The sequence below is a fragment of the Megalobrama amblycephala genome, linkage group LG20, assembly GCF_018812025.1.
Source record: "Megalobrama amblycephala isolate DHTTF-2021 linkage group LG20, ASM1881202v1, whole genome shotgun sequence".
NCBI lineage: Eukaryota > Metazoa > Chordata > Actinopteri > Cypriniformes > Xenocyprididae > Megalobrama > Megalobrama amblycephala.
In genome coordinates, this window is record NC_063063.1 from 4,118,886 (window position 1) to 4,180,665 (window position 61,780).

The 61,780-nt window shown below is 37.1% G+C and overlaps 2 protein-coding genes and 1 long non-coding RNA gene across 3 annotated transcripts; all 3 read right to left on the reverse strand.

The window, feature by feature from the left end:
* Nucleotides 1-8,975: 8,975 nt before the first annotated feature.
* LOC125255968 (protein Ycf2) lies at nt 8,976-18,389 on the reverse strand. The gene is made up of 8 exons (XM_048171579.1): nt 18,357-18,389; nt 17,608-17,803; nt 16,964-17,434; nt 10,219-10,319; nt 9,888-9,956; nt 9,641-9,695; nt 9,422-9,458; nt 8,976-9,278 (listed from the first exon to the last, which is right to left on the reverse strand). Exons 1-8 carry the CDS (start codon nt 18,387-18,389, stop codon nt 9,257-9,259), a joined length of 984 nt encoding a protein of 327 aa, XP_048027536.1. The 3' UTR covers nt 8,976-9,256.
* Nucleotides 18,390-20,632: 2,243 nt separating this feature from the next.
* On the reverse strand, nt 20,633-53,526 carry LOC125255191 (transient receptor potential cation channel subfamily M member 4-like). Its single transcript, XM_048170227.1, has 28 exons — nt 53,319-53,526; nt 52,034-52,095; nt 51,762-51,939; nt 49,478-49,658; nt 48,552-48,721; nt 46,206-46,374; nt 44,560-44,624; nt 44,243-44,476; nt 44,017-44,119; nt 43,770-43,891; nt 39,886-40,122; nt 38,197-38,298; nt 37,952-38,080; nt 35,050-35,179; nt 34,810-34,955; nt 34,595-34,707; nt 34,015-34,122; nt 33,874-33,923; nt 33,489-33,724; nt 30,408-30,523; nt 27,768-27,900; nt 26,853-27,027; nt 26,584-26,749; nt 26,305-26,486; nt 25,346-25,478; nt 22,369-22,441; nt 22,191-22,284; nt 20,633-21,927 (listed from the first exon to the last, which is right to left on the reverse strand). Exons 1-28 carry the CDS (start codon nt 53,373-53,375, stop codon nt 21,899-21,901), a joined length of 3,693 nt encoding a protein of 1,230 aa, XP_048026184.1. The 5' UTR covers nt 53,376-53,526; the 3' UTR covers nt 20,633-21,898.
* A 373-nt stretch (nt 53,527-53,899) lies between these two features.
* On the reverse strand, nt 53,900-60,135 carry LOC125255192. Its single transcript, XR_007181845.1, has 2 exons — nt 60,094-60,135; nt 53,900-54,131 (listed from the first exon to the last, which is right to left on the reverse strand). It is a non-coding gene; the product is annotated as an uncharacterized LOC125255192 (long non-coding RNA).
* Between the last annotated feature and the right edge of the window lie 1,645 nt (nt 60,136-61,780).

Here is a 61,780-nt window from a genome sequence, read left to right on the forward strand (position 1 = left end):
TTCATTAAATAAATAAAAAAATTTATAAAAAAAAAGTTATTTTCTCCAAAACGTAGCAGGTGGTCAGATACAGCAGCTAGTCTCTCATCAAGCTGGTGTTTATCTTGTATAGTTGGTCAACCAGCAGAAAACTCCTCTAAAACAAGCAAAACATACCAGCATAACCTGCTTGGGAGTTAGAACATATTGTAGCCATGTATAACTACAGTAGATGATAGTCCTTTTTTGTCAATAATGTACCATTAAATAACCTTTTTTTTAATGGTGGCATTAAATTGCATTGTTGTTGCCAAATGACAACAATCAAAATAGCAGCTTTTTATGTGCACCAGCAGTAACATAAATCATAAATCAGTGCCTGTATACTGCATAGATTTCAAGTGAACAATTACCTGTAGGCGATGAAACGTCAACCGTGAGATTGTGATGGCTGATAAACGTCAAAAGAAATTTTTGTCAGGAATCTGAGCAGCTTCAGAGAAAGAACAGAGTCACAAGGGAATGATTTGAATGAAAAACGATAAGACAACTCGCATAATTTTACTGATTGTACTGATTTAGCAGAGGCGCGTGTGTATGTGGTCACATGACCAGATCACAAGTCTGCTGCACCTGCTGCCGAAAGGAATTTTGTTTAAATGTGCAGGATGCTGTAAGAGATGAGTGTGATAAGAAAAGGCACAGACTGCTGTAAAGATACAAGAGGAGATAGAGTGAAAATGAAGGAGGGAGATGCGGGAGATGGAGGGATAAATAATGTGAATAGAAAAACAAATGATATACATATCACCTGAGCAGAGATAAACACACAGATATCCTATAGGGGCAGTGCTCAAATTGACTCAAGTACCCACTTGGTTGTGGTTATCTGGCAAAATATATATATATATATATATATATATATATATATATATATATATACACTGTCATACATGTGATGCTAAAGGCTACTTATTAGCCTACTTATGCTAACCATTGCATAATAAATACAGTACAGTCCAAAAGTTTGGAACCACTAAGATTTTTAATGTTTTTAAAAGAAGTTTCGTCTGCTCATCAAGGCTACATTTATTTAATTAAAAATACAGTAAAAACTGTAATATTGTGAAATATTATTACAATTTAAAATAACTGTTTTCTATTTGAATATATTTGACAAAGTAATTTATTCCTGTGATGGCAAAGCTGAATTTTCAGCATCATTACTCCAGTCTTCAGTGTCACATGATCCTTCAGAAATCGTTCTAATATGCTGATCTGCTGCTCAAGAAACATTTAATGTGTACAATTGTACAAAATATTTGTGTACAATATTTTTTTTCAGGATTATTTGATGAATAGAAAGTTCAAAAGAACAGTGTTTATCTGAAATCTAATCTTTTGTAACATTATAAATGTCTTTACTGCCACTTTTGATTGATTTAATGCATCCTTGCTGAATAAAAGTATTCATTTCTTTAATTTCTTTTCAAAAAAATAAAAATAAAAATTCTTACTGACCCCAAACTTTTGAACGGTAGTGTATAATGCTACAGAAGCTTTGTATTTCAGATAAATGCTGTTCTTTTGAACTTTCTATTCATCAAGGAATCCTGATAAAAAAAAAAAAGTACACAACTGTTTTCAACATTGAAAATAATCATAAATGTTTATTGAGCAGCAAATCAGCATATTAGAATGATTTCTGAAGGATCATGTGACACTGAAGACTGTAACAATGCTGAAAATTCAGCTTTGCATCACAGGAATAAATTACTTTGTCAAATATATTTAAATAGTACACAGTTATTTTAAATTGTAATAATATATTTTTTTTTTTTACTGTATTTTTAATTAAATAAATGTAGCCTTGGTGAGCAGACGAAACTTCTTTTAAAAACATTAAAAATCTTAGTGGTTCCAAACTTTTGGACTGTACTGTAGGCCTACACACGTTTATGGATAGTACCAGAGACTGCTTGAGGAACGTAGACAATTCATATCTGATTATAATCGTGTATTTATTTGGTTTTGTCTGTCTCTTCCCTGTGCCTTTGTTGATACCGGACAAATGCATAGGCTACACATTTCACAGATTCACACACTCCGGTTAACTAGTATAACTCCCTGTTTTGCTCTGGCTGAAAGGATAACAATATAGTGAGACGGAGCGATTGCTCAACGTCCTCAGATTGCAATCATCGCATAATTTAAAGGAAAATTAATAGAAATGCTCAGAAAAGTGATGTAAACATAGGGTATTTTATCAATATATTTGTATATGTGTAAGCCTTTGGACTTAAAAGCCTTAATGGATTTGTTTTGTGCATTTTCTCATGATCGTAAATAAATGGAAGGAGGTGCAACTGATTAGGTAGGCCTATGTGTTTTATGTTAGTATAGGTAAATATAGATTCAGCATGATAGATGTGAACTCCTGACATAAATTAATAAATTACTGTTACTGTAACATTTTTATTGTAAAACATTGTTCAAATGTTGATGATGGAATCTTTAAGTCTTTAAGTAAGGGCCAAACGTTCACAAGTTTGGATCGCTAAATCTTAAATGACTGTCAACAGTTGAATAAATGAGTGTCACATCATGTCATGGATACTACCAAGCCGAAAACGCATGTCACATGACCGTTCATGCACATTGGGTATGCGGGTAAACAGTTGCACATGTAGGTAGCTGCAGTATTAAAAAATGCAGAGTTGAACTGCACAATGGCTGCTAAAAATTACAACAAAGCCAGCATAGATTGCAGTTCAGTCTCCATGTTAGTGTTTACACGGTCGCCAAGGATACACAGAGCGAACTTGGGCAGCCATGCCATCGTATTCAAAAGTCTCCGTTTTGGTCCATTTATACTGAAATGCAACCTTGGCGTTTTCAAATTGAAACTAGGTCTGCGTGGTTTTCGAAAGTCTCTGTTTTCTAAGGTTCGAAAAAACACCGGTGTAGTGTAAACGACAGGTCTTGACTTTTTTGTTCACCAGCCACTGTGGCTAGTTGTTTTTCTAAGTTACTAGCCACTCAGCATTTTAACTGGCCAAAATTTTGATGTTGGTAAATTACATTATATATGATTAAAGTTTACTTTGTTATGCTTAAATTACTATATTTTGAGTCATTTTACTTGATTTAGAAGATTTAAAACCCTTTCAAACTTTTAAATGCAGATTGACCACCCAAATCAAGACTACATTGTATATCAGCTGGTATGTACAGGTGGGCAAGAGGTGGACAATATGAGCATGGGCTAATATGAGATAAGTTATTTGTGTTAGGCTATATAAAAGAACAAAGAAGCAAATTACAAAAACAATAGTAAATTAAAAAATAATCTTTTTTCAGATACAGTAGGTTTATTTAACATATAGTCTACATTTAATTAACATCTTTTGTTGTTTAATATTAACAGACAGGTAGGCCTATTTAATTGGGCTGCTGAATGCATGGACGTAACTGACGCATATTCAGTTATTACCCACCTGTTTACGTCCACTTAAGCCATAACCCACTGTATTCACGCGAGGTACTCCACACGATGGACATTTAGACATCTGTGTGCACGTGTATTTGACTATTCAGGCGCGAGGAGAACTGATCTCACGCGCGACAGAGAGAGCGCTTCTGTTGTGTGTCATTCAGGGCAATTCTGCCTATCCCACCTTCACTAACTGCACGTAAATAACGAATTGTGTGATTGGATTGAAATTTTGTGCTACGACGATCTTCAACGATCATTTGGCTGTAAACTGAAATTTTAAGGTGCGTTCACGTGGCCTCGTAATTCCTGTAGTTACGAGATTCTAGCTTGTAAAAAGCGTTCATGTCCTCGTAGAGCTCGTAATTACAGCTTGTAAGCTGGGAGTTTTCTGAAAGCTCCCAGATATACCAAGTGGCCGCGCTGTACCACCTGACAGCTGTAGATTCATTTAGGCGTTGACAGTGCTGCCATGGAAACGCATAATTCCCAGTTCAAGGACCAAAAGGACGTGAACAGCTCCGAATATAACGTCACGTGTTGTCATTTCAAGATTCCGGTAAATACGAGGTGACGTGAACGCAGCTATATTCAACCCGCCAAAGTGGCTAGTGGGAGTGGCTGTCTTACCCACCACAGCTGAAATCTACCCGCATTTGGCGGGTTGGCGGGTGTTAATGTCAAGCCCTGGGTGTAACCATAGCAAAATGTATGCATTTTAAAACAAAAACGCACTAGTGTAAATGGGGTCTGAGCAATGGTGCTAACGGCCCCCTTTTCAGATGAGGGCGGAGCTTTAACAGCTCGTTCTTCAGTTGCTCAACAACAACAAAGCTGGAGAATCTCACACAGCCAAAATTACAATTGTCAGTAAAGGAAGAAGTTACAACTTTTAGAATGAAACTGGACGTTTCTGAATGGTTAGTGGATAAATGTGCTGGCCTTTGCAAATAAACATAGCGTTTTTAAAGGAACTCTTAACTTTTTTTTGAAAAGGCTCATTTTCCAACTCCTCTAGAGTTAAACAGTTGAGTTTTACAGTTTTCAAATCGATTCAGCTGATCTCAGGGTCTGGCAGTACCACTTTTAGCATAGCTTAGCATAGTTCATTGAATCTGATTAGATCGTTAGCATCTCGCTCAAAAATGACCAAAGAGTTTCAATATTTTTCCTATTTAAAACTCGACTCTTCTGTTGTTACATCATGTACTAAGACCGACGGAAAATGAAAAGTTGCGATTTTCTAGGCCAAAATGGCTAGGAACTATACTCTCTTTCCGGTGTAATAATAAAGGAACTTTGCTGCCTTACCAAGGGTGCAGCAGGCACAATGATAGTATGCACCGCCTGTGACTCCCTGCTTGCACAGGGAGTGTGCCTTGCAACCATATAGAGACATTTGTAGGGAGACGCTACGTAATATCATTCCACCTGCTGCATCCAACAATTTCTGGGATGTTTTGGCTTCATTTTCCTACAGTGGAAGGAAGTAGTCTTGCATAGCCAGACCTTCAGACTGACGGATACTAACGCAGCTTTCATTGTCCTTAGAGGACATCTGACTGACATGTAAAACAACCAGTCACTAAACTTTAGTTTAGTTTATTGATTTATAAAGCACATTTCAAAACAACAGAGGTTGCAACCAAAGTGCTGTACAGAAAAATTAAAACAAAATTAAAACACATAAATGCACACACACACACACACACACACACACACAAAAAAGAACACACTGGATCAAAAACCTTGAGGACAATCGAAAAATTCACACCCTCAATTAAAACAAAGAATACAAAACAGAAGGGGAAGATCTAATATTGAGAGGGAGACTGTTCCAAAGTCGAGGAGCAGCCACTGAGAAAGCCCGATCACCATTAGTTTTGTAACGTGAGCGGGGAACAGAAAGAGGAAACTGATTCGATGAGCATAAGGATCTTGGGGCATTGTACGGGACAAGAAGATCACTGACATACTGAGGAGCAAGTCCATGTACCCTGATAAGCGTTCATTGTCACAGTTGTAAACACAATGACTTTCCTCTTCCATGAGGGTGTTTGGCATCACAAGGGCTTTGTTTCCAGGTGGACCGTTAAAGAACGTGACACACGTCTCCCTAAAATCCTGCAGATTCAACCAGTCAAATGACGACTTTGAAACTCCTGAAGTGTTTTCTATTTTGTGCGCCTTATACATCAGACATTCAGCTGTAGGGGAATTTTACAGTTAAAGACCCAAAAGACCAGATATGTTGAATAAAGACACGAAGTAAAAGTTTTTAAAAAAATAATAAATTGAAGATAATTTTACTGTAGAATAGTTTGCAGTTTCATCAGCAGAAGCCATCTTCAAGTCTCACAAGGAGTTCGTAGGCCGCTCTGCGTACATTCACATTTCCACAACAATTATACTCTAACAGAGTCAACTAACTATGTCATTACTTCAGGTTGAATGATTCTGATTGGCTAAGAAAAATAGACAAATTTGGTAATCTTCCACAAATGGACAGATAGTCAGAAGCATATCTCCCTTCGTCACGATGCTGACGAGGGGACTCTGGATTTAGGTACCGGATGTCCTTTTGGGTTCATGACATAGCGTCTGCTGTTCTCAAGCAGAGTGCCAGTTGTCCACCATTAACAAGGGACCTGCACAGAACACTTAGCACAAATACACAGATGCACATGATTCGGAGCTTCTTCAAGGTTGAAGTTGATCTGAGCTCTGCTCTGAGCAGGAAACTTTCCCAAAACATATGATAACATGTTCTTTTCTCTCAGCGAGAGGTACAGACAATATCCAAAATAATTTTCTAGTGTTTGAAAAGGAAAATAAATGCTTTAACATACGTTGAAGAAGTAATTCAAATAATTTAATATTTAGAAAGATAAATGTTAATTAATAACTTAAAAGGTATATATTGAAGCGGCAGTGGATTCCAGATTTAGTGGATTCCCTAGGCATGACATCTGAGGCTAAGACTGGAAGGAAGTGGAGACAGGTTGAGCATCTATTTTTTACATGTTCTGCAGTAGCAGTCTATGAATGCTTGTTTCTGCCATGAAAAAAAGTTCTGAGTTTAAATCTTACAATTATGATGTTTTTTTTTTCTTTCACAATTCTGAGTATATATCTCACAATTCTAAGAAAAAAATTGAATTGCTGAATATTAACAATGCCATTATTTTTTTCTCAGAATTTTGAGTTTATATCCCACAATTGCAAGAAAAAAGTCTTGTGAATTGTGAGATTCCATGGATCTTGCTTTAGAGAAGATGAAGAGTTGTTGTAGTCGAGTGTTTTTGCCATGGCGTCATTTTACGCCGGACTGCTTCACAAACGAGGGTCAATTCAACGCTGGATTTGCACAAAAGATTAACATGACGACACATGCTAGTGGATGAGTTGAATCAACTCCACAGCAACTACATAAATTTATCCACTAACCATTCAGAAACGTCCAGTTTCATTCTAAAAGTTGTAACTTCTTCCTGAGTCTCTCCATCAGTGTCGACTCCGGTTTGAACAATGTAAGGCTGAACACCGTTACTGACAATCCTCATTTTGGCTGCGTGAGATTCTCCAGTTTTGTTGTTGTTGAGCAACCGAAGTGTGAGCTGTTAAAGCTCCACCCTCTTCTGGAAAGGGGGTGGGAGCAACAGCTCATTTGCATTTAAAGGGACACACACAAACAGCACGTTTTTGCTCACATCCAAATAGGCAAATTTGACAAGCTATAATAAATGATCTGTGGGGTATTTTGAGCTGAACTTCATAGACACATTCATTTTGTAAAATGGGCATTATATAGGTCCCTTTTAATACACAGAACGTTATCTTCAATTGGTGTGGATGCAAATTTTGTTTTGTGATGGTTGTTCATGAGTCCTTTGTTCTGAGCAGTAAAACAGAGCTCTGTTCTTCAGAAAAATACTCCAGGTCCTGTAGATTATTTTTTCTTTTTTTTTTTTTTTTCTTTCCAGCATCTTTTGCATATTTGAACCCTTTCCAACAGACTGTATGATTTTGAGTTCCATCTTTTCACACTGAGGACAACTGAGGGACTCAAACACAACTATTACAAAAACTGCAAACATTCACTGATGCTCCAGAAGAGAAAACAGTGCATTAAGAGCCGGAGATGTAAACTTTTTGAATTGAATGAACGGGATAAATAGTACTTTTTTTGTCTTCTGGAAAACATGCAAGTATCTTTTGTAGTTTCTGAAGGCCAGTACTAAATAAAAAATATGATCTTTCAACAAAATAAGAAAAACTTGCACATCATCTTCCTGTTCAAAGGTTTTCACCCCCCGACTTGTGTTTCCTTCTGGAATGAATGTTTGAACCTTTTTTAATAGTTGTGTTTGAGTCCCTCAGTTGTCCTCAGTGTGAAAAGATGAATCTCAAAATCATACAGTCACTGTCAAACAACCAGTCGTGAATCATCCAGGTAACCACATACAGGGTCATTTTTATAAATTCAGCTTTTTTTTTTTTCTTTTTTTTTGGTCTTGTGGACTTTCTGTAAACATCTTATGTTAAATAGCTTATTCAGGACAGTACTAAATAAAAAATAACGTACAATTTTTATTATCCTTCTTATTTTGTTAAAACGATTAGCTTTTTTGCAGATTCTGCAAGGGGTATGTAAACTTTCGAGCTCAACTGTAAGTTAGGTATGGTGGAGGTTTACCATTAGAATATCAAATAAAATAAACAATAAAATAATAAAATAAACTTAAACTTGTATTATTTTAGCCAGTTGCCAAAGCAACATTTTTCATTACTTTCTAACTAAATTGTGAATTGAAATGTTAATACTGCCCTCTAGTGGATGTACACTGCAAATGGAAAAAAAAAATGACAATGAAGCTGGCTTGAACTTTTTGTTGCCATGCTGTCTGTCATTATCACAAGTTTTTCGGCTTGCAATGAACAAACCTAAACTGACAACAAAAGTCTTTTTCAGCATTCACTAGCTCTATAATAACAATAAACAGCTTATTTCAATGCACTATCCATTACATGACTTTCAGAGAAGGCTAGAACTCAGAAGAAGTTTCCACACTTCAACCAAATTTCCATGCCTCTAAGAGAGAGGTTTCTGTTGTATGAGCAAAGCATAGAAAAGTGTGGGTGTCATTAGTTTTAATAAGAACTATAAAAAGTGTAAACAAACAAAAAAAAAAGTATGAATATAATATGCTGATGTTTCTGCACTACACTCTATTGTGTTTATTTATTTAATACTGTATTGTGTTTATTCTGTTAATTCACACACTCATAAATTGTACCCATTTACTGACATTGACACTGATTAATCTGAAACCAGGACGACACTTTCTGATTTTGGGTATAAGACTAGACGGAACTGATACATTACATTTTCCCTATTATTATGTTTTTGTTTGTTTGTTTGTTTGTTTTTTGTTTTTTTTTAAGAAGAATCTTATGTTCACCAAGGCTGTATTTATTTGATCACAAATACAGACAAAAATAGTAATGTTGTGAAATATTATTTAAGAACCTTTGCACTTAATCATATTTAATTGTTATTCATTTAATGCAGCATGTAAAGTCACCTTTAAAGTTTCATTAAATGGTAAACATTAGGGTCCTGGCAGTTCCTCAATTATATCTAATATATAGTAGATTGTCCACTCCCATTATTGGCCTCAGTGTGAAAATCCCCAGATCTGGTCTTCAAGTGAATTATTTGACCATGAGTCTGTAATTCCTCTTGTCACCAAAAGATGGCGCTGTGAAGAACACCAAACGTATTCACAGTAATGTCTTCACCGTCCTGTAGGTGAAGTGGGGGGCAAAAACAAAAAACACACACACAAGTAAGGCTCAATATGAAGTTATGCTGATAGTGATAGCTGGTATGAATATTGAATATATGAATGTGATTATACTGCAAGTCAATTTTGGATTAATCCTTACTGGTAGAGAGAACCGCTTATTACATCAAGAATTCCACCTAAAAACAAACATTTCATAAAATATAATCCAAACGGACAGAAAGTAATTACATAAAATATAAAAAGTGCTGAAAATGTATTTGGATCAGCATTAGCTAAATATATACATTGAAATTTTCCAAAAATTTGAAACTCTAGCAGTAAATCGAGAGTGTGCATCCTATGCATAGCAGTGTCCTACCTGGCTGGCAGACTGTCTCACAGATCACAGGACAAATGTAACAGTAGGAACAATCCTGGAAGGAGAAATGAAATGTAAGAGGGTAGTTGATACATAAAAGCTCTCAGATTTCATCAAAAGATCTTCATTTGTGTTCTGAAGATGAACAAAGGTCTTACGGTTTTGGAACAACACGAGGGTGTGAAAATAATGACAGAATTTTCATTTTTGTGTGAACTAACCCTTTAGGAAGTACTGTAACACTTACTTCACAGTGATGGCAGTGTGCTGATGTGTCTCCTTCCTCACAGGGACATTTGTCACAGGTGCCGCAGTGCTGAGAGGAAAGAGAGAGGCAGACACAGATGGAGTAGTAAGTTACACCTCTGCTCTTTACTGGGGAAATTTAGGAAGGGATCTATACTTCAACACATTCATGGGTCATGCAAGTGGGTTTGGCACATGCTAAAAATAATACCTCATGGACTGATCATGGTGACATGTCATGATCTTTTTTCCAGAATTGTTGAGTTTGTTTGACATATGTTGGGCTGTGGTATGCATAAGTCAGTAATAAGTGTGGTAGAAGCATGATTTACCTCACAGACTGAGCAAAGGCCACAGAAAGAGCCTGATCTATACTGTTCATCCTCCATGGAGACCACTTCTTCTGACTCTACATTTTCCTCCTCAGCAGTTTCTACAGCACAAGGGAAAGATGAGGTTTAACAAAGTCTTCATTAGTAAGGCACCAGATTTACGTTCAACAGTAAAGCTAAGAGTATACTTCAATTTAGTTGCACATGGGGCCTGTACCATGATGGTAGCTGAACAAACTCAGGGTTACAGGATTAGTTTCAAGTCGACAAAACCAAACCACTCCAATCTGGCTTTGTTGGTACCATGATGCTGATCATCAACTTTGTCTGTCAACTCAGGCTTTAATCCTGAGTTTGTTGAGCATGTGCACGATTGTGTGACATCAGTGGCAAACAGCCAATCACATGTCTTGCAACAGAGAGAAACTGTGATTCACTTCTCACGAGAGAGTCAGCACGATTCAAAACTCTTTTGAGTTTTAAAAATGAAGAATTTAAACCCATTTACACTGACAAAAATACTTGTCCATGAAAGAGGACAAATAAAAGAAATGATCTTGCTCTATCAGTGCAAGTGAAACTTGTGAAGTTAGTTTATATAGTTGATAATAAATGGCGATAGAGACTCAAACATGTAAGGTCACATGTAGCCATTTTTAAAGAGTTATCTATTGATTCTACAGCTTATTTATATTACATATGATCTGTATATATTAATATTCATTTAAACTAAATGCTAAATAATAACTGTTAAACTAAAATTGCTTGTGTGTAATAAATTAATAATAATTTAGATCATATAATGATTATATAAATCATAAAATAATTCTACTAATCATTTAAGCAAGACAATTTCATCGTTAAATGTTTGTTTTTACTATATAGTGACCTTTAATTTGTAGGAAAAGAAACCGGGGGAGTGACTTTATTGCGTTGAATGTGTCAGTGTCACTTTTCTCAAATCTAATTGGTCCAATTTCGGTTTGAGATCTCTTACCCACAACAAAACCTGCCCCAGAGCAGGTTAGCCGTGGAGCGTAAGCTAATATGTCGATGAACACCATTAAAAGCCAAGTCACTTTCATGGTACCTAAAACCCAGGATCGGCACAAACTAATCTAAAACTTACCTGGTTAGACAGCTAATCTGGCTTCATGGTACAGGCCCCATGTTAGGACAGTGTTAGGTTTACTTGTAAATAAACAAGTACTAGTAGTTGATTCTTAAGAGAAAGTTGTTGCCCTCATCATGTCAAAACCTGCAAATCAAAATACATTGCTTTACCCAGCAATGGTGCTGCCTACAGCAAGGGGTGTCCAATCCTGTGCCTTTCAGCAGAATTTAGCTCCAGCCCTGATTATGCAAGTGTGTGTATTGGGACTAGCCTGGTAATACCAGACTCTGCTACTTCACTTTGCTTCATAGACAGAGTCTGGAATGGCATAATAGAGAAGTGTTTTCTCTCTCGCTAGGGGACGCTTGTCTGAAGTTTAAAATCATTGGTTACCCGTAAGCCAATCAGATACGTTTAGTTATGACGTATGTTATCCGCCTGTACAGCCGCATCGAAGCACAGACATCATGCATCTAACTCAAATCTATGATTGAACTTCCACTGTAAACCTGTTGTAAACACATGATGATGTGAGCGAAATACCGGAGTGAACATGGCTGTAAACGACTTTTGCAGATTATGCGAAGTTAATGCATCCCGAAGTTTGCATCCCGTGTCTCGTTTCCCATTTCCGCGGTCGTTTCGGTTTTCGATTTCTCTAACCTACAATGTAAAACTCGGCGCTTAGCATCTACGTCACGGCTCTCAGCCCGCCCTCTGTTCGTTGATTGGCCCGGCTGTTTCCAGACCGGTGACAAACACAAAGCTATGACGCTGTATCAGACTGAGTACAGAAGCGAAATGAAATTGAGCGGAAGTAGGAAGTCTGACGTAGTCAGGCTATATTGGGACAGGCCCACCAGAAATGTTCAGGCAGGCAGGTGTATTGCAGCTAAAAGGTGCAGTATGTAATACTGACAGCTTGTGGTTGAAATGGGTACTGCAGAACAAATTAAAAATATTAGAGAGAGTTGTTTCCCCTTCTCCTCTTCCTCAGACTCGATGCTCATGTGAGTTGCCAGATTGAGGACACGCAATAGTGCAATTAACAATGGAAGGTGAGGAGACTTACACACTGGGTGTTTCTCATTTCTTATTTGTGCATCCCTGTTTCCTTTCCTTGCATCTTAGCTCCACCCCCTTAGGATGCGAGGGAAGGATACAGCCTGTGTATCCTCATTCATGACTCCTCAGGAAGCTTCCTTGCAGGAAGCAATATGTGTTTTCCCCCAACTGGCAACCCGGTGTGTCAAAATAGTGTTGGGTAAATTGGCAGTGGGCGGAATCACACAGACCAAAACAAAAACAGACATTCCGACACATTTCAAAGTAAAATAACTGGCTGTAGCATTGTTTTTGAGTAGAAGAGAAATGAGTAGGTGAACTTAGCATGTTTCCTAAATATCTGCAAACATATTGGTACATATGTTTTTTTTTTTGTTTTTTTGTTTTTTTGCTTTAGTACAGTGATACAGTACATACAGCACCTTAAACCAGGGGTCTCCAAACTCAGTCCTGGAGGGCCACTGTCCTGCAGAGTTTAGCTCCAACTTGCCTCACACTTTCCTGGAAATTTCTAGTATGCCTTATTAGACCTTGATTAGCTGATTTAGGTGTGTTTAATTGGGGTTGGAGTAGCTAAACTCTGCAGGACAGTGGGCCTCCAGGACCGAGTTTGGACACCCCTGCTTTAAACTTTCCAGCTAAATGCTGCTCCAAGCAGTGTGGGAAGCTTAGGGATGTTTGCTAATAGGAAAGGTTTTTTGAAGTTTGAATAAGAACCAAGCGAAGAACAAAAAAGAACTTTGCCGTGAGTATACTGGGGCCTTTACCCATAACTATATCCCTAACATAATCTTGTAACTTTCTTGCACTTCTCTGACCACCTCTTTCTGTAGTTGTCTGTCATCTCCCTTCATTATTGCAGACTAATGCAACTAATGTAAATATAAATCTCTCATCTCCTCCTTCTCATCCTCTTGTTTCTGCTGCCAAGGTCAATTACTACTGAAACAAGATCAGCAGCACTTCAGACACATGCTAACTAATCACAGGATCTTTAACGAGGTCTCTCCAACTCCACTCTCTCACATTAATGCATCTCTTACTACTGGCTACTTTCCCACCTCATTTCGGCAGGCTCAGATACAACACTTAACACTACAGCATTTGAAAGCTACAGAATAGTCCTGTCAACTTTTCTATCACAAGCTTTTAAAAAAAATTGTGTTCGGTCAACTCTCAGGTTTCCTGGAGTGAATTTGTGTCCAAGTCATATTGGCTAATCACTGAGGTGCAAGGTTCATTGCTTAGACCTTTCTTATTCTTGATATAAACTGATCAGGCATAACATTACGACCACTGACAGTTGAAGTGAATAAAATCTTGGTGTCAGATACCACAGCACACCTTCAGGGGTCTAGTGGAGTCCATGCCTCGATGGGTCAGGGCTGTTTTGGCAGCAAAAGAGGGACTAACACAGTGAAATAATGAAAATAATGTCATTTATTACTCACCCTCACTTACTCTACACCCATAAGACCTTCGTTCATCTTCGGAACACAAATTAAGATATTTTTGATCAAATCCAATGGCTTAGCAAGGCCTGCATAGACAGCAATGGTACTTCCTCTCTCAAGATCCATAAAGGTACTAAAAACATATTTAAATCCGACAATAAAAAAATATTATAAAGCGACAAGAATATTTTTTGTGCACCAAAAAAAAAAAATAAATAAATAAAAAAAAAATAACGACTTTTTAACAATATCTAGTAATGCTTCTGAGCGTTATGAATCTTTTGAGTCGAATCAGTGATTTGGATCGCGTATCAAACCGCCAAACTGCTGAAATCCCATGACTTTGGTGCTCCGAACCACTGATTTGATTCGTAAAGCTCCGAAGCTTCATGAAGCAGTGTTTTGAAATCGGCCATCACTAGATATTGTTAAAAAGTCGGTATTTTGTTTTTTTTTGCCGCACAAAAAATATTCTTGTCACTTTATAATATTAAGGTAGAACCAGTGTACTTACATGAACTGATTTAAATGTGTTTGTAGTACCTTTATGGATCTTGAAAGAGGAAGTACCATTTCTGTCTATGTAGGCCTCACTGAGCCATCGGATTTAATCAAAAATATCTTAATTTTTGTTCCGAAGATGAACGAAGGTCTTAGGGGTGGAGAACGACATGAGGGTGAGTAATAAATGACATTATTTTCAATTTTTGGGTGAACTAACTCTTTAATCTAAACCATCAGTCAACAATAACGTTATTGTACAGCTGGGTTTGACAACACTAACTCCAGCCGGTAGTTGATTTTATTTCTTAAACTGCCAATTAATGGCTATTAAGATTGGTACAAAACATACTCATCCGACAGTAGTTAGTTTAATAGATATGGTTGCTTTGTTCTAAGTCAAATGGCAGCCAAAACTGAAATGTACTTTGTACTTGTAAATTGACAACAGATCCTAGGTTTCACTGCTGGCCATACAGTCATGTGATACCTTGTAACATATATGCTGTGTGTTAAGTTCATGTCAACAGCATTCAACCAGAAAGGACTTAAAGTGGTTGGAATATTTCAGCTGCTGTAGCTGTTCAGATATAGTGAGCTATTTTAGGGCTGATGTGTGACTTCACAGACTCACTGAAGGGTATGCACAGGACTTTAGACAGCCAACAATGGCTCTGTTCCAAAACCTGCTGAAATGCCTACTTAGACAGCATAACCCTATAAAGCCTACTGTATCATATTTGATATACACATTTTCCAAGTCCTCTAAATTATCAACATGATCAAACACTGCTGAAAAACATTCTGTCGTTTGATAGTTCTTATTTTAACAAGTAAAGGCCTTTTAGTATAATTCATGTTCATCTTCTGGCCGTGGTTCACGTGTCTTTTTGCTGTAAAATCTGAAGTGATTTTTATAAAGTAAGCATAATAACATTTATATTGTTAGTAATATTTTAAGATAAACATTTACTGGACTGAAGCAACTATTATATTATCCATACTTAATTTTTTAGATAAATATCAAATAGGATTCAAGAGGCTTTTGAGGAAGGTTTATTTGTTCATCTCTCAATCATCATTGTGTTGTATTATGTTTTGCCCCCACAATAAAAATTACAGAGCTTTGATCATAAACCTAAGCATTTAAATATAATTTTACTAGGACATATTTTTGGGAGATATACAGTGACAACTGATATTTATATGCATTTTAAATAAGTAGTCTGCTATATTGTTATAAAAGATCTCACTGATTTACATTAAAAGCCATCAAAATTCAATCTTTTTGGTCATAAAAATAACAGCATCTTCACTAAATTGCATATTTTGTGTTTTATTCCACTCGATTGTGTGCTCCACATTTTTACTATATGAGACTCAAAATTAAAACAATATAGTATTTTTCTCAATTTTTCTGACTATTACTTATAAAACGGTTAGGTTCCTGTCCTTGATTCTGATTGGTCAATAGCTGTGTTTTATTCACAATAAAACACGGCTATGACCACTTCACCCACCGGTTCTGTGTATCACTACACAACACCCTTAGCAACCACTCTTAGCAACGGATAAACTGTTTGTTCTCACTTGATTTTGTTCATTGAAGCTCACTGTATGTAGAAGAGTGTTGTGAGAAAGAGATCGAGTGAGTGAGTTTATTACCTGCATTCAGATTTAGCATTTTCCTATGTTCATAATTAAAAATATGTTTAAATGTCTGATGTATTATCTTGTCCTTTTAACAGTTAAGGGGTTTTCCCATGACTGACAGCACTAGTCAAAGCAGTTACGTCTTGTTCCGTGTTCACAACAATTCAGTCTTTTCAATGTAAAAGTCTTTCGCTACTGACTGACACACTCAAAGACGGTGTTGTAATGGCATAATAATTTAACTTCTTTTGCTGTTCATGGTCAGGGACTATTTTTTCAGGCGGAAAAACTTTACTTCATGAAAGTTGTGTTGATACATATTTTTGGCTTTAATATTTGTACTGTGTGGAAACTGTTTTATGAAAAGCAATAAGGTACTTGAGGCTAAAGCTGTATCGTAAATAAGTCACGGCTGAAGAGCGTTGTTAGTCACGACGCAAAACGAAGCAGCACAGCCTCTTGTACCTTATTGCTTACATATATCAGGCTTTACAGGGTCAAGTATACGCCCCAAAATGTAGGCTCAATAATTATTTAATGCTAATAATCTTCAAGTTAACTTCCTTTGGCCAATCCTAGATAGTAGATTGTAAATATAGTCCATTAAATAATAAAAAGCATTGATTTGAATAATTTGATTACAGTAACCATGTTATCCAATATTCATGTTTTTAGAGCCTATTAGAGTATCACATTGTTAGCCTAACAACATGTTAATGGCAAACTCTATTAAAATCAATTCAAGAGTGCTGTTTAGCTGCTGTCTATGCAGAGCATTCCAAATCAGTCACTTATAAGGTTCAGTTTCAGTTAGGATGTGGCCTTGGTAGGCAGCTCACTAAGAGCCAGTGATTATTGTGATATACAGAAAAAAACTCTGCTTTTTCCTTTGACCTAAATTGCATGTATATGTAAGATCACTTGACACTTTACAGAGAAAGGCTAATTCTGTAGTTACCTTCAGCATTATCCTCAACTACAGTCTCTTCATCTCCAGCCTCCTCATTATCTTCATCAGCAGCTACCGTTTCCCCATCTGCCTCTTCCTCATCTTGTGCTTCCTCTTCTGCTGCAGTTTCTTCTTCCTCTGCTGTCTGTTGTGCTGAATTATCATCTTCTTCTACATCTACCTCATCCTCTGCTACTTCATCTGCCTCTTCCTCCTCTTCATCTTCCTCTTGTTCATCTTCTACTCCTCCTGTCTCCTCATCTTCCTCTTCTTCTTGTTCATCTTCTACTCCTCCTGTCTCCTCATCTTCTTCTTGTTCATCTTCTACTTCTCCTGTCTCCTCATCTTCTTCTTGTTCATCTTCTACTCCTCCTGTCTCCTCATCTTCTTCTTGTTCATCTTCTACATCTCCGGTCTCATCATCTTCTCCTCCTGTCTCATCATCTTCTACTCCTTCTATTTCATCTTCCTCTACTGCTGCTTCTTATTCATCTGCTCCAGTCTCATTATCTTCCTCTGCAGCTTCTTGTTCATCTTCTACTTCTTCTGTCTCATCATCTTCCTCTTCGTCTGCTCCTTCCTCTTCAGCTTCCTCCACTTCAGCCTCAATGGCTTTCTTCCTCCTCCTCCGTTATCTCCGCTTCTGGTGACACGTTCTTCCTCAGGAGCTCCCTCTGCTTCCACATCTCCTCCTGCGTCATCAGCTGTGTTTCCACCTTCCTCATCATCAGCCACCTCCTCTTTCTCACCTCCAGTAGGCTCCAGACCTTCCAGCTCCTCGGCTTCCTCACTTTGCAGCCTTTCTTCGGCCTGTACAGAATCCCTGAACGCTCCAGTGCAAAGCAAGAGCTACGATAAGTCCCAAAAGCCAGCTGCGTGAAACTGCCATCTTGCAGTCACTCCCTCACACAAGAAGCAGCAGGAAAAACCAGACAGTCCACTCTATAAAACCGTGTTCGTATCCACCCAAGATTCACAAGTCAAGATCACACAGAGGGACACCCTTCAAACCTACTTGGAGCTGCAGTTGCCGGATCCACCAGAGTTAGTTGAGTGAAAGAGAGGGGGCTGGTCTTTGTTGTGCGGTCACATGTACACTCACACCATTCTCTGCATGGTGTAGCACAGAGGAACATACTGAGATGATTGACAGGGCCACATGCACGAGACACACTTCTAACACCCTTTATTATTACATCTTTGTCTATGTGAATGTGTGAGAGAAAGTGAGGTAAATAAAAGGAAGATTACAGGGAGGCACAAATTAACTTTAGAAACCAACTTTTTACAAACATTCACACAACTGAGTGAAGCCAGACCCATTTCGACTCTCCTTAGGCCTGGAGGGTGGGAAGCTATATAAAGAGGCTCTCAAAAGCAGCAGTACACTGCATGATCTGACCTTCAATAGATCACTCAGCTGCTGAAACTCCATCCGTCCCTCGCTCGCTCTCTCTTTCCCTATACCAGGTCCATTTCTAAAGGTCACCTCCGTACTCTATACTATATCTTACAATCTCCGCTCTCTGCACCTGCTACCTTTCAGGCGATGAAAATTAAATTAATTTGTATATATTTTCCAGAAGATTTTCACATCTAAAACCTAGCCAGTGGAGTTCTCCACAGGTTCCTCTAGTATACTGTACCATAAGATTGAAGTTTAACTTAAAGGTGCTAAAGAGGATGTTTTGTTTTATACATTTTTGCAATATTACTTGACACTGTCTTTACTAACTGATAAAAGACTATTTATTAGGTGCACTGAAAGTAATAATATTAATATACATCATCTGTGCATGAGGTAGGGCCTTAAAAACATCAGCCAATCGTTTACGCGATGATCGCGTAAACGATTGGCCCTCTGGCTTGTCAATCACTGCCGTGACGTTCTTTGTGAGAGACGAGCGCGGCTGCGCGCTCCAGTAACTTTCCACACTCCACAGGCGCCGCATGCAATGTTTTTGTCAGGAGACAGGAATAACAACTGCAGATTATGAGTTACCTGCGGTGAGTCCGACATAATGAATCCACAAAAACGACACAGCGAATGCCGGTGGTAAACACTCGTGTTCCAATACTCGTGCACAAGTTTTGGGAGGCGTTCTCTTACGCATGCGCTTATTTCAAAAACTCCGTAACAGTCTTTGGATTCTCAGTCGACGAAAAAATCCTCTCTATCACCTTTAAAGGGTTAGTTCACACAAAAATTAAATCCTACAATTGTCCTATAATTTGCTCACCCTCAAGTCATCCTAGGTGTACATGACTCTCTTCTTTCAGTCAAACACAATCTGAGTTATTTTAAAAAGTATCCTGCCAAGCTTCATAATGGGAGTAAAAGGTACCATTTTTTTGAAGCCCAAAAAAACACATCCATCCATCATAAAAGTAATCCACATGGCTCAAGGGCATTAATAAAAAGGCCTTCTGAAGTGAAGCGATGCATTTTATAAGAAAAATATCCATATTTATAACTTTATAAAGTATAACCGTCTTTCCGGTAACAGCCATACACGAGTCTAGTTCCTGGCAGTGAACTGGACGAAAATCTCATAAAAGTGGGTGATCTACTAACAAAGCGCAAATTAAAGAACACAGCCACCTCATTTCCATAACAAATAAAATAATGTGGCTGAGCAAACAACATGTTCAGATAATGTCTTCCTCTGGCATTCCAAATATGAACATGTTTGGAGAAAACTCTTCCTTCTACCAGGAGCGCTGTGTTTCTCTGTGGTTCCTCCAACTATTGCTGCATGTCAAGCACAAAATGGTTTAAGACTTACTTTTGGCTGTTAAATAATGGTGCAAATACCATTAAATCAACTTTTACAAAATTTTAGTATATAACGTTATATTTTTAGTATATAACAGTATTTATTTAACTACTCAAATTTTGCATCTGAAAGGTAAACTCCTATAAATGCATATATGTAATAAGGTCAGCCACAAAAATAACTGTCCATGCTTTTCATTACTGATCCTGCACTGAAAAAAAAAAACTTTTCATGGTTTATCATAACATTTTTTCTTTTGTTAAATCAACTTAGATAATTAATGTAGTTCAGCTAACACAATATTTTGAGTTTCTGTTGAAGTTAAACCAACAATTTAACATTTATTTTATTTTATTTTTTTTACAGTATGAGTTTTTTACTGCCAAAACAGGGTTTGTTCTGGGGTGAGCTGTTAGTAAATCTGGCCCTTTGTCTGTTATCTCTGAAGCCACCTATATGCTGGTATACTCTTAAAAGTGGACAAAAAGTACTTTAGCAGTACATACTTAAAAGGGCCATGAAATGGAAAATCAAAATTGATATTTAGACATATAAGAGGTTACTCTACAATAAAAACATAATAGATCAAAGATATCTCGTTTAAAATATTTTGTTTTCCACCCTTCTGAAACACAGAGATTTGAAATGGCTCCATTCATGTCATCTGTCCATCATTCACAAGATTATTTCTATTTGTGAAATTTAACAGCAATTTTTAAATGAAAATTGTTTCAAAGTAAATCCTACACTATTTTTTTTGCATGTTCTCGGATCAATTTTATAATGTAGACATTTTTAATTACACATATGCATAAAAAAAGTAGTAATAGTTGTTTCTTATTGGCCTGATTCGCCAAATCCTACATAAAACACAAGCCCTACAAATTAATAAAAGAAGAACTCATGTTAAATACAGACACTTTAATAGTCTTTGGATGATTTGTAGATCACGTTTAATAGATTACACTTTCAAGAAAACATAGTTGGGTGTACCAGTCCAGAGAGTACATTGGGATTCTTTTAGTTTGTTTTAATTTGTTTTGCAGGGATGAGGATTAGGGTAGAGAGGACATAGTGAAGGATCTTTGTTGCCCCTGAAATCCGAGAGGCAAACTTGGACACACAATCTGTTAATCTCATCTCTGTCTGCTGAGGTTGCCAAAACTCTACAATCCCTTAAATAGTTACGGTTACAGTCCTTTAAATAGTTATTAGATATTATGGTTTCAGAACATATATTAAAATGTAGTCTAATACAAAAACAACAGGCAAAATACAATATCATAAAAAGATAATGAAGAACAATTAATGAAATGTCATCACAAAATGTAACAATGTAAATATCAAAAAAAAAAAAAAAAAAAAAAAAAACCCATGCCAAATCCAAGAACATCGTTACAGCATGCAAATACATTTGATCTTCAGAAAAATGTAAACATATTTTGCTATATTTCAAATGCAATCATTCACTGCGTCATTCAGTTTCATGTTTGAGTGTAAAAACACTCAATTATAGATTTTTTTGGTTTGTTAAATAATATAGTATTTTTTTTTTAACCCTTCTGAACATTAGGCTTATTTGATGTCCTGCAACATTACATAATAAATGTTTTTTGTTCAAAACCAATAAAGAAAAACATGTTGTATGTAGAAGTTATAAAATGTTTTGTTTGTTCCCACTGCAGCTTTTAAGCCATGTCGCTTTCTTCTAAATAATGTTATAGCTCTATAAAATCAGATTCTATGAATATAATCTTCTTGACCTTTAAAAAAAATAACTAGATTTACTGACCATAAAACTATAATTTGATCGAACTATGAATGTAACATGACTGACATGACAACATGACATAACTGACTGACAACATGACATAAGTGACCTTTCAGTGTACAGTAAGTTCAAGTGTTCTCTGTTTCAGTGTTCTCTTACGCCAGTCATTCCCGCAAACACATGGAAACGAGGACAGGTCATTTGGGAGTACTAAAGTCGAAAGAGCAGGATGAACCTTGAAAAGGCCAGGATGACCCATTTAAAATTGGAAACCAGAACAATAAGGGTTTTTTGACAAGTCATCGCCCCTCCTTTCACTGGCTTCTACTGCTGGTTCTTGCTGTATGTGTCCATGAGAGTGAGAGACAGAAGACGAATACAGAAGAGAAGGCTCTTTCATTTCTCAAGGGAAGCCGACACAACAGCTGATGACAAAAAGATGAACCGCACATGTTGAAAAATTGCTAATTGTCATGCAATGGCAAATACATCCACTAAAGCTAAGGTTTTTTAATTTATAGTACAATTGTAATTTAAAATAAATATTAATATTATTAATATATAATATTCTTCCTCCTTTTAAATTACCATTTATTATTTTTTTACATGCTATCCTTGACTCTATTATTTTGGGGTTGTGACCCACCAGTTGAGAAACACAGTTAAGCTATATGTACTGCAGGTGTACCTTTGCGTGTAGGGTGTGCTTTAGCGCCCTTCACTGTACTGCTTTGAGACAGAGCTTCCATAATCCACTGAAGAGAAGATGTACAGAACTCCATCTGCATATAGAGGAGTATTCATCTTTGAACAACAGCTTGACAGTCTATACAGTGCAATAGAGACATCACATCATATGTCTTTACCTCTGCTTCTAGAGCTCGCAGCCTGCGGTCAACATCTTTGATCTCGCCAACCTGCTTGAGGACACCATCCACCCTGAAACATGCACAAAAATCAACATTACGCATTATTCTGAGGTAAAATAAGGTTTATAATCACATTTTGTCTGTTGATTTTCTTCAAGTCGTGATGAAAAAGTAGTAGCGACAGATGTTTTCTTCCATATTTTGACATACACCCGAGTGAAACGGATTATTAAAAAGGAAAAAATATAGGGCAGGGACTTCAATGAATGAGGCATTTATTTTTATTATTACACCAGTGTGCAGCATCCACTTGGATGATGCGACGGCAGCCACAGTATAACGGCGTCAGTGCGCTCACCACACACCAGCTGTAGGTGGAGAGGAGAGAGAGTGAGAGAGCCAATTCAATGGATGGGGATTATTAGAAGGGCCAATGGAGGGAATTTGGCCAGGATACTGGGGTTACACCTCTTTACGAGAAGTGCCATGGGATTTTTTTGATGACCACAGAGAGTCAGGACCTCGGTTTACCATCTCATCCGAAAAACGGTGCTTGTTACAGTACAGTGCCCCGTCACTATACTGGGGCATTAGGACCCACACAGACCACAGGGAGAGCACCTCCTGCTGGCTTCACTAACACCTCTTTCAGCTCTGTCTCCCATCCAGGTACTAACCAGGCTCAGCCCTGCCCATTCCTGGGCTACAGGGTACCATATCACCCTGGTGTGGTTCTATTCATCCGTTGTTGATTGGATATTGAGATGTGGACATGGCACTCAAAAGCAGGGGCAAAGTTTGAAAACTAAATGATTGGAGAAGTCCTGCATACATCACCAGAGAGAAATCTGACAATTTCACTGGAAGGTCCAGTTATGACATTTTGCTTAAAACATTGAGGTCAAAACCTTTTTTTAAAAAAAGAAAAAAAAAGAATTAGGTGTGGTATAATAAAGGTGCAGTCATGTACTGTTGCTTGACTAAATTTTGTGGGAGAAATCCAGTCATTTCAATAGGAATACGTATGAATACATTTTAGCACCTTGTGACAGCACCTTAAAGGGGGGTTGCAATGCTATTTCATGCATTCAGACTTACACTGTTGAAGAGTTGGATTCTCATGCTAAAAATGGCCAAAGTTTCAAAATACGAGTTGGATGTATGACAGAGTATTTCTGTGCCAAATGACTACTTTCGGTTTCGGTACAGGTTTCGGAGAGTTTTTTCTAGTATGGCCCTTTATCACGTAATAAAGGGCAGAATTCCTTGTATAGGCACTTCTCCCTGATAAGCATGCGCACACACATCACCCAGAACAAGAACAAGAGCACACCCATCAACGCATTTCGTTCGGGATATGGAAGCAGAGAGATTTTTCAACAATGTCTGTGTCCCAATTCAGGGGCTGCACCCTTTGAAGGCTGCATACATCATCTAGGCAGTCTCATTTAAGAAAAATAACCGTTAGATTGCAACGCAAGAAAGAAATGACAGTATTTTACACCTCACAATGAATATCAGTCAATTTTTTTATTACAGTTACTTTTCTTAAATATAACATCCTTGATGAAGTATTCAGCCTTCAAATGCAATCTCCAAAATACAAAGCCTCCGAAATGAGGTCACCAAAGTCACCAAAGTCACCAAAGGAGAGTGTTTTTGGTTGTGAGGGAAAGATTACCCTTTTCAGCTTCAGAAAGAACCCAGTGTTAAGGGAACAGAGGATGAAGTTTGTTTTTCCAGGGCAGCAACGGAGTTGTGCACGTATGTTTGTTTGTTCCCGGGATTTCGGTGACGAATGTTTTGTAAACAAGTCCCAGTTTGCCGGTGGATTTCCAGATCGCGGGCGGTGAGTAAAACTGCATCAAATGTCTGTGTTTTGATGCCAATCGGTGTGCAAGTGCATATAATGTCGACAACACAAACGCTTTTGTTCCCTTTTTATTTATAATGATGTCACAGCTAGTAGACGATCTCAACGCAGAAGCTGCGTCCTCATGACTCTTTAGCTCGGCAAGCACGCCTCCAGGAGCTTGGCTTTTTCCGGAAAGACTCGGGTTTAGCGTATATATTTTTTATAAATATGACAAAACTAAAGACTTTTCAGAGATATGAAGGATGCATTGTTTCTCTATATGTACTCAAGATTAACATGAGATTGGCAGAAACTGTGTGTGATACCCCCCCTTTAATATACACTATATTGCCAAAAGTTTTGGGACGCCTGCCTTTCCATGCACATGAATTTAATGACATCCCATTCTTAATCCGTAGGGTTTAATATGGAGTTGGCCCACCCTTTGCAGCTATAACAGCTTCAACTCTTCTGGGAAGGCTTTCCAGAAAGTGTGTTTAAGGGAATTTTTGACCATTCTTCTAGAAGCACATTTGTGAGGTCAGGCAGTGATGTTGGACGAGAAGGCCTGGCTCACAGTCTCTGCTCTAATTCATCCCAAAGGTGTTCTGTCGGGTTGAGGTCAGGACTCTGTGCAGGCCAGTCAAGTTCCTCTACACCAACCTCACTCATCCATGTCTTTATGGACCTTGCTTTGTGCACTGGTGCGCAGTCATGTTGGAACAGGAAGAGGCCATCCCCAAACTGTTCCCACAAAGTTAGGATCATGAAATTGTCCAAAATGTCTTGGTATGCTGTAGCATTAAGAGTTCCTTTCACTGGAACTAAGGGGCCAACATTTCTTTCACAAATGTTTGTAGAATCAGTCTGCATGCCTAGGTGCTTGATTTTATACACCTGTGTCCATGGAAGTGATTAGAACACATTATTGGGGCATTTTAAATTGTAATAATATTTAACAATATAACTTTTTCTGTATTTTTAATGAAATCAATTCAGGCTTAATGAGCATAAGAGACTTACAAATAGTTATGTTTCCAGATTTTTGACCGGTACGAACAGTGAACTTCTTTATTTCAAAAGCAGGAAAATGTTATTTTTCATGCAAGTTTGACTCACTTAGCACTGGTGCGTTTCAGCCTCTCAGAGTCGGTCCCTCTTTGTTTTTTGCCCTCCACAGCCAGGAAGTTCTCCTTCTGCAAGTTCTCCCATTTCACCAGCTTGTTAGCTTCTCTACCCTTTAATTGAATGGCTATTATAAAAGATAAATACACACAAATTTTACATATTTTTCATATTTCATCTTCAGAAAATCTCCTTTTTGAACTATATTTCTAAGGGTGTGTTCACACTTGGCATGTTCAATTTGATTATAACGCACTCTGGTGCGATTGCTCTGTTAGGGTGGTTCAGTTGAGTAAGTGTGAACCCTGAAAAGGTGATGCTATGAACCCTGGTGCGCATCAAACAAGCAGACCGAGACCCCTGAAAAGGTCTCAGTTCAATTCCAAATGAACTCTGTTGCAATTGACTGAAATATATACGCAACACAGATCAAAGGTATCTAAACAAACTAGGGCTGCCCTACCCCCTAATTTTGAACTAATCGTTAGTTAACTAGAAGAGGCTTAGTCGACCAAAAATTTTATTAGTTGGTTAGTCACAGAAAAAAAAAAAAAAAAAAAAACTTGAGGCGAAGTCACACAGTCTGTGGGCTGAGGGACGAATTGTTAATAGTGGGTCCTTGTGGTAATTACAGTACGTTGGGCAGGAAATCCAAACATTCGCCTATCATCCATCGACCTCATAGTCACAATGTTGCCCATCACAGTTCAGTACAGGCCTCAGAACCATACCTTCTTGCAGCAGATCTTTCTTTGTGTGTGATGGAGGAATTCCTGGTGTTCTTTTGATGCAAAATATATGTCGTTTTGACATATAAAGACGTTTTGTTTTGTATCTTTAGGTTCGGTTTTAAAAATGAGAGCGAACCAGGACTAATTGGTCTGGACCAAAAGAACCAAGATAACCGAAGTGTGAACACACCCAAATTTACCAAAATGTTTACTATAATTTACCAAAATGATGGATTTTGGTGGATGGCACTTTGCGGAAGTTTCTTTTGATAAAGAGGTTGATGTGGGATAGGATGATGAAGGGTGGAGCGAGATTTGGACGAGAATGATACTCTACTATTAGATTATACCGCTGAAACTTCCAGTATGCGTCACTGCGCTCCTGAACCTTAGAGAAGGTATAGCTGCACAAACAGACACAAGGAGAAGAGAAATACATGGATGGATGGATGATTTGATGGATACAAACACCAGATGAATGGATGAACAGAAAAAGAATACCTGAATGTGGCGATGAGCAGGTTGACAAGTAGGATGTTGGTGACCAGTAGGAAGATGACCAGCAAAATGACCACAAGCCAGTTGTGGCTGGTGTCTCTACATGGCTCTTTCCCTTCATCAATCAATGTCAGATTATCTGTGCAGTCCCGATCCCAATACTTGCCAGCTTAACACACACACAAATATACAATATAGTCAGTGGATGCTAAATATAAACTTGCAAAATATTATTAATTGTCAAGTGAAGTCTAAATCAGAAGTGAGCTTACTGTCAATTTCTTCCACAGGAATCTGTCCAAATATATGCAAATATGGTCTGTACAATACTCGTCGAAATGCTCTATTAGGGTTTGGATCGTACGTATATAGCAGCGCTTGATTGGCCACTCCATACGCGCTCAGCCACACCGCCAGAAAGAATAAGAAGAAGAACGCATCCTTTATCTGTGGTTCAAATCATTCATAGAAAATAGAAAGAGGAGTGATTTAGTAGATATAATGGTCTCCAGTATTTTTCAAGTACTGAAATGTTTTATTTTATTTATTTACTATGGTCAACACACAATGGTATTTTAGTTTCTAAAGAAGACCTTTATATATTGAACAGAATTAATGATCAATGAACCCATTCTCAGGTTCAAAACAAATCAAACTCTATTGATAGCATCCGTGACATGAGGTCAGTTACCACAGAACATAATTTCAATTTGTCCCTCAATTCCTAATATCAAACTAATATCTTTATATTAAATCTTTGTATTACTTTATATTCACCATTAAAGGGATAGTTCACCCATAAATGAAATTCTGTCATCATTTACTCACCCTCAAGTTGTTCCAAACCTGTATGAATTTCTTTTCTTATTTTCATTGTATTTTTTTTCTCCATACTCTGGAAGTCAATGGCTGCCGTCAACTGTTTGGTTACCAACATTCTTCAAAGTTCAAAATCTTCTTTTGTGTTCAGCAGAAGAAAGAAATTCATACGGGTATGGAACAACTTAAGAGTAAATAATGACATTTTCATTTTTGTGCGAACTGTCCCTATAATCTACAGTCTATAATATAAAAGTCTAAATCATCTTTCTACTTCTCAAGGCAGAACCAATGTTTGAGGGAGGGTTGGAATTAAAATCTTAATTTGCACTGAACCTAGAACTATGATGTTTTTCTGTTTATCTCACCATTTTGCCAAGTATGATGATTTTGGGACCCAGCTGTCTGTGAATGGCGAAAATGTGAATGAGTCGGAGTGTGAACACCATGTAGTCCATACACAGTATACCACGTCCCATGCTGTATGACCAACTGAACATCCTGAGACAGACATGAAGGCACATATATATATACAGATTATTACACAAAAATGTAGTAGAATGCTGACAGGTATGATGAATATTTAGTAAATGATAGCGGCTAAGTTGTGACACCTCAGCTTGTTACGAGCCTTCAATACTCGAAAACTAAGGATGAAATGATACCCTCATGTCACGATTTGATACATGATTTGATACATTTGATCATGATAATGAACTCACGATACAATATTATTGTGATACTACAAGACATATGTTAACAGGTGACCAAAAAAAAAAAAAAAAAAAAAAAAAAGAACTGTTGATTAAAATGCTAAATTTGCATTGGGAGTGGAAATTAACAGGCTTGGACTTGGTGCTGGTAACCCAATGGACAGGACAGTGGTGACACCAGAATAAAAACATTCATGATTCTGAAGCTGAATATATAGAATTATTTTAGACAAATATGCTTGCACTCTATCACTGACTATATATACAGGTGCTGGTCATATAATTAGAATATCATGAAAAAGTTTTTTATTGTAAATTATTTTTAAAAATGAAACTTTCATTTATACTAGATTCCCTACATGTAAAGTAAAACATTTCAAAAAAATTTTTTTTATTTATTTATTTTTTTTTTTAATTTGTTGATTAGAGCGTACAGCTAATGAAAGTCCAAAATCCAGTATCTCAAAATATTAGAATATTTACATTTGAGTTTCATTAAATGACCATCCCTACAGTATAAATTCCGGATATCTCTTGTTCTTTGAAACCACACTAATGGGGAAGACTGCTGACTTGGCAATGGTCCAGGAGACAATCATTGACACCCTCCACAAAGAGAGTAAGTCACAGATGGTCATTACTGAATGTGGTGGCTGTTTACAGAGTGATGTATCAAAGCATATTAAATGCAAATTTGACTAGAAGGAAGAAATTGGGTAGGCAAAGGTGCACAAGCAACAGGGATGACCACAAGCTTGAGAATACTGTCAAGTAAAGCCGATTCAAACACTTGGGAGAGCTTCACAATGAGTAGAATGAAGCCAGAGTCAGCGCATCAAGAGTCACCACACTCAGACATCTTCAGGAAAAGGACTACCAAGCCTCTTCTGAAACAGAAACAACGTCAGAAGCATCTTACGTGGGCTAAGGAGAAAAAGAACTGGACCGTGAACAGTGGTCGAAAGTCCTCTTTTCAGATAAAAGTAAATTTTGCATTTCATGTTGAAATCATGGTCCCAGAGTCTGAAGGAAGACTGGAGAGGCAGTCTAGTGTGAAGTTGCTGAAGTCAGTAATGATTTGGGGGGCTGTGACATCTGCTGGTGTTGGTCCATTGTGTTTTATCAAGTGCAAAGTCAATGCAGCCATCTTCCAGGAGATTTTGGAGCACTTTATGCTTCCATCTGCTGACAAGCTTTATGGAGATGCTGATTTCCTTTTCTAGCAGGACTTTAGCACCTGCCCACAGTGCAAAAACCACTTCCAAGTGGTTTGCTGACCATGATATTACTGTGTTTTATTGGCCAGCCAACATGCCTGACCCCTGAATCTATGGGATATTTTCAAGAGAAAGATGAGAAACAGTCGATCCAACAATATACAGATGATCTGAAGGCTCAGTAGTGCCTCAGCAGTGCCACAGGCTGATCACTTCCATGCCACACTTCACTGATGCTGTAATTTGTGCTAGGAGCAAGTCATTTGCTGTAATATGTGCTGCCGACCAAGTATTGAGTGTACAAATGAACATACTTTAAAGAACTTGAACTTTTCTGTTTTGAAAATCCATTTTTTGATTGATCTTAGGAAATATTCTAATATTTTGAGATACTGGATTTTGGACTTTCATTAGCTGTACGCTCTAATCATCAAAATTTAAAAAAAAAAAAAAAACTTTTGAAATGTTTTACTTTACATGTAGGGAATCTAGAATATATGAAAGTTTCATTTTTAAAAATAATTTACAATAAAAAAAATGAACTTTTTCACGATATTCTAATTATATGACCAGCACTTGTTTTAAAATAATGTAGGTAGGCCACTTTTTACTGGTAACAAGACATTTGGCATTAACAGGACCCACAAATATTCCCCCACTGCATTATTTTACATTATATTCAACATTATTCTATACAGTAGATTAATGTAGTACTGACACTAAAACTCTGTAAACTTGATTTTTTCCCCCTCACACAGTAATTTTCATTTTGGATGAATTACACACAATACATATTGCTGCATTTTTTTACTGCGATATATTGTGACATGATATATTGTTACATGCCTAGAAAACACTTAATAAAAACCATAATATTGTGAAATTATTTACAACTGAAATAACTGTACTATTTTAACATTTTCAGCATCATTACTCCAGTCTTCAGTGTCACATGATTCTATCATTGTAATATGATGATTTGCTGCTCAAGAAACATTTCTTATTATTAGCAATGTTAAAAACAGTTTTTGCTGCTCAATAATTTGTAGAAACTTGCAGGACCATCAAGGGCCATTACCTGCAGCACAAACCAGCAATGAAGAGGGAGATGGCAAGAACATCAAACTTATTCCACATATCCTGAGCATACACCATCAACCTCTGAGCAAATGTCTTACTGCCCACAATAAATGTCTGGGAATGAGAGACAGCAAAAAGTGGAATAAATGGATGGATTAATATAAAATCATATCAAACAGAAAAACTCTTTTTTTATATCTCTGTATCACTTGCAGTGTTGGGGAAAGCTACTTTTAAAAGTAATGCATTACAACATTGCGTTACTCCTTAAAAATGAACTAACCTGGGCTGGGCTCGTCTGTTTGTTTGTTTTTAAATAATAAAATAAAGAATCAAAATAAAAGAATAATAAAAGAATCAAAACACAACAGGCCTCTGCCGTAACACATTGAGCTACTTTAGGATGCACAATCACCATGCTGCTGTGCTCACATGCTTTCAGTGTGAGAATAATTTGTTACATTTATATAGTGCTCTTCACATATGGAAAGGGGAATCTCCTCAACCACCACCAATGTGCAACATTCACCTGGATGATGCAACGGCAGCCATATTGCGCCAGAACGCCCACCACACACCAGCTTATTGGTGGAGAGGAGACAGAGTGATGAAGCCAATCAGTATATGGGGATGGGTAGGAGGCCATGATGGACAGAGGCCATCTGGCAAATTGGGCCAGGATACTGGGGTTACACCCTACTCTTTACGAAGGACATCCTGGGATTTTTAATGACCACAGAGAGTCAGGCCCTCGGTTTACCGTCTCATCTGAAGGACGGTGCTTGTTACAGTACAGCGTCCCCATCACTACGCTGGGGTGTTAGGACCCACACAGACCACAGGGTGAGCACCCCCTGCTGGCCTCACTAACACCTCTTCATGCAGCAACCTAGATTTTCCAGGAGGTCTCCCATCCAGGTACTAACAGCCCTGCTTAGCTTCAGTGGAATGAGCACACAAAAAGGCATTACTAAACATGTTAACCAGATTAGCATGCTAAGCTAACTTAATGCTAATGTAGCTTATGGTTAATTTGATAGCCGAAAGTATCAAATTTCACTAGTATGGTTACTGGTTAGCATGCTAAGCTAACTAAAATAAGACAACAAACACAGGCAGGGTCAAACTTGGAGAGATATTTCTCAGGGACAGAAGCAAATATAAAAATTTTTTAGTCATTTCTGTGTGGCTCGGTCCAAAGATTATCTAAGCCAATTTTGGACAAAATTGGGCAAAGTTTGTATGAGTAGCAACGAAAAATCTGTTTTCCATTTACTTAAATATGATGGACATGATGGACAGTCACACATTTAAGGAAAATTACAAATTACACGTCATCGGAATCAGCATAAACCAGGGAACAAAACGACAAACTTTGGACAATGTTTTCAAAAGTTATAAGCTTTTTTCAAAAATACTTATATCTCTGGAACACTAGCTGGCGCTGTGTTCAAACTTCTCAAGTAAATTCAGGACATACTGACGATTAACCCTACCAAATTTTGTGCCGATAGTTAAAATAGTTTTAAAGATATTGCAATTTATGTCAAAATTCAAAATGGTGGATGGCTCATCCGATCCTGCTAAAAATCGGTATCCTCAGATTCGGCATGACACAAGGAATCCAAAATCATGATTTTCTGACAAACTGTACCAATTTTTGTTTCGATTGCTCAAAGTCTGGCCTCTGAACCAATATTGGGTCGACCTCATTAAGTTCCCGACATCATAACTTTTGAACAAAGATGAATAAAATCTTTTCTGTGCAGCTCGGTCCAAAGATCATCCGGTAAAATTTTGGACAAAATAGGGCAAATTTTGAAGATGAAGTATCGAAAAAAAATGAATACTGTACTTTTCAAAATGGTCACTACAGTAATGGGCAGTCTTAATGTTGAATGGCATCAGCATGAAGAGAGGAATCAGGTGAACTAAATTTAATTTTTCAAGAACAAAGGATTCAAAACTTATAACCTTTAGAAAAGTGAATTTTTGAACTGGTGGTGGCGCTATAGAGTTGGCCCTAGAGACTCCAAAATTGGTCTATCACTATACATGACCATCTCTACAATTGTGCCAAATTTATTCATTTTCTCATGTTTCATTGATAGGGCTGCCATAAACACCCATTTAGTAAAAATAATAATAAGAAAACAATTATAATAGGGACTACAGCCCCTTTGGGGCTTGACCCCTAATAAGCCTCAGGTTAAAGGAAATGCAAATTCACGCCTGCAGAGTAGAGGGCGCAGTTCAAACAAACCTTTCAGTGGTGCTACCATTCTGGATTGCAGAGGAATAGGATTGCAAAAAAACAAACAAATATGCAAAACACAAACATGATGTTTAACTAAAGTATTTTTTGCCGTATGGTTGAATTGGATAATTGAAGGTCAGCAACAAACACATTGAGACTAAATACGGTAACACTTTATTTTACAGTGTCATTGTTACAAATGTTACATGTACTTACTATAGTAATAACAGTAAATTATGCCAAACCCAACCCTAATCTTACCCCTGTAGTAAGTACATGTAGTTACTTAATATTCCTCAGTACTTAAATCTGTAAAATTACACTGTAACAAACGTTAGTGTAACAAACACCTTAAAATAAAATGTAACCTTAAATACATATTAAAGTATATTTTAAAAGTAACATGTAATTATTGCAGGTTTGCGTTATATTCTGAGTTTGCATTTCCGTTTTATTTGTTTTGAGGAATACTGTATGTTTTGTGCAAATGAGATGAATAAATGCATGCTCACATTTAGTCTAGCACTACAATAACATGTACTACAGAACACTAGAACTATAATATCATGTTTACAAAGCGCATATGACACCTCTGCACTTAATCCCGATTTCTCTCAACATGGGGGCAAGGGAGGTGTATATAAATAAATGGGAAAACAGTATTTGAAAAAATCACTTGTAAATTTAAAAGTAACGCATTACTGTACTAGTTACCTAAAAAAAAAGTAATCTGATTACATAACTCACGTTAGCTGTAATGCGTTACCCCCAAAACTGATCACTTTTAAGCTGATGAAGTGAAGAACCAGTGTTGCCACTCACCTCGCGAATCTCCTCACACACGATAGTGAAAACCCAGAAATACAGCACATACTCGGAAGGGGCAGGGCCATCAGGAGGAGGTGGTTTGAAGTCAACCAATAGCACGTAGGCATACAGAAACAGGAAGAGGAAGTACATCAGAACGTTGCCGATAAACGAAGTGACAGGAGCGTACCAGAACTGCCTCCAGCGGGACAACAGAAAGGGCTGCTTAGGTTTGCCGTATACAGGAGTACCTGTTACAGGAAGAAAGAAACAGGGAAAGACAATAAGGGCAACACATTTCAGTCAACCTGATCAACTCAAAAGACCAAAAAAGTTAATTAATGAACAAATTTGTGTAAATTGTTCATAAACCCAAGGGTTTGCAAAAGCACAGTCAAACCTTTTGTTGATCGTCTGATATTATTTGAGTCATCTTGCTCTGCTTCACTGCTGAATATTATAAGAAAATCACAGATAAAGGCATGTTTGTCTACAGAGATCTTATATTTATGCATGAAGTATTAAATGAAACCTAATTTACTGCTGTTTGATGTCATTGAAGGAGAAGACAGTCTCTCCATAGTGGCAGTCTGTTGCTGAGGGTGGAGGTGCCGTCAGTGATTTCTCCCTTTCTGCGTTTTCCTCGTTCCTGCAAGCACATTTATGTTATATAATTTATGTTATATAACATTTATGTTATATAATATATTCTAATATGTTGATTTGATGCTCAGGTAAAATTTATTTATTATTATTATCAATGTTGAAAAAAAAAAAGTTCAAAGAACAGCATTTATTTTCATTTATTAAATGTATTAAAGCATTTATTAAATAGAAAACTTCATTAATATATAATATAATCACTGTCACTTCTGAAATAAATGCAGCCTTATTGAGCATAAGACAGTTCTTTCAAAAATCATAGAAAAATTGTAATGTTTCCAAACTTTTGACAGGTACTGCAATTATAAATTTGCAGTTGTATTTTATTAACTAACATTAACAAAGATTTATAAAGTCTATAACAAATGTAATGATCATTGTTAATGTATTAACTAATGTTCACAAATGGGACCATACTGTAAAGTATTACCGGAAATTTGCAAGGCTGAAGTACTGACCTGAATTTGATGAGGTTGGTGTAGCAGAGAGGAGGAATGATCAAAGTCAGCGTCAGTTTCCAGAGCTCAGTTCCTCTTTCCATGTCACCCCACCAGATCTGAGACAGCAGTGACTTAAAAAAAAACAAAACAAAAAAAAAACACTAACCTTATTTTTTTTAAAAATAAACGAATAAATAAAAATCCTATTAATGACTGTTTGCATGTCAACAGACCTGTACTCCATCGTGGCTGAAGAAAACACGGGCGTCAGCGGCCATGGCCATCTTCAGACAGGTGGCATCACCCCACATATTAGACTTGCGAATCAGTAGCTTATAGGAATCACTTGCTTTGGTTTGGTAGCACATGCTAAACACATCTGTTAAAAAAAATACAGTGAAGAAAACGGAGGGTTAAAACTTTATCACTGGGTTTATAAGATTCCAAAAACCAAATACTTTCAAGCATCATACCGTGAGCCATATTCTCCAACTTCATGGCCATCTCCTTAATGGAAATCTTGGCCTCTGACTCAATACCCTGTTTAGACAGCTCCCTCAACAGTTTACATCCTCCCAGAGCCGTCAGAACAGGCTCACCACACTGAGAGAGAAGATAAATAAGTAACATTGGTCTTAAATTGGTCATTTTAAATGCTAAAAGTGAATTTAGGCATCACAACATTATAAATGTACAAATATATTTGTATTGAGCTTTTCTCAATACATAGTTTCAAAGCATTACAGAAATTCATGATGTTGATATTTAAAATATCTTAATATCTTCATGCCTTATAGTTGCATAAAGCAATGATATAGCAGTAAAATTTTGGGACAATACCAGCAATCAAGCAATTGCTATTTGCTATATAGTATATCGCCGTAGTAGGTAAACGGATAAAGTTGGACATACTTTTATATTCAACGTTATATAAAGAGCTGGCCTGGGCGATAATATATTTACATTTTATGATAATAAAAGTCAAGTAGTTGAGATTTGCTACATAGTATAAATTGCTTTATGTGAGTGTACTCTATATATGCAGGTAAAGTTAGATATCCTACTTTAAATAAACTATATGCAGAACTGTGTGATAATGCAATTTGCGACAATATAAACAATCACAAAGGCTGATAGGTACAATATAAAAGGTATATATACAGTAGTTCAGCTTATAGAAACAAAGCGTGTGGTGGGTTTAGTGGGGGGTAACTGAGAATGAATGGGGAAAGTCACGTGAGAGGAAGCAGTGCCTCCATGGCGCTATGATTAGAGACGTTCGGTTACGATTGGACATGATTGGTTCGTGTGATAAATCCCGCCTCTTGTTTTTGTGAGCATTCTCGTTGCATCACCATGAATGAAGATAGTGATGGCGTTTATGGGAAGACTCTTCTTATGAAATGTTAACTTAACCAAGAAAATTGTGTAACAGGGACATAAATGAGGACATTGGCTACTCATTTTAAAACACCACCTCCCACAACTAATATATATAGATATTTATTCATTTATTTATTAAGGTATACAGTGGTGTGAAAGTGCTTTTTTTGCATGTTTGTCACACTTTAATGTTTCAGATCAAACAAATTTAAATATGAATTAAAAAACAACACAAGTAAACACAACATGCAGTTTTTAAATTAAGGTTTTTATTATGAACGGAAAACAAAATCCAAACCCACATGGCCCTGTGTGAAAAAGTGCTTGCCCCCCGCTGTTAAAACATAACTTAACTGTGGTTTATCACACCCGAGTTGAGTTTCTCTAGCTACAACCAGGCCTGATTACTGCCACACATGTTCGCAATCAAGAAATCACTTAAATAGGACCTGCCTGACAAAGTGAAGTAGACCAAAAGATCCTCAAAAGCTACCCATGTTGAGATCCAAAGAAATTCAAGAACAAATGAGAAAGAAATTAATTGAGATCTATTAGTCTGGGAAAGGTTATAAAGCCATTACTAAAGCTTTGGGACTCCAGCGAACCACAGTGAGAGCCATTATCCACAAATGACGAAAACATGGAACAGTGGTGAACCTTCCCAGGAGCGGCCGGCCGACCAAAATTACCCCAAGAGCGAAGCGATGACTCATTCAAGGTCACAAAAGACCCCACAACAACATCCATCCAAAGAACTGCAGGCCACACTTGCCTCAGTTAAGGTCAGTGTTCAAGACTCCACCTGGCCTGCATGGCAGAGTTCCAAGATGAAAACCGCTGCTGAGCAAAAAGAACATAAAGGCTCATCTCAGTTTTGCCATAAAAACATCTTGATGATCCCCAAGACTTTTGGGAAAATACTCTCTGGACTGACAAGACAAAAGTTGAACTTTTTGGAAGGTGTGTGTCCCATTACGTCTGGTGTAAAAGTAACACAGCATTTCAGGAAAAAGAACATCATACCCACAGTAAAATGTGGTGGTGGTAGTAGTGTGATGGTCTGGGGCTGGTTTGCTGCTTCAGGACCTGGAAGACTTGCTGTGATAAATGGAACCATGAATTCTGCTGTCTACCAAAAAATCCTGAAGGACAATTTCTGGCCATCTGTTCGAGACCTCAAGCTGAAGTGAACTTGGGTTCTGCAGCAGGACAATGCTCCAAAACACACCAGTAAGTCCACCTCTGAATGGCTGAAGAAAAACAAAATGAAGACTTTGGAGTGGCCTAGTCAAAGTCCTGACCTCAATCCTATTGAGATGCTGTGGCATGACCTTAAAAAGGCGGTTCATGCTCGAAAACCCTCCAATGTGGCTGAATTACAACAATTCTGCAAAGATGAGTGGGTCAAAATTCCTCCACAGCGCTGTAACAGACTCACTGCAAGTTATCGCAAACGCTTGATTGCAGTTGTTGCTGCTAATGGTGGCCCAACCAGGTATTGGGTTTAGGGGGCAAGCACTTTTTCACACAGGGCCATGTGGGTTTGGATTTTGTTTTTCCTTCATAATAAAAACCTTAATTTAAAAACTGCATGTTGTGTTTACTTGTGTTATTTGTGTTATTGATTCTTATTTAAATTTGTTTGATGATCTGAAACATTAAAGTGTGACAAACATGCAAAAAAAAAAAAAAAAAATCAGGAATGGGGCAAGCACTTTTTCACACCACTGTATAGTTCATATACAGTATAAAGTATATTCATTTGAGGTTTGATTTTACTTTGACAATTAATAAATTTGGGTGAATATTAACTAAGTGAGTATTGAAAGAGACCACATGTAATCTAAATATAAAAATAGGGGAAATGAGTATGAACAATTAAATACCTAATATGACTAATAAAGACAAAACATAAAATCTCTGAAATCATTCCATAAATGATACATTGTGTATCCCTACAATTATGACAATAACTCATCAGAAGCATGTTACCATTTCCCAGCAGAAGATGGCCATCTCACTGTGGTTCTGCAGCACTGCCCAGATGAAGAGACATAACCACGGGTGCTTACACAAGTTCTTCCGATAGCCACATTCCCCCTGCAGGACCTGGCATGCTTTCTGTAGGGTGGCATTTAAAGACATTTTATATTTGGGAACTGAGCAGACATGGAAGAATGGGAAAAAAATCAATATACAGAACTAAATTCTAAGGCACTAGGTACTAAGTCTGGTACCTTGAAAGCTTTTCTTTTGGTTGAATTTGCGTCCACACCAAGTACAGACTTGTAGAAAGGCCGGCATACCTCCCCTAACAGATTCTCCAGCAGTTGGGACACCTTGGGATGAGAAATCGGTGAAATTTACAACAGTGCATATTTATAGTTTTCAGTCACATGACTGGCGGGCAAAACATCTATAGAACTGTAGCACAGGCCGCTCGATTTTGCATCGGTTTCAATCCACAAATTTTGAGTATATTTACTAAACACAAATATTAATGACACATCTCAATGAAGAAAAACAGATAAATGAAAACAAACTGCAAGTTTCAGGCACTTGTGATCCATATACAACCATCTCATCACAGTATTTACTTAAAAACAGTGGGACAGTCTAAAGTGCTTAATGTACTAAGACAGTGATTTTAAAAGATCAAATTCAGTATACATCTTACTGATGATGCATACTATATACAAGCAAGCAGATAAACCCAGAATATGAACAATAAATCCTATGTCCTGACATAACATCACATGAAATACTAAGGTGAAGTACATTGTATTTAGCATTTTAAGGTTAAAATGATATCAGATGAATTCTGTTAAGCAAAGTTTCCAGCAAAAGTTTTCTGCCAGTTCCTGTTCTCTTTATTGTATGTCTAATGAGTCAGATTACTGAGATTCTCACCTTTGTCTTTGATGGCTCTTGGAGCCCCTGTCCCATTTATTGAATAGTTATGCTAATTGGATTAGGACTTGTGACACTCTAGAGTCTGGGATGGGTTCCTATACCTGAATACTTCATTTGGAATACTTCAAGGTCGTCAACCAGGTGCTTTGTCTCTATTTCTAAGCACTGCCCCCTAAAATGTATATAAACTACAATGTACACTGCCTTAGTTGGACTTGATGACTGCAGCTACCGACAGCACATGTTCTCAAAGAATCTGCTGAAGATACATCCAAGTCTCCTGGTCTTCGCTTCTGAGATTTCCAACATCCTCCAGTATCACGGTTTTAAAAGGGATAGTTGACCCAAAAATGAAAATTCTGTCATCATTTACTCACCCTGAAGTTGTTCCAAACCTGTAGGAGTTTCTTTCTTCTGTTGAACACAAAAGAAGGTATTTTGAAGAATGTCGGTAACCAAACAGTCGTTGGGCCCCATTGACTTCAATAATATATATTTTTTTCCATACTATGTAAGACATTGGGGGCCCATTAACTGTTTGGTTACCCATGTGTTCAGTGGAAGAAAGAAACTCATGCAGGTTTGGAACAACTTGAGGGCGAGTAAATGATGACAGAATTTTTGGGTGAAATATCCCATTAATGCATTAAGCCACATAAGCATTTTCTTTATATTAGTTTTCAATGGGAAAATGCTTAACATGTTAGTTAGCACGGTGCGTTCATATTCTGGGCTCATCTGCTTGCCTGTAGTTTTTGTACTAAAACAGCAATATTAAAAGACCAAAATTCAGTATATACTGTACCTTATTGATAAAACATACTATATATTTTATCAATAAGGTATATACTGAATTTTGGTCTTTTAATATTGCCATTTTAGTACAAAAGTACAATACTGGTAAGAATAACTGGCAAGGGAAATCCTTGTTGTGCCCTCCAGTGGGTGTTCTTATAGGGGAGTGATAGACCAAATAATCTGCCGATATTTGTCAGATAATTTCCAGATCTCACCTCATAAAGGCTAATGCGGCATTTCTGATCATTGCTGAACTCGTTCTTGCGCTCATTCAGGATCTGCTTCAGCAGTTTGCCGGCCTGGCAGTTGTCAGAGATGGAGTTGTAAAGATCCTCCAGTTGGCCGTAAGTCAGGTAGTTCAAAATGTTCAGACCGTGGTCAATGAAGAGACGCACAAACTGTGGTTTATTGTTCATCAGCACATCAGTCATGGAATCTTTCAGATCATTGTTCTGCATGTGCCAAGATAGAAATACCAGGTTATCACCACATACCAGAAAAACTGCATTTATTTGATCAAAAATACAGCAAAACAGTAATACTGTGAAATATTAGTCTAGGGCTGGGCGATATGACTTAAAAAAAAAATCTCCGATTTTTTCACACCAAACCCGATTTTCGATTTTAATCGATTTTTTTTTTCTATTTAAAAACAAACAACAACCGACAAAGAAATTGCTCAAAACAAATGTACTCTTTATTTTGTTCAGATTTTCGCTTATGCAGTTTATGATGACCACAAACATTACTTGTTCATCCTTCTGAGATTGTCCCCATTGTAAAACCGATCGTTTAAAAATATAGTAAATTCATCATTTGATAGAAAACACTTATTTAAAAATAAAAAAGACAATATTACCACTTTAACCAGCAGGTGGCGGCAAAGTAGCATGTATTTGCGCATTTGTGAGCCATTTCCTCTAATCGTTTTTCACTTTGTTTTTGACTAAATGTTAAACATTATAAAGTAACTAGGTTTACAAATATATTTTGTCAATGTGAAGTATGAAATACTTACAAAACTTAAGAAAAACAATAACTTTTATGGTGAATTAATTAAACAGGAAGTGATACCGCACTTTTACCTTGTAATCACAGCAGCTGTCAGTCAATGCAGCGCAAGATCAATGATTTCAGCACTCTTTTATAAAAAACACATTTTATTAAATGAATCTAACTAAAGTGTACAATAAATATTTAATTTTTGAAGCTTTTTTTTCACATAAAAGTGTGAAAACTGATGGTCGAATTGAATTTAGCCGAGGAGGAACACTGAGGTACGTCCTTATTTATTTATTTTGTATGCGTGTTATGTTTGAATAACTAAATTGATGCTATGCCTATTTAAGTGACTATAATCTGATTATAAACTAAGTATTACACTACTGATGCTCAACACACCAGCAAATGACATCTCACCGGAAGTTTTCGAGCTGGCTTATATTAATGCGGAAGTTCTAAAGAACGCTCCGTGCATATAGTCCATTCCAAACAACGGATGAAACGGTGCCTTTCTTTGGAAGGAGCTCTGCGTGTTACCTGCCATGTTGTCTGTGTGCGGCTGACTGTAAGGTAAGCGGGGGGAGGGCGAGCCCACTCTGAACTACGGAAGCCTAAGGGGAGAGCCGGTGGTGGAAGTTAAAGAGAAAACCGATTTCATTAAAAACAAATCGCCCTTAACGTCAAATTCGAGTTAATCGATAAAATCGATTTATCGCCCAGCCCTATATTAGTCTATTACTATTTAAAATAACTGTTTTCTACTTGAATAGATTTTAAAATGTAATTTATTCCTGAATTATCAGCATCATTACTCCAGCCTTGAGTGTGATGACATGATCCTTCAGAAATCATTCTAACATACTGATTTTGTGCTCAAGAAACACTTCATATTATTATGACGGTTGAAAACAGCTGTACTAAATGACTGTACTGTAATTTTATTCAAATTAACACATTTCTTTCTTTAAAAAAATAAACTCACTGACCCCAAACTTTTGAATTTGAACAGTAGTGTGTATAAAAATGTGGTTGTACTTTAGATTAGGGTCTAATAACTAACTATTAAAGGGTTAGTTCACCCAAAAATTAAAATTCTCTCATTAATTACTCACCCTCATGTCGTTCCACACCAGTAAGACTTTTCATCTTCGGAAGACAAATTAAGATACATTATATTGCCAAAAGTATTGGGACACCCCTCCAAATCATTGAACCTTCAGATTAGCTCAAGAACAGTGTGCAGAAAGCTTCATGGAATGGGTTTCCATGGCCGAGCAGCTGCATCCAAGCCTCACATCACCAAGTGCAATGGAAAGCATCAGATGCAGTGGTGTAAAGCACACCGCCACTGCACTCTAGAGCAGTGGAGACGTGTTCTCTGGAGTGACGAATCACGGTTCTCTGTCTGGCAATCCGATGAATGAGTCTGGGTTTGGCGGTTGCCAGGAGAACGGAACTTGCCTGACTGCATTGTGCCAAGTGTAAAGTTTGGTGGAGGGGGATTATGGCATGGGGTTATTTTTCAGGGGTTGGGCTTGAACCCTTAGTTCCAGTGAAAGGAACTCTTAATGCTTCAGCATACCAAGACATTTTGAACAATTTCATGCTCCCAACTTTGTGGCTACTAAAGACACATTTAAAACAGTTCATGTGACTACAGTGATTCAAACTTAATATTATGAAGTGACGAAATAATAATTTTAATAATTTTTGTGTGCCAAAAAAACAAAAACAAAATAACGACTTTATTCAACAAAATCTAGTCATGGGCGATTTCAAAACACTGCTTCATGAAGCTTTGAAGCTTTACGAATCTTTTGTTTTGAATCAGTGGTTCAGAGCGTGTATCAAACTGCCAAAGAAACGAGGCTTCTTTGCATCATAAGCGTTTCGAAATTTCAATGGTTAACATTAAAGGTGATAGAGAGGATTTTTTCGTCGAATGAAAATCCAAAGACTGTTACTGAGGAACGCCTCCCAAAATTCGTGCACGAGTATTAGAACACGAGTGTTTACCACCGGCATTCCCTGTGTCGTGTTTTTTGGATTCATTATGTCAGACTCAGCGCAGGTAACTCATAATCTGCAGTTGTTATTCCTGTCTCCTGACAAAAACATTGCATGCAGCGCCTGTAGAGTGTGGAAAGTTACTGGAGCGCGCAGCCGCGCTCGTCTCTCACAAGGAACGTCACGGCAGTGATTGACAAGCCAGAGGGCCCATCGTTTACGCGATGATCGCGTAAACGATTGGCTGATGTTTTTAAGGCCCTACCTCGTGCACAGATGATGTATATTAATATTATTACTTTCAGTGCACCTAATAAATATCTTACTTATCAGTTAGTAAAGACAGTTTCAAGTAATATTGCAAAAATGTATAAAACAAAACATCCTCTTTAGCACCTTTAAAGTTGAACCATTGTAGTCACATGAACCGTTTTAAATATGTTTATAGCACCTTTCTGGGTGTTTGAAAACCTAAGTTAACTTGCTCTCAATGCAGGCCTCACGAGCCATCGGATTTCATCGAAAATATCTTAATTAGTGTTCAGAAGATGAATGAAGGTCTTACGGGTGTGGAACGACATGAGGGTGAGTAATTAAAGACAGAATTTTCATTTTTGGGTGAACTAACCCTTTAACTATGACTTTTGCCTCAAACTACTAATTCCTGCTTATAAATAGTTAGTAAGGTAGTTATTAAGTTTAGGTATTGGGTAGGTTTAAGGGATGTAGAATATGATTATGCAGAATAAGGCATTAATAAGTGCTTTAGAAGTACTAATAAACAGCCAATATCCTAGTAATATGCATGCTAATAAGCAACTAGTTATTAGTGAGAATTGGACCCTAAACTGAAGTGTTATCAAAAATGGTATCCCTCCTTTAGATATTTCAAATTTTGCCATTTACATTTATGCATTTATCAGACAATTTATCCAAAGCAACATAAGGTATACATTTAATAAGTTAATTCCCTGGGAATCAAACCCATGACCTTGGCTTTTTTAGTACCATGCTGTACTGTTTAATGTACATGAACACTTGACAACTTGCCAAGTTTAAAAGATAATTCATATTTCCCACAATCCTCTACCTTCCAGTCGATGTTTCCATTGAAGAGTTCACTCTTGGCAATGTCCACTCTGTTCCATGTTACAGCAAGCCTCAACTCATCAGCATAGGGATTAGTAGCACCCGTAACATGTTTTTTACTCGCTAACACACACAAACAGCAAAAATTATATACAGAAAAAGATTTAACAAATATTATACACGCCATAGGTCCGCTGTAGACCAAAGGGGTAGAAGCTGAAGAGGTGTAGAAACACTGTACAGTTTACCTTGAACAAGCACTTTTAGCATCACAGTGTCAAAATCATCTGCTCCTTCCTGTTCCGCGTCATAAATGGAGATGAGGTCTTTGTTTTGGTAGACACTTAAAACCTTTCAGGTACCAGCCAAGAAACAAGAAAAAAAAAAAAAGAAAAAAAAAAAATATCAGCATAGAAAAAAATTTTTTTTTAGTACTTTGATGTTATATGATCGAGTAAAGAGTGTGACATTTACCTTGTCAACAAGTTTGTCCATCTCTTGCTCTGAAGGAAAGTATTTCATTACTTTCTCTGCCAATCGTTCTCTAAGTTCCATGTTGTGAGTCCCTTCCTCCTTCTCTGCTCCTCCAGTTGAGGTCATCGGTGCAGACTGCACGTTCTCCACGATGTCGCACACTAGATTAGCAAGCCCCCCCGAACCAGCCAGGACCAACCAGGGCATTGAATTCTTCAGAGAGATATCCAATGCCTGAAATGAAGAAACATCATAAGAGAGAATTAAGAGATGGGACTGAGGACGTTTTGCATGTAATTAAACCGGAATCTGCTCACCTCCAGCATTGATGCTTCTCCAGATATCAGCATATTCAGAACAGGAATGTCAATGCTTGCACTGTCTGCACATGAGATGATGTATTTCAATAAGTGCATACAAGTATAAAGTCCTCGTTGCTTTTATTACACGGATCTTAATATAACATATTCATTGATAATCATTAATATTTCAGCTCTCTGAATCACTGAACTCTTACTAATGTCATACTGTGTCAAAATGAATGATCACATGACCTTCTAAGGACACTTCCTGAATGATCAGCCAATTAGCCTTTAATACTTAAAGAATTAGTTCACTTTCAAATGAAAATTATTCACCCTCAAGCCATCCTAGGTGTATATGACTTCTTTCTGATGAACACAATCAGAGATATGTGTCTCCATCCACATCCACCCATCAAAACATTCTGAGGCGAAGCGATACGTTTGTGTAAAAAAAAAAAATCCATATTTAACAAGTTATGAGGTAAAATATCTAGCTTCCACCAGACCACCTTCTGTATTCAAGTTACGAAAAAAAGTAACTGGCATTGCGTCGGTTAAGCTATTCCCTTCTCCATAAGTTGAACAGGGAAGGCGTAGGACGTAGTGTAAGCTTTTTGAACTGCGAGAAACATTGCACTTTCTTCCTAAGTTGAATACGGAAGGCGATCTAGTGGAAGCTAGATATTTTACTTCATAACATGTTAAATATGGATTTTTTTTTTTTTACACAAACGCATTGCTTTGCTTCAGTAGGCCTTTATTAACCCCCTAAAACTGTGAGGAGTACGTTTATGATGGATGGATGTGGATGGAGGCACTTTATTCAGCTCATACTTGTTGGTCTTGATCACTGCCATTATAAAGCTATTTACTAATATATCTCCGATTGTGTTCATCAGAAAGAAGAAAGTCATATACACCTAGGATGGCTTGAGGGTGAGAAAACCTTGGGGTAATTTTCATTTAAAAGTGAACTAATCCTTTAAAGGTTTAGTTCACCCAAAATCGAAAGTTCTGACGTAGAACATGGAAGCTCTGCAATGTGTCTTGCAATGTAAACTGTGTATGAGAAAGACAGGGTAGAGAGGAAATTGTTAAATAAAGTCGTTATTTTTGTTTTGTTTTAATGCACAAAAAGTATTCTCGTCGCTTCATAACATTAAGGTTGAACCACTGTAGACACGTCGACTATTTTAATGATGTCTTTACTACTTTTCTGGACCTTGAATGTGGTAATTTCGTTGCCTTCTATGGAAGATAAAAAAAAAAACGGTCAGATTTCATCAAAAATATCTTAATTTGTGTTCTGAAGATGAACAAAGGTCTTACGGGTTTGGAACGACACGAGGGTGAGTACTTAGTGACAAATTTAATTTTTAGGTAAGCCAACTCTTTAAAGATTTGTCTTCTCTTGCAATACCCAAAATGGCCATTAGGTGGCCAAAAATCTAAACCTCCCTTGTTCAAACAAAGGATTTGCTAGTTAACATCTTGCACTCCTGTTCAATGAAACAACTGCAATGAAACCAAGCAATGTAAATTAATCTCTACAACAGTAACATTCTATCATGAACATCAAGTTTATAGGCCATTCCTAAGGGGACCCGAGTGCCATTTAAACACGTAAAATGCCCTGAAAGCAGGATTTTATTTTATACCTGTGCGTTGACGTGAAATGTAATCTTCCAGACGGGCTCTGAAGCCGACCTCACCACCTTTACGCCCTATGGTCCCATCATCCACCAGAAGGAAAGCCTTGTAGCTATTGTCCAGAGAGCAAGAGTTGCGTGCTGCGTTTTTGGCAAAATACTTTGCGGGGAAACTTCCCTAAAAGAAACAGAGAGACGTTGTTCTGAAAGACTGTAAACCATATGCAAATGCAATGTGCAGTGCTAGTTTATCTTTTTATATCCATTTATGCAGTACACAGCATGTAGACTCTGAACAGTATGCTTTTTTTTGGTATGCATAAAATGTCCAAGCGGCCTACTGACTTCCATCTGCAGTGTAATGAATGAACAGACACAGAAGGGAAGGAGATATCAACCACAACTTGTAAAATAATTTAAACATACTGCTAATAATAAAAAAAATAAAAAATACTCAAATTTCTAGAATATAAATTAAACTCATAAAATATATTAAACACATTTTACAATTGATAATTCATTGATAAAAATTGTTTACTTTTACATATTTTATTTAACATTTAGTTTTGGTTCTTGACTTTCAGCAATGTTCCAATAGTGCTGAATTCATTTTTGGAAATATATATTTTAAACTAAAATAAAAACTAGTAGTATTTATTACTACAGTATATAGTAGTATATTTATAGTAGTATGCTCGTTTTGCACCATTGTCAGTACAGTCCTGGTCAGATTTATTGGTAAATATGATCAAATGTAGTGTTTATCCTTTTGATCTTTCAAAAATTTCACAAAAATCTAACCTTTCATTGAAGTAAAACTAATGAATGTGGGGAAAGAAATCACATTATGAAATAAATGTTTGTTTTTCTCTAATACATATTGGCTACAATTATTGGTACACCTAGAAATTGGTACACCTAGAAATTTCTAGTCACCAGGGTTACCTGAAATTGTAGAGGCATGAGGAGTATAAATGAGAGGAAGCACAAATTCTATAAATCGTCCATCACAATGGGTAAAACTAAAGAATATCTAGTTCAGTCATGAAACTGCTGTGGGTTTCAGTTAATAAGAAATATATGCTCGAACTTTTCAGTTTCTAGCCATTTTATCGATAAATCATAGTGTCGACAATACATTTCTGCACTACTGAATGTTTGTGTGTGTGTGCGCGTTACAATGCAGCAGAGCATTAGTTACTTTTTACTCTCTTTACACATTACTCTTCTGCCAGAACTAGACTCAGATATGGCCATTAAAGCTAGTGATTATAGTTTATGAACTTATAAATATGGATATTTTTTCTTATAAAAAAAGCATTGCTTCACTTCAGAAGGCATTTATTAACCCCCTGGATTACTGTTATGATGGATGGATGTGCTTTTTAGGCTTCAAATTCTAGGGTATCATTCACTCCCATTATAAAGCTTGGAAGAACCAGGATATTTTTTAACATAACTTCGATTATGTTTGGCTAAAAAGAAGAAAGTCATATGGGGCGAGTAAATTATGGGATAATTTTTGGGTGAACTTTCCCTTTAATAAGTTCCAATAAACAGATGTTGTTACAGTATGAATCTGCCTGGAAGAGGATGCTTGTCTGTCTTAACACACAGTGACGAGGATAGTTTCAGTGACCAAAGACTTTCCAAGGATCATAGCTGGAGAATTGCAGAAATTAGTTAAGTCATGTGGTCAGGAAAAAATATAAGTCACTACAAGTTGTTTGAAAAGGAAAAATACTTTTTGCAAGAAAAATCCTTTGCTCTCATCCAGAAACAAACTCCAGCATATTCAGTTGTCAGACACTACTGGAACTTCAAACAGGACCGTTTTCTAAAAGAGCTTTTTGGCAGTGAACCCATGAAATGGGTTTGGTGCACAGAGGGATAAAAGGTTCCTCATTTGTATGATTAAATATACTGCTAGATCTTTAATGTTGTGGGCCTATTTTTCTGGTCTTGGACATCTTGTTGACATACATGACATCATGGATTGGAGAAAAAAAAAAAATCAAAACCTGACAGACTTCTTCAACCTCAGCAGGTATTGTAGGACAAGATTTAGAGCGGTTGTCTTGGCAAAACGAGGTTGCAAAAAAGTATTGAATAAAAAGGGTGCCTATAATTTTGGCTATTGTGTATTGGAGAAAACATTTCACAATGAGATTTTCCACACATTATCAATTGTTTTACTTCAATGAAAGGTTCAGTTTTTGTGATTTAAAAAAAAAAAAAAAAAAAAAAAACATCTAAAGGATTAACAATGCAGATTTATTTTCACAGGCTTCTTTTTACAAGTTTACCAAGGGTGGCAATGATTCTGACCAGGACTATATTTTTAAGTTGTGTTACCTCAGAGTTGACGAGCTGTTGGCGATTTTCTACCAGGCCCCAGGGAGCGATGCCAATGAGAACCACTTTACTGAGAGTGACAGAAGACGTTGCGGTGGCATAATCTCTCACAGCTTCTCCTATACACCTGCCGAGGCCTTCCCTCAACCCCCCGCTTATGATCCATGCTCCTATACATAAGCAACATCCAAAATTAACTTTTTTTGGTAACCAGACAGTTGATGGTAGCCACTGACCTCCATAGTAGGAAAAAAATACTATGGAAGTCAATGGCTACTGTCAGCTGTCAGGTTGCCAACATTCTTTAAAATATCTTCTTTTGTGTTCAACAGAAGAAAGAAATTCATACAGGTTTGGAACAACTTAAGTGTGAGTAAATGATGACAAAAGTTTGATTTTTAGGTGAACTATCATTTTAAATTGCATTGTGCATTATTTTATTTAGAGAAATGTAAAAAAAAAATTGGCTATATACACACAGAGAAGAACTTGCTGGGCAACTTTCCTGACATAAACCAGGCTGATGAAATAATTAGTCCTGCATGATTTTGTGTCCTGGTAACTGGGCCTCTGATGACTTGCAGTTAGTCTAAAAATGAATATATGATTCATATTCATACTGCTCGCATCCTGACAGTTCACAATAGAAGGCACAATGACAGCTGAAGTTTGATCAAGTCACTGTGGTCATGCACTTCTGTTTCTCATTGATTGTTTCAGGTATGACATTTACAAACAAAGAGTCGCATGGCATAACCTAGCAAACCTTTTCACAAATAAGAGGGCAATTATGCTGAAAATTTACAGCCTGGCAATAAATCAAAAGTTTTACTCAGATATTACAACTTTAACACATTTGTGAAAGTAACTTAATGGAAACCTTTGTATAGCATGGAAATGAGATGTGTGTGGAGAGAAGAAGATACCTGTGCTCTGTGCAGCTTTAACCAGCCCCTGTCTCAGCACCTCTCGCACCCAGGTCTTGACCTCTGACTTCTTCTCACCACCAAACACTGACACCACCAGGTTGGGATGTGCCAGTTTCCAGCGTTCTCTCATGATATTGAAGACCTTGGAAGGATCTGTGGTGCTGGACAGACGCAAAAACTGGGATAAAGAGAAGGGGAGTGAGATCAAAACAGGAATCAAAGGTGAAAAGCAACTATAAGTTAGAAAAACAAGGCACTGATTTGTTAAATATGACTGTTTCTTCAACTATGGGCAATTTTTATGTCCCAGGGAGTGATTGCTATTAAAGCCTTTTTTGTAATATGAAGACCAAATTTAGGGTACGTTTCCATGACAAAGATGTACTAAAAATGGAAAAGTTTTTCCCTTTGCTTTTTTACATACAGATGACACCATTATCAAAACGATCCATGTTTACAAGGATTCTCAAAAACGACAAAAAACGCTGTATTACGCTGCCAGGCCAGTAGTTGGCGATGTCACTTTGTAAAGAAACACTACGCAACTATAGACTGAACATGTAATACGCATGTGCATGATGTTACCATTTTCACAAATTTGCTCTTTTGTAGTTCACATGGAGACAATGACGGTATCGTTTTCAAAAACCTGCACTTTGAAACTTGTTTTCAAAAGTTTGCATTTTCAGGCCCCCAAAATACTGTGGTCATGTAAATGAATGGCCAAACTGCATAAAAAGTTTTATGTTTTTAGTTGAAAACGGTGTTGTGTAAATGACCCCTAAAACTGTACACTTGAAAATTATTGTTGGTGCTTTTCAAAAGCTTTTTTGTTTGTTTGTAAGTTTTTTTTTTGTCCTTGCCACAGACAAAAATATTCTAAAATAAATATCAAATATTTAATTATTTAATATCATTTATTTTGAACAAAAAGTAAAAACGTGAGCAACTTCAATAATTATAAAGAGAAGGGGCATTAGAACAAAACAGCAATCAAATGTGAAAACAAAAACAAACTACTAATTTGTGGCATGGTTGTTTTGGCATTTTTTATGTGCCAGGGGTTGATTTTTTATTAAAGATTTTGTGTTATATGAAGGCTAAATTAAAATTGTACACTACTTACCATGATTATTTTTATTTTTATGTTTTTAAAATGCTTTTTATATAAGGATTTTATTTTACCCTCGTCTCAGAAAATATAATGTTTTTAATTATTTAATATTAATTATTCCACACAAAAAGTGAAAACAAATTCTAAAGGGGAGTGTGATCAAAACAGGAATTTTGTTTTATGAGGGTCAAATTAAAACTGTACACTTTTTACCATAATTATTTTTGCTTCTTTTACAATGCTTTTTATGTAAAGAATTTATTATTTTACCCTTCTCAGACACCCAAACGTTCCATCATAAAATATTATTTAATTTTAATTATTCTAAACAAAAATTAAAATGAACAAACCATTTTAATATTAAGTGAAAGATTTTTTTTTGTTTTGTTTTTGTTCAAATTTTTTTCCAAGTGGATAATTCACCCAAAAATGAAAATTTTATCATCAATTACTCACCCTTGAGTTGTTCAAAATCTGTTTAATTTTCTTTGTTCTTATGAACACAAAGGAAGATATTTTGATGAATGTGTTAATCTGAACAGTTTTGGGGCACCATTGACTTCCATTGTAGTTTTTTTCCTACTATTGAAGTCAATGGTGCCCCAAAGTGGCCTGGTTACAAACTTCCTTCAAAATATCTTCATTTGTGTTCAGCAGAAAAAAGAGGTTATACAGGTTTGGAACAACTTGAGGGTGAGTAAACGATGACAGAATTTTCATTTTTGGGTGATCTATCCCTTTAACACCACACACTAACATACAGCGATACAAACTACTCAACTTTTTTATGAATTTTCTCCATTTTGAATTTAAAATACGCTATCATTTAAATGATGTCATTCATAACTGAATGTGACGAGACATTTTTTACATTTTTTTTTTTTACATATTAGACAAACAAGAGTGAATGTGTGCAAATTTTTAAATAAAATATTATTTGCAAAGAGTTTAAATGGACTACTTCACATCTAAAGACTATAATTAGACCTAGAACATCTTTTAGTGTTCTTATTTCTTCTTTATTCCCTTAAATCCCTTTTAATCCTTTAATTTATTTAAATAAAAATACACCCACCCCCTCCCCAGTGTTCAATACATGGTTACGGTCCTGATAATATCTATACATTTATAGCTCAAACAGCTTAACCACAATGAAGAGGAACTCACATAGCTGTGTCTCTTGCCGGCCCCAGCGAACTCCAGCTCTCCATAGGCATCCGTGGGCTGTTCGCAGGAGTGCTGTGTGCTGTCCCAGTGACTGACGATGGCTGTGCTGAAGTTATCGCCCAAGGCTCCTGAGGGGTGCGTGTCTCGCGTGGACCCACACTGACACAGACCGCCATTGCTACAAAACAACAGACGAAGGATCAGTCCTACAGAAGGAATCAGAGATACTGAAGAAACACAGAGATACTGAATACTCAAGTCAGATATCTTACCTGAAAGAGTCCTCCACAAATGTTGTGCACACTCTCTTTTTAAACAAATCTGGAATCCAGCTCTAAAATCAATAACAGAAATAGCTTTTAATTAATGCACTAAAAGCATGATAGCTACTGTACAACAGTGGTCTTGGACTTACAGTGACACTGTCAACAAGTTAGCAAGATAAAGCTAGTATATTAAACTGATCATGTGATTTATTGAAGATAAAATACTGAGTGCAACTTTATCTTATCTAATGCTTTTGCTCAAGGAAAGTCAGAATGAGAATCAATCACACAGCTAGGGTAAATGGCTCACTTTACCCCAACACCTCTTGTAATTTCATCATTAGATCCCCACCCATCCCTTTCATCAGGAAAGCAAGACAGACCAGTTTATCTTTACAGTGCCTCATCACTTATTTAGATCATAACTTGTCGGCTTTGCGTTTAGTTTCCCCATTACATTGTTTGGTACGCTCACTAAGAACACTCAGTCTTCTTCTAACTAACAATTTTAATGCAACTTTGATTGAAATTATAATTTAATGATAAAGTAGATTAACCTCATGTTGCTCCAAGGTGACCGTAAATCACTAAAAGCATCTGTCTGCAAATTACGGCTTACTATGTACTTTCTTAGATATATACATCTGGACATGAAGACAATAATTAAAACTACACTATAAAATTCAAACTGCTAAGATTACATTTATTTGAATATATGTAATGGTGGCATTTGTTCTTTTATGGATTGATTACATTGATTTGAATTTAATACTGACGTAGTAACTGGAAATTATACTCTGAAATCTCATAAAATTATGAAATAACCATTTATACCGTTTCTTTTTTACATCTACATTTTACAGCTTATATGTCTCTTTACATATATATGGAGACATATATACATATTTGACCTAGCTATATGTGTAAACTAGGGGGTTAATATAAAGTATAAAGTTAATATAAAGCAAAACACAAATAACTTCCATAAAATACTTGTTCTTTTTACAACAAATTGCACTGTAACATGAACACTGTAGTTACAAGTGTGACCAATAATAACACGATAGAAGCAGCACATGACAATCACACGTGCACAGTCTTGATTTAACCCATGGTATGTTGTTTGAAGAAACTCCCTGCAGTTCTGCTCAAAGCCAACATTAAATCGAAACGATACTGAGTGCATGTAGTAGGTCTTTAAGAACATAATATAACCAGCAAACATCTGACGCGTGTTTGTAACGATACAAAATCAAGAGGTGCTTCTGTTGTAGCTTTCTGACAGACCTACCAGATCTGTTTTCGGCATCGCGGTCACTCCACCGTGTTCAATGTCCTTTTCATTCATCTTGGTTTGTTTATGGCTTTATGAAATCGCTGTTTGTAGGAAGTTCCACTTCAAAGCGCTCTGCAGCAGCGCGTAACATCCATGCCGCCAGTGAACGAGGAAGTCCGGGAACTCTCAAGCCAGTCGGTTTACCTGAGTAATCAGGTGTAACCAGCGCGCGCAGGGTGTGGCTACAGAGGAGAGGGTGGAAGAGGCGCGCAAGCGTGTGTGGGCAAAAGACTAGACTGTAGCTTTGAGGCGACAGATAATGATCATTGCTTACTTGAATCAAAATCCGGTTTATTGTTCGCTAAACAAAGGATTTGTGTAGGTAGGTTGTTCCAAATATCACCGTCAACAAAATACCAGATTATAGTTGTTATATTTGCTCATTATATTAGAGATAATTTTTCCCAATTTACCCTAATCATGATTTATTGTACTACAGAACAGTCAAAACAAAAATTATTCAGGCCTTTTTTTATATTTTACTTTTTTATATTTTTACTAGTGGGTGCAGGACACTAAGACTCGGGAAGGTAAGATAATGTGACAACCATATTTATTAACAATCAGCAAGCAAAATGTTGTAAGAAAGTTCTTTGGTGTAGGCCCCATCCGTAGCTCAGATCCTAAAGGGTTGCGGACTCTGCATTTCCTGCCTGAAGATGAAGGCATGGGCATAGCCGACCCCCCTGGGAGGTATGGACAGGGACCATCCTGGTGGTGGTGGTGGTGGGGAGGGTGGAGGGTTTAGGTGAAGGTTTGCGTCAGCATCTGCAGACTCAAACATGTGTCAGCAATCTTATATACTCCAAGTGCAAGATAATGATTGGTTAGCTCTAAACTAATTGGTGACATAACATTGAGTCTTCCTGGCAGAACTTACGCTAGAGCTTTCATTTAATGTATGTGTCATTTAAGTGAGAATAGCAAAATAAAGTAAACTGTGATAAAAAAATAAAGTGGAATACCAGTAAAACTGATAAAAAATTTGGGACCTGACACAGTTTAATTGCTATCTGACATAATTAAGATTTTTTTTTCCTGACTTTAAATCTGAGAACTTGTCATATTGTATTACCATTTTTTTAAACTATAGTGAATAAACTGTATTAATGAATGAAATGTTCAAGGTGTCTGAATAAATTTTGGTTTGACTGTAAATGCTATTTTGATCTGGTGGTAACCTGTCTCGTTCTTTCATTAATATGTAAAACTCATAGATTAGATTAACTCATAGATTAAAAATCATAGTTTATTACTTTCATATTATATATATATATATATATATATATATATATATGAAAAATTGCATATTAAATATACATTTAATAGCTATTAAAGTATTAAAGTACAATTAAGCAGTAAAACTGCTTTTGCTCCATGCTGAAAGACATTTTACCCTAAATGTAAGATAAAAGGTTCCCCTCATCACCTAGTTTTAATATACATACATATATATATATATATATATATATATATATATATATATATATATATATATATATATATATATTTTTTTTTTTTTTTTGATTATTGATTGATTTTATTCAAATTCGAAGCTCGTCTGGGATGTATATTCTTAGCGTCCATATCCTGTTGGGTCATTTGAGTTTTTGGATTCGTCTTTTCAGTACTCTGACCCATTCGGAATAACTTGCTGGCCAGGTTGTGTACCTGACATGTTCTGAGCTGACAGCCTTTCTGAGCTGCTTGCCTTCTGCAGAGATAATTTTATCAGTTTTTTTGTTGATATTTGATCACTATATTTAAATCTGGTCAGTCAAATAGACAGGCCTACAAGTGAATGATAGTAGTTCCTCTGTTCACCAAAAGATGGCTGTGAAGAACACTAAACGTATTCAGAGTAATGTCTTCACCGTCCTGTAGGTGAAGTGGAATGCAAAAACAAATCACACACAGAGCCGTGCACAGACATTTTAAAGGTGCTAAAGAGGATGTTTTGTTTTATACATTTTTGCAATATTACTTGAAACTGTCTTTACTAACTGATAAAAGACTATTTATTAAGTGCACTAAAAGTAATAATATTAATATACATCATCTGTGAACGAGGTAGGGCCTTAAAAACATCAGCCAATCGTTTACGCGATCATCGATTGGCCCTCTGGCTTGTCAATCACTGCCGTGACGTTCCTTGTGAGAGACGTGCGCGGATTGGCCCTCTGGCTTGTCAATCACTGCCATGACGTTCCTTGTGAGACACGTGCACGGCTGCGCTCTCCAGTAACTTTCCACACTCCACAGGCGCCGCATGCAATGTTTTTGTCAGGAGACAGGAATAACAACTGCAGATTATGAGTTACCTGCGGTGAGTCCGACATAATGAATCCAAAAAACACGACACAGCGAATGCCGGTGGTAAACACTCGTGTTCCAATACTCTTGGACGAGTTTTGTTAGACGTTCCTTTGAAATGAGCTGTGAAGGAGGGGGGCTGTTCTTACGCATGCGCTCATTTCAAAAACTCAGTAACAGTCTTTGGATTCTCAGTCGACGAAAAAATCCTCTCTATCACCTTTAAAGTCATGAAAACAACTTATATTCTGCAAAAACTAAATGGAGTATTGAACTGTTAAAGGATTTGTGAGTGAGTTAGAGCACAGAGGAATTCAGTCAGATTAAGGCTTATTAAAGCAGAACTAAGTAACTTTTTTACCTTCATAAATAGTTTTCTAAGTCCTTACGATGGTTAATTGACTTGTAGTGGTGTGTTTGAGGCGTGCACTAACCCCCTCTGGCACGTCTACTCCAGAAAACAGCACTTGCAAGTTGAGCTGCACCGACCCGACACAATCTCGCCTCATGTTCACGTTCAACGCGAGAGTGACAAAATGCTTTACGGTAATTCAAAAACAATGTATATATTATGACTTTATAAGACAATTTCTAAAATTACCCACCTCCATCGAGATTTCTTGTACTGTATTTGCAAAACTACTGCGCTGGTGAGCGTTGTAGTCCAGAGCTGCGCTTGGAGTATTTACGACAGTGTGATTCACTGAAGGAACCTGTAGGGGGAGCTTCACAAATCTTACTGAGTTCCGCTTTAAACTGTCAAATTAATTGTATTAAGTTGGCACCAAAAAGCCACTGTTGAGCAGCAAACAGGTAAAGCAGCTGGTGTCTCAAGAACCTCTCCATACAAACTGGGTTGATTTTCCATTTACCTAAGAAGACCTGGCAAACTATTGAACAAACCTGTCTGAGAAGAAAATATATGAGTAGCCTAATAAAACAAACACTTTCTTTGAAAAACTAAAACCTGAATTTGTATTTTACTGAAACCCCACTGATATGTAATTTGTATAATGATCTCATATAGAAAATGTATATCATAATATACTATATTACAAATGTTTTGTTATAGATTACTAGTATCAACCAGGCACGTGCACACATAGACAAAAGGGGCTGAGCCCCTGCCCTTTTTCTTCCTCGAGAGAAAGTGCCCTTTTTTCTGGGGCCCTTTTTTTAAATAAATGCATATATATTACTGCTTACGCACATCTTCCCTGTTAAAAATATATTTACAGAATAATAATAATAAAAAAAATGCTTTGTCGAGTTCCGAAGCCCTCCCACCGCGACACGCCATTCATTCCCGAACGCGCGCGCGCCACATCCCACCTCATGTTTGCTGCTGGCTGAAAACTTGTGACAACTATACCCGGGAAAATACAACTGCTGTCTGGCGATGAGAAGCGAAAAAGAAATAAGCCCTAGATGGATCCAAACCCCGTGCATTTCTTTCAGGTAGCCTATGCATGTTCACAAACATGTGAAATTTGTGAATCTATTGTGAAACTATTTATGGGTGAGATTATTTATGCGTTTAACGCCGCGTCAATAGTTTGACCACCAGCAACGCATCTGCCTGATTTGATACTAATGTAATTTATGTCATATTATAATTTCAATTATTTTAATGTGCTGCGTTTTGAACCATGGTAAAGATATCTGTACCAGAAGAGGAGCATCCATGAACCGCATTATTAGACAGTTTTCTAAGGATGCACGATTTATTAAAATTTCTATTAAAAAATCATAATACAGAACTACATAATGCTATTCTTAAATCTACACTTACACAGGATAATACATTGCATGTTTGATGTCCATATATTCTTGCTGAAGAAATTACAGTGGCTGTAGCATTTCTATAAAAATCTCAATATTATTATTATTTAACTAATAATATATTTTTAATTATGGTGGTTGGAATTGATCGTGGATTTGATCACACTGTGTAACAACAAAAATCAGCAGGCTTCTGGCGCCCTCTGCAGGCATTTGTTATAATATATAATGTAATTATAACGTTTCACTCTTGATGTGTTTAAATGTGCAGATTAGCTTGTTTTGATTAATTTAGAAGAAATCTACAGATGCAGACAGATGGATGGTAGTAGGCTTCAAACAAACACCATCTAAATGTGTAGGGTTAGGGTTAAGTTTTCTTTCCATGGACCAAAATCTTAAAAGTGTCCACTACATGAAAGAAGTATTCCAATAACCAAAAGAATTAAAACAATTTACTGATTTGTGCAAAATAAACAAATTATTAGTGAAACTATGTCCCTCTCCTCGGTGCAGTCATTTATTCTAAATATATACTCTAGTTACTTGAAAATAGTAGTGTAGAAAACATGCACACTGTGGCATAGTTTCCTTTCCTTTGCTTTGCTGTGATAAACCTAGTGAATACTAAAGAACATGGTCTCTGTGTGAACTGATTATTTTGTAGACATCTGTGGAGTATGAAACAATTGCATGAGTGTGAGGGAATTAAAATAAATTGGTCAGGAAGTCAGAGTTGTCTTAATATATTTAACGTTTTATTATTCTTTTAAATAAATAATTATGAGAAGTGCCCTTTTTCCACTTGAGCCCATGCCCCCCAAAATGTCTATGCACGTCCCTGGTATCAACTAAGAATAATGGGAATATTCTTTACATGAGTTAAAGTGTGACTGCCTGCTGAAAGTTCCACATGATGATTTACCTCCCTTACGAAAATGAACCATGTTTAATTAAAACCATGATTTCTGGGCGTACTGATAACCCTTTGTGTAACCACATAAATGCCATGGTTAAACTATATGGATTTTTTTTTTTTTTTGCAGAATTATGGTTAATTTGTCGTTGCCATGGAACAACTGCAATAAAAAAAGTTTTGTTTGTTTGTAAACCATGGTTAATTTTCGTAATGGCTGCTGGCGTGATAGGGTGACACTGGAATGGATTTTCAAACCTCTCTCGTCCCACTCCCACAAAAAATATCCCGCATCCCAATCCCACGAAAAAAAGGGGGGGATTCCCATTCCCGTTTTGTGTTTTTTGGACGTTTTTTTTTTTTTTTTTTTTTTTTTTGGCGATCTCTCTTCTGTATTTAGATTTTTTGTGTGCATTTGATTGTTTGGACGTGCACCCGAAGCCCAATGTGTAATTCATATGCGATCCGTTTTGGAGCGCGCGCACACAATTCAGCCTTGGGGAACAGCGTCTCTTGCGCGGATTATTGTGCTTTCGACGTTTTAAAACGTTGATAATAATTATCAAACATGCCCCGCAATATAGCAACAGTAAAGACTGCATTTAAGTCTGGGTTTATGGAGGAACGAATGCGCACTGCTGTGAGGGAAGGAAGTTGTGCTAGACGAAATGCGGTACCACAAATATCTTATTTCTGATGATCCATGGAAGCCAAAATCGAAATCAAAAATAAAATTAGCTAAATATCACAGGCCTAAACAGTAAGCAAACGTTTAAATGTTTAGTTCTCTCATCCATCCATGTTACTGCGTCGACCAAAGCGCACACGCAGCAGAGCGCAGCTTGCTCGCACGCCGCGGGCAAAGTTCGAAATAGTTCAACTTTTGCCGCTGCGCTCTGTGACGATTACCCGCGCGACCGATAGCAACGGGGCATCCAAACAATCGGAAAGCAAATTTCCATAGCTATACAATACAAGTTTGCTTGTCGTATAGATACATCGGGAGAAAAGCTGTGTCATGGAGACATGACAGACGCTGTCAAGAGCTGCTTCTCTTTCTTCTTCTTATAAGCAGGGCTATTGCTATCGCTCACTTCTTAGCACGGGACATATACTTTGCTGCTGACCCAAAGGTGGAACAACAATCAAATGACTAGACGTATAGAACTCCCGCTACAAGTTTGGAAAATTCCGCCTACTTTGCTCTGGCCAGCGTAGCGCAAATCGATTTTATATCTGAAGGGCTGCGCTGAACCCGGCTGCGAGCGCAGCGCATACCGCGTCCTGTGTGAAAGCCCCATTAATGTTGTGCGCGCGATGTAGCTCCTCTGCGTGAGAGCGAGCTCTCTTCTGGATTGCAAATAATTAATAGTGATTTTGTTTTCCATCCCGTGGGATTCCCGCTGTCATCTCCACACACTCGCCTGAGCGCGGACACAGACTGAGTGATACTGGGGACTGGTAGTGAGCGGGAAAACACGGAGCGGATTAAGCAGATGCCCAGCGCCATGCGTTGTGGAGACAGACACGGGACAGCAGGTGGCAAATTCACTGGATCTTTTTACTCTTATCGACAAAGAACAAATAAGCAGCCTCTCAGATGGCCCTTATTGTGCTCTCTCCCATTAGATTAAATTACAAAAGGGACATAATGAAAACCATGAACATGAGAAAACAGTGAAAAAAAATCAAATAAAAATTTCCTGATAATTTACTCACCCTTTACTCACATGTCATCCAAGATGTTCATGTCCTTCTTTCTTCAGTCGAAAAGAAATTAAGGTTTTTGATGAAAACATTCCAGGATGATAGTTTTCAGTGACGTCACGCCCCGAGGGCGGGCAAAACAAGGCTTTCCTTCATTGCTCGCCAGTCATTTTTACCAGGTTTGTAGTAAGAGTGAGACAGTGATATTAAAAGACCAAATTCATTATACACCTTGTTGATTATGCATACTTTGTACAGGCAAACAATTGAACATAGAATATTAATGCAACACAAGGTTTCTCGTTAAGAGTTTTTTCACGTTGCGTTCATATTCTGGGCTCATCTGCTTGCTTGTATATTAGTATGCATCATCAAAAAGGGTTAAATTGTATTTGATATTTTAATATCACTGTTTTAGTACATTAAAGGGTTAGTTCATCCGAAAAAAGAAAATGTAATTTATTCCCTCATGTCGTTCTCCACCTGCAAGACCTTCATTCATCTTCGGAACACAAATTAAGATATTGTTGATGAAATCCGATGGCTCAGTGAGGCCTCTATTGAGAGCAAAGCCATTTAAACTCTCAAGGTCCATAAATGTACTGAAAACATATTTGAAACAGTTCATGTGAGTTCAGTGGTTCAATCTTAATATTATAAAGCGAGAGAATACTTTTTGTGCACCAAAAAAACAACAACAAAATAACTACTTTTCAACAGTATCTAGTTATGGGCCAATTTTAAAACACTGCTTCATGAAGCTTCTGAGCTTTATTAATCTTTTGTTTCAAATTAGTGATTCGGATCTCCAATCAAACGGCTGAAATCACGTTACTTTGGCGCTCCGATTCACTGATTCGATTCGTAAAGCTCTGAAGTGGTGTTTTGAAATCGGCCCATATAGATATTGTTGAAAAGTGTTGAAAAAGTTGTTTTTGGTGCACAAAAAGTATTCTTGTCGCTTTATAATATTAAGATAGAACCACTGAACTCACATGAACTGTTTCAAATATGTTTTTAATACCTTTATGGACCTTGAGAATTTGAATGGCTTTGCTCTGAATGCAGGCCTCACTGAGCCATCGGATTTCATCAACAATATCTTAATTTGTGTTCTGAAGATGAACAAAGGTCTTATGTGTAGAACGACATGAGGGTGAGTAATTAATGATGTTATTTTCATTTTTGGGTGAACTAACCCTTTAAGGCACTTTAAGGGTGGGTTGCACTAAGGATTCTTTAGCCTGGTGTCGGTTCACCCTCCGCCTATGCTGCTTGATCATCCCTTTAATTAACCCTTTATGCGTAGTTAATCTGTGTTTAAAATTAAGTGGTGCTCGATTTAAAATAAAACCCAGATCAACTTGATTAGCGCTAAACTTTGCTTAATTTAATCCTTATTGGTGCAACCCACCCTAGTGTTTTTCACATTAGCTTTTTAAAAAATCGTTTTTAGTGATTGAATTTGAAATCACTGCAGGTGTTGCATATGAATCACAAGTGCCCAAAACTTGCATCTTGTTCACATATTTTTGTTTTTATTATGGGAAATTGATAGGCTTGTGCTGTAATTACATGGCTGCTCCATGGCAATCACGTCACAAAAACTATGAAGTAGTGGACCTCAATTGGCCACATACGGTTGAAGGTCAAAATTAGTTTCAGTGCAACGTCACACCCTTCCAACAAAGAAATGGAT

Excerpts from the sequence above, each read along its gene's own strand:
- LOC125255968 (XM_048171579.1), bottom strand. The coding sequence starts at position 18,389 with ATGGAGTTTCAGCAGCTGAGTGATCTATTGAAG. Across the intron at positions 9,957-10,218 it reads GCCTTTGCTCAGTCTGTGAG|CACTGCGGCACCTGTGACAA; the intron begins GTAAATCATGCT and ends CTTTCCTCTCAG. Across the intron at positions 9,279-9,421 it reads ATAAGCGGTTCTCTCTACCA|GACGGTGAAGACATTACTGT; the intron begins GTAAGGATTAAT and ends CTTCACCTACAG.
- LOC125255191 (XM_048170227.1), bottom strand. The coding sequence starts at position 53,375 with ATGAATGAAAAGGACATTGAACACGGTGGAGTGACCGCGATGCCGAAA. Across the intron at positions 33,924-34,014 it reads TTCAATGACATCAAACAGCA|CAGTGAAGCAGAGCAAGATG; the intron begins GTAAATTAGGTT and ends TATAATATTCAG. Across the intron at positions 26,487-26,583 it reads CTGCTCATCGCCACATTCAG|CTATACCTTCTCTAAGGTTC; the intron begins GTATTCTTTTTC and ends CTGTTTGTGCAG.